General features: G+C 43.6%; 1 protein-coding gene, 1 long non-coding RNA gene and 2 other non-coding genes across 8 annotated transcripts; 1 reads left to right on the forward strand and 3 right to left on the reverse strand.

Moving 5' to 3' along the window:
• Positions 1-17,272: 17,272 nt before the first annotated feature.
• Positions 17,273-24,447, reverse strand: LOC144260986 (uncharacterized). Its single transcript, XR_013345095.1, has 3 exons — positions 24,266-24,447; positions 23,786-23,906; positions 17,273-17,352 (listed from the first exon to the last, which is right to left on the reverse strand). It is a non-coding gene; the product is annotated as an uncharacterized LOC144260986 (long non-coding RNA).
• Positions 24,448-24,873: 426 nt separating this feature from the next.
• Positions 24,874-48,894, forward strand: USPL1 (ubiquitin specific peptidase like 1). 5 transcript variants are annotated; one of them, XM_077809969.1, is made up of 9 exons: positions 24,874-25,054; positions 31,735-31,901; positions 32,458-32,586; positions 33,635-34,277; positions 40,479-40,565; positions 42,821-42,950; positions 43,860-43,985; positions 44,677-44,837; positions 46,842-48,894. In XM_077809969.1, exons 2-9 carry the CDS (start codon positions 31,806-31,808, stop codon positions 48,809-48,811), a joined length of 3,342 nt encoding a protein of 1,113 aa, XP_077666095.1. In that variant the 5' UTR covers positions 24,874-25,054; positions 31,735-31,805; the 3' UTR covers positions 48,812-48,894. The 5 variants fall into 5 exon arrangements, with proteins under 5 accessions (XP_077666095.1, XP_077666119.1, XP_077666085.1 ...); XM_077809993.1 differs by having other exon boundaries at positions 24,876-25,054; positions 31,735-31,830; XM_077809959.1 differs by lacking the exon at positions 24,874-25,054 and having other exon boundaries at positions 28,224-31,901.
• Positions 48,895-58,826: 9,932 nt separating this feature from the next.
• TRNAV-AAC (transfer RNA valine (anticodon AAC)) lies at positions 58,827-58,899 on the reverse strand. Its single transcript has one exon. It is a non-coding gene; the product is annotated as a tRNA-Val (tRNA).
• Positions 58,900-59,619: 720 nt separating this feature from the next.
• TRNAN-GUU (transfer RNA asparagine (anticodon GUU)) lies at positions 59,620-59,693 on the reverse strand. Its single transcript has one exon. It is a non-coding gene; the product is annotated as a tRNA-Asn (tRNA).
• Positions 59,694-71,573: the final 11,880 nt, after the last annotated feature.

Genomic DNA, 71,573 nt, shown 5'->3' on the forward strand with positions numbered 1-71,573 from the left:
CAAGGAAACTTTTTTTAATCTTGCTTGATAAAGTGATTCCAAATTATTTTGTCAGTTAAAACTGGTGGTTGCTTAATGCGATTTTGGCCAGAAAATAAAATTTAGCACACTTTCACTTTTGCTGCCTTTCAGTACTACTAAGAAAAAACTTAGCATTGGAGGGAGCGGGGTTTAATCACTGCACATTGAGAGGAGGTTTTCAATGAGCTATCCACAATGACACTCATATCTTTTTCATGAGTGATTACAGTTAATTTAAAACTCAGAAATATATCTAAGTAGTTCAAAGTCATTTCTTGCAACTAACTTTACCTTCCATTTGTCAATACTGAATTACATCTGCCATCATGTTGCCCATTCACCTGATTTATTAGGTCCCTTTGGAGTTCCTCACAATCTTCACTAATCTTGAAAAACATAAATAATCTTTCTCACCTATAAATTTAGACTCTTTACTTTCATTTACAGATCATTTATTAATGCATTAAAACCAGCTCCAGAGCAGATTTTTAGGAACCCTAATATTAGCCGCTCACAATACTGAAAATTGACCATTTATTGATACTCTGTTTTCTTTCTCTTACCAGTTACTAATCTGTGGCAAAACTTTACCTCCAAACCCATGACTTCTTAGTTTTCCTAATAGCATCTTGTTAGGAACTTTTTCAAAAGCTCATGGAAAGTCCAAATAAATTATGTCTTCTCCTTCTTCCACTATTTTGTTGACATTGTCAAAAAAAAATCTAGTAGACTAGAGAGATTTTCTTTTACAGAGCCATGCTGGTATGTCCTTTTTGAAAATCTAATTATTTCTTCAACCAATTTCTCTTTTACTGAAGTATGGATCATGGGTCTGTAAGTGCCAGGATCACTCCTAGTGACTTTTGGAAATCGTATGGCATATAGAAGGGTGCAAGTAAGCTGGTATGGGCCAGTACAGTGTACCGGTAAAAAGTGGCCACCGGTATCAGCCCGTAGTCAGCTGTACTGTGGCCGCACTTTAAGGACCCTGTTTCATGTGCTGCCATGGCAGCGCTTTAACATCGTTGCCCCTTTTGCCCCCCTCCCTGGGCGGCCGACGGGGTGGGGGCAAAAGGAGCAGCTGCCCTGGGGCCGGCGATTTAAAAGGCCCTTTAAATTCCTGCTGGAGCCCTGGATGGCGTGGGCCAGGCAGCGCAGATGGGCTAGCTGGGGGATGCTGACCGGAGCCGGCCCCCGTATCGGTAAGTGTTGAATGTTACTTTCACCCCTGGGCATATACAATATTTGCTAGCTTCCAATCTTTTGGTATAGTAGCTGATTTTAATGAGATTTCATATTTTTGTTAGCTGCTCAGTCAATTAATTCCTCAGAATTCTCAAATTAATACCATCAGGTCCTAGTGACTTGTTGATCTTTATTACTTTATTCTTGCACCTAATTTTTGACACCTCAGTCTGACAGCACCTAATCTGTATTTCTTAAAAAGATTATTAATCTCCCCAACATCCTTTGCAGTGAAAACCCAATACAAAGAAATCATTTAGTTTCTTTTCAATATCCTTATTCTCACTGTAAAGGAGTGGACTCACTGCTGCAGTGCCTCCTGATGGCCAGAGGTGGTGTAGTAATTCTGTCCCCTTCCAACAGCACCCCATTCTGATAGCTGCTCTGGTCTTCCAGTGATCTACCTTCCTATGAGTTGGCCCTCTGGCCAGGTCACAATTTAATCCGCTCTTCTCAGGGTAACAAGAATTCCAATGAAACAATGTCTAATACCTTCTATCAGATCTTTGGCCATGACTCTGGGCCTCACGGTCCTGACTCCCTTTTCTGAGGGCTGCCATCCTTGTGCCCTTCTCCAGCCTCACACCATCATACCACTGCTGGTAGGGAAACCCGGGCCCGCTCACTACAACCAGGTTTCAGTCCAGTGACCCTGTAACCAGCAGCAAAGGTATGCTCAGTCCAACTCCTTGCTGCTGCTTCCCTGGGTTTCTTCCTACTCAGCCTCTCAGTCCTTCCCCTCACAGCCTCTCTAAGCCCTCTCTTCTCTCAGGGTTGGGACTCTCAAGACCCTCCCCTGGAATCGGCTAACAAAATCCCAGCATAAAAGTATAAACAAAAGCCCACTTCTGACTTCCTTGGGCCTGCCTTTACATCCCTCTCACTTAAATGCCTCTCAGGCTCCCTCCCTGGGAATCCAGCTCCTGCTCTTTTGCCATGTGTTGGAATTATTAATAATATTTGAAATTACTAACACTAATTTAACCATAAATTCCTTTATTAAATCCCAGCGTACTTATATAGTTGCTCCTAACATGCCTAAGAAGCCTCAGTAATAAGCAATTTACTACATCCGAACAATAACAAAACATTTATAAGCATTTGATCAAGATACTTACATACAGGCTAATCCCAGGGATGCTTAGACCCATGTTGATTGACTCCAACGTGGTCAGGCAGGTATTAGCAATGAACTCTAACAGAGTTTACTTTTTATAACCATCAAGAAGCAAGTGATGTCATTGCTAAGTACTGATGTCAGCTACAAACCAATTTGAGACAGTTCACCCTTATTTCCAGTCTTCATCCAGATAAGATTTACAACCTCCTTTCTTCCCAAGGCCTTTCCTTCCCTCCCTCTCACTAGCCAAGTTTTTCCATTGCACTTGAATTCACACAGAAGATAACAGTGGTATGTGGGGTGGGAAGGTCCATGGCTCATTTTAAGACACATTCTCTTTGTCTTATTTAAAACCATCTTCAGACACCCCTATTGGTCAGAGGCCTTCTTTTTAGAAACTTTCCCTTATCTCAGGTTTCAGAGTAACAGCCGTGTTAGTCTGTATTAGTTATTCTTTGAGCCAGACAACCTCCCTACTTCATTCCTTCTGGCTTTAGAACTTCTTATTTTCAAGGCCTTCCTTCTACCTGCTAGTCAAGGGCTTTCTTTATAACACATATTTCCTTAAGATAAATATGAAATTAAAGAATTAGAGTTATCCTACTTTCCCCACCTTAAAACCCTACATACTACATCAGGCTTACTACATTAAGCATTTTAACATTTTTTTTTTATTTTGCAACATTTTGTACAACTACTAAACTTGACAATACAAAATCAAAATTACAATGATCACAATTGTATTGACAACCACCAAAGCTTTGAATGACCATTTTAACCGCAGTTATAATCCCATGCATATTCCCATCAGGAGGGCTAGTTAACTCCTGAATTCCCTCTTCCTGCCTCTTCAGCTTTTAAGATCCAGGGTCAAGGGGAAAATACTAGGCCCCAACTTCAGTACTGCTTTTGCAGCCTCCTCCTGTAATCTGAATTCAGCCTGTAATTCAGTTACATTACAGAAAAATGGGCATGGGATATAAAGTCTTTCCATTTATCACTACAGTGAATTTTAGTGTGAAATACAATCAGAATAAGAGTCTTTGGATCCATACCAAAAATGGTTACTTCTAGCCACTACACAATATTTACCATTCCCAGCATAAGCAGTTTTTACTTCACCAGTTCCCTAGCATCTCAACCAGATTGTGCAGTTTGGAGACTGCTCTCCCAAAGTGAACCTGCACCCAGCAACACGGTCTGTAAAACATTACAGCTGCACATGTAGGTGTCCCTCAGGTGCGAGCAACAGGACAAATCCGGGGTTTTCCAGACCTTGTAATTATCTTGCCTCTGTATTTGAAGAGGAAAAACAAACTGTTTTCAAACCTTATGAGTTGCAGTGTCTTCCAGTACTCCCACTGGTAGTGCTTTAACAATGGTTTGAATGAGCTGGTGTTCTGTAATTACTGGGATTGACAGCATGAGTGGGATAAGGAGTTCCATATCCTTTTCACAGTTTACCCCATGGTATTGGACCCTTGTGAGGTTTTTTTTTGTTTTACACCAATCAATATTCTCTTTGCCATACCAAGTTTTCAGTTTCTCTGTAGTGACAAAAGAGGGCAATTTACCTTGCTCTGAATCACAGAGAGAGTGGCTTTGATTTTGTCTGCTGCATACCTTCCATACACAGCACATCATGGCCCTGGCTATTGTCCCTCTTTAATGAGCCTCATTGGTCTGGTTGATTATTACATTCACTTTAGGCTGTACTTTCTTAAACAAGTCAACTATTTCATGAGTATTAGATACATTCAAAAGTTCTTGATTAATGGAGTTCATTGCTTTGCTCGTATATTGGGCTTAGTGTGTCCATAGCCAGCTTGTGCGGGAAGACTCATTCATGTCCCACATGGTCTTAATCACCACCTGGTTTCAGAGTGATGCTCCGTCTCCAAACCACATTGCCACATCACTGGAGAACAGGCTCCGTTGGCTTCACCTTTGCATTGATCCGGATGCCTTTACTTTTGCATTTCTAACCAAGTCTTTCCGTAGTCCTTTATCATTTTGCCATACAATTGGCCAAGCTCTGGTAGACATAAAATCCATTCGGTAAATGCAATGAAATCAAATTAAGCAACAGATACATGTTTAAATTGATCATTGTACAGCACTTCTTTAAGGGGCCTTAATACCAGTCCATTACTGGGTCCTGCCTCCAGCTTGGGGCATTCTGTGTTTTTCTTTTCACTGTCTGGTATTTGTGCCATGCTCATTTCTACTTTTCCTGATTCCCAAAACGTTCATACTGCTAAGCCCTGTTTGATTAAATTTTACAGGGAATACAAAACCTGTGTACTCTCCCTCATGGCTAGCATACACATATGGAAAAGGTACCATTCCCCTAAACAGGGACTGATGCTATGATTATCAATCATTATATAATCATCATGCTTTTTGCCTGTCCTCCGGCCATTTGTAGAATTGTATGAGATATCCAATGGCATTATCTATTTTGCCCCATAACTGAATTGGGCTTCCAGCTATCACTTTAATAACAGAGGCTTCCTCTTACCCCCAAACTCAAATTATTTCTGCATTTATTCAGTCACATCCTCCACGCACAATCAGACCCGCCTTTCTGTACACTACCAACAGTTTGAAAAATAAAACAGTTTCTGGTGCTCCCTCAGTGGGAGCATCTGAACAGTTTTAACAGAATAGCAGGTAGCCATCAATCCTTGCTTTAAGACCCTGCTTCAGACCAAATAAACTGCACGGCTGGCCTTTTTGTAGTACATAATAGGGGCCTCCCCACCCTAGTGCTAGAAATGGGTTTTTTCCCCACGGTTAACTGCACCATCACTCTACCCCACACTTGCCAATTTAAAGTATGTCCTCATTTTGGCATGATCATCATGCCCCTGCTGCTGTGTAATAGACACATACACATCTTGTAACTTTTCCCCCAACTATCTTACCCATTGTTCTGTGACCAACTTTCCTTCATTAGGTTTGGCGTGGGAACAGCAAACCAATGTTCTGGGAGTCATTTCCCTGCCTGTCATGGCAGTAAAGGAAGAGATCCCCTTTATTTTGGATTCCCCCCCCTTAAAGCCATAAGAATAAGCAATTTTTCATCCCAGTCTTTGCCTGAATCACACACACACCACTTTTTTCACCATTGTTTTGATTTTTCTGTTTGTCTTTAATTCCCCCAAGACAGAAACCTTAGGGTAATATGCTTTGTAGTCAATCTGCAATCTCCCTCTCAAGGATCCCTGAAGTTTTGGGCCTGGATAAATCCATGTTTTGTTCTTCCTGGTGGATTGTTTTTAGCACAAACCAAGCAATTGTTAAGAATTTTTACTTAAAACACACAACACACACACACTTGGGCCACCAGGCTATCAAGAATTGATAAATGGCATCAGCATTTTGGTGGGCCCCTGTGGCACGTGAAGCACCAGTCTTAACATTTCCCTTTTAAGGGTCTGTGGTGGAATCCAGATCAGGTAAGGTAAATCATCCCTACACTGAGCAACCAATTTTCTGATTTACCATTTAGCTGGTTTAAGTCCCCATGCATTACTTTTTGTTTAAGAGAAGATGCCTCTGGATCATATTCTTGTAATGTCAGTGTTTTCTGTTGGTGCTCAAGTGGTGACAGCAAGGACTGGATAAACAGAGGGAGGGACCCACACCAGATCCCCTGTCAGCCTCAGCTTCTTTTGCAGCTTCATCCACTCCACTGTTTTCCTTGCTTACTTCCCCATGTCTGGAGTGAGTTTTTACCTTAACCACATATATATCACTGAGACACCCAATTTACTTGCTAGTTCCCATACACAGGGCAGAAGGGCTTGAGAGCATAAAGGCTTGTGATCTGCACTGCAAAATAAATCCATACTCCACCAAGGGAGATATGGAGTCAAGGCATCACGGACCCCCTGAGAGTCTGAACATTTTAGAGCAGCTGGCGTTTGTCCTTTTACAGTGATGATGCCTCTGCTACAGCAGCCAATTCAGCATACAGGGCTGAATGTGTACTACATCTGTACTGCACAGGTTCAGCCTGAACGGAGGAAGGCCAAATGGCAAATCCTATGACTGGGGTTCCTTTTTGGTGACAAGAGGACCCATTACAATATACTGTCAGACCCTCACATTGCAGCCCATCAGAATTTAAAATATGTATTGCACATGAGATAAAAGGGTTGGGGGGCCCCTCTTGAAAAGCAATTTCTTGAGAACACTCAGAGTACCATCAATTAATAATCTTGCTGCAAAGGTGAGGGTTGTTTAAGAGGACAGATTGCAATTTGGTGTTCTTCCAGCAGCCAGACCTCCAGGTCAATCTAAGACTAGTCACTGTGCCATCTTTAATTTTACCAGACAAAAAATTCTTTACAGGAGTATGAGCAGTGTACAGTTTTATGCATCCCAACTCCACCAGATATCTGAAATGTGTCATGGCCCATTACACAGCCAATAAAGGTTTTGCATAATACATTTTAACTCCTTTCAGTATTCTGGAAGCATAAGCACTAGGTTTTTCTCTGTCAGGATAGCCCTGAGTTAACACATCTGAAATGGTTACAAACAATCCAAAAGGTTTTGTACTATCTGGGGGGCTAGATACTGAAGCTTGCGCCAAAACCTCGTTTAAATTATACACTGCCTATATTCCCGCTCTACCTTTTTCTGCAAGAGCTGGTAGAAGGGTGCAGCAGTGGCTGTGTAGTCACGGACAAAATTCTGACACGGCCCTTCGTGCCCAGCAGTGATCACAGTGTTGTTTCTGAAGTAGTGACAGACAGCACCAAAAGTCATGTTAACGTTTTCTTTGTCTGAAGCTCGCTGGCCAGATTCACTAACTGGGTCTTCATTTGGGGTTTGGCTTCAGTCCAGCTTTCATCAAAACCTCACACTGGGTTTCCAACACTTTTAAATGGCTTTCCTTGTCCCCAGGATATCATCTACATATTGCACAATATTTAACAGGTTTAATGCTAAGTCATTAGTTGGATGTATTTCCAGGTTAGGGCTTTTCAATCTTTTTATACAATTACTTGAAGTTTCAATTATTCTTTTTTATTTACAAAACACCATATAGATTTTAACTCACTAATAACATTTACTTTACACCACAGTTAACCATAACTTTCGGATACAATTTTTAATGGTTAAGCACTTTTTCTTTTTTTAATGTATTCACTTATCTTTCTTCTGGGTTGTTTTCTGCTTCCCAAGTACACAGCTATCTGAAAAAAAATACAACCTATTGTGGCTCCTCTTTGGAGTCCTTATTGAATTTTAATTAAATAGTATGTTTTGTTTACATTTCATTTACCCCTTTTACAGTATACACTGCATAGTCCAAAACACACAGTGGTAATAGTAGCTACCCCCTTATCTGTTGTATAATTTGTTTGACTATGAGGATTCCACCCAGTGTCACTGTACCAAGTTGTACTGCCATAACTGGGTTTTATCATCGAACCAAGCATTCTCTTCTTTAACACTAACATTTCCACAACCCATGATGGCTTAATTCCTTCTCAACCCTGCAGTATTAATTTGTGTAAAAGTTCCTTTTAACTCCTCACTCTCTTTCCTTAAATCACTTATCTCCCAAAGTAACACATTCATCAGCCGATTCCTCTCACTGGCACTGGCTTTATCTTTGTGGTTTTTTGCACTCATTTACCGTTCTCTCCAGGGTCGCTCATGGGTCTTATTCTTTAAGCTGTAAGTGGCACTCTACGTTCCTCCGCCATGCTCTGCCATGCACTCTTTTAAATAGGTATCTGAAGTACCTCCTTCTATTCCTCTTATGTTACTGAATTTCTCTTTAGGAGAGAAATTATAGTAGCCCCAGAGGATGTCACTACGTCTTTACGCTGGGGATTTACAGCAACTGAACTTAAGGTGGGATCCCTTTGTGGGTTGCCAAAATGTGGGAATTATTAATATTTGGAATTATTAATATGGAAAACCAAACACTAACGAAAAATTCCTTTATTAAATCCAAATGATACTTATACAATTTCTCTAAACATGCCTAAAAAGCCTCAATAATAAGCACTGGCATGTGGGGTAGGTAGGGCCATGATGGCTCATTTCTCTTTGTCTTATTTAAAACCATCTGCAGCCACCCCAATTGGTCAGAGGCCTTCTTTTGAGAAACTTTCCCTTATCTCATTACTTATTCTTTGAACTAGACATCCTCCCTACTTAATTACTTCTGGCCTGATTATTTTCATGGCCTTCTTTCCACCTGTTAGTCAAGGCCTTTCTTTACAACACACATATTTCCTTAATCAAACTTAAACTAACTCTAATTCTTTAATGTCATATTTATCCTACACCAGGGCTTCCCACCTGAGCCTGCTCCACCCCAGTGGCTGTTCTCTGTCACTCCTGGCCACTTGCCAGATTCAAGGTAGGGTTCCCAGCTTTCTACTTGCACAAAACCAAACACCCTTGCCCCGCCCCTCCTCCAAGGCCCTGCTCCGCCCCTTCTCTGAGGCTCTGCCCCTGCTCACTCCACCTCCATCTGTCGCTCGCTCTCCCCACCTTCACTCACTCACTTTTAACCGGGTTGGCTTGGGGGTTGGGGTCCAGGAGGGGGTGAGGGCTCCGGCTGGAGATACGGGCTCCGGGGTGGAACCAGACATGTGGAGTTCAAGGTGCCGGAGGGGGCTCCACGCTGAGGCGGTGGGTTGGGATGTGGGAAGGGGTGATGGTTTTGGCTGGGGGTGCAGGCTCTGGGGTGGGGTCAGGGATGAGGGGTTTTGGGTGCAGGAGGGGGCTCTGGGCTGGGGGGTGGAGCTGAGGAGTTTGGAGTATGTGAGGGGGCTCCAGGCTGAGGCAGGGGGTTGTTGGAGTGTGGGAGGGGGTATGGGCTCTGGGCTGGGGGTGCTGGTTCTGGGGTGGGAACAGAAATGAGAGTGCAGGGTGCAGGACGGGGCTCCAGGGTGGGGCAGGGGTGCTGGGGGGGGGCGGTTATTCATAAATGGAAAAAGATAGAGTTGAGAGCTAGAATTGGTTAAATGGAATCAATTACATACAGTAATGGCAAAGTTCTTGGTTCAGGCTTGTAGCAGTGATGGAATAAACTGCAGGTTCAAATCAAGTCTCTGGAGTACATCCACAGCTAGGATGGGTCATTCCATCCTTTGTTTAGAGCTTCAGTTTGTAGCAAAGTTCCTCCAGAGGCAAAAAGCAGGATTGAAGACAAGATGGAGGAGCTGCAGCAGTCTTTTATAGTCTCTTGACATGTGGACTTTGCTTTCTTTGTCCCAAAGACATGCTATCCAGCACATGGCATAGAAAAACCTTAGAGTTCTGTTCAAAGGCAGGTCCCTGCGTACCTCGCTGAGTCACAAGGTGTATCTGCCTTCTCTCAATGGGACAACTGTATAGCTAATAGTCCTTAATGGGCCATCAAGCAGGCTAGGCAGTGCGGATACCAAATTGTCTGGGGTGTCACCCAGAAGCATAGCATAAGTTTGAAATACAGACAGTATAGAGCCAATATTCATAACTTCAACTAAAAAAATGGTACACATATACAGATAGCATAATCATAACCAGCAAACCATAATCTTGTCTTGGACACCTTATTTGACCCCCTTTATACAAGATTTGGTGCCACTACAGGACCTTGGTTGCACCAATGATCTATACGGTCCCAGTTCATGTCAATAATGTCACAAGGGAGTCAACGGTGCAAGCTCTGGACAGTGCTTACCTGAAGCAGCTCCCAGAAGCAGCGGCACGTTCCCACTCCAGCTCCTACACAGAGGCGCAGCCAGATGGCTCTGTGTGCTGCCCCGTCCACAGGCGCCACCTCGCAGCTCCCACTGCCCACAGTTCCCAGCCAATGGGAGCTGTGGAACTGGCACTTCGGGCGGGGCAGCATGCGGAGCCCCCTGGCTGCCCCACGCATAGGAGCTGGAAGGGGGACATGTTGCTGCTTCCGGGAGCTGAGCGGAGCCACAGCAGGCAGGGAGCCTGCCTTAGCCCCATTGCTCCTGCCAACTGGACTTTTAACAGCACTGCTGACCGGAGCCGCCAGGGTTCTTTTCGACCCGGGGTTCCGGTCGAAAACCAGACACCTGGCAACCCTACTCTACTCAGGTAAGAATCCCAGGGCCTTCTCTCAATAATCTCAGAGAGAGACAGCAGACTCTCTCCCTACCGCCTTCTGTGCTAAACTTCCTGCCTTTATAGTCACTACCCAGCTCCTCCACAACTGGGTTTCATCCCTAAGCTTGGCCTACCTCCAGATGCAACCAGATAACATAACGGGCCTCTCAGGCCCTCATTAACCTTTTCAGGGCCGGGGGTGGGTGGGTGGTACACAACCCTTAATTGCCCCTTACCCTCCCTGGGAGTCCAGAATACCTACTTGTTTCTGATATACTTGTAGTTTAAAAATATATCAGAATGAACAGATGAACCAAGACCATAATTTTTGATTCACAATTTAAAAGTTAAATAGTCTTAATCATAATTTTTCACATTACAAAACATCCATTATTTTGAAGCCGCTCCCTAGACACCTCAAAAGATTGATTAAAATGTAAATTTACATAACTGAATGTTTGGAAGTTGTCAGAAATGCATTCACAGAGAGCCTTCAGAGGACTTATTTCAATGGCTGTTTACACAGGTGAACCTTGCCACAGACAGCAGGTGGCCTTAAGAATAAGTTTTGCTACAGTAACAGATGGATTTCCACTTAAAATTCTTCACGTAACCATGTTGCTAACTGAAAACTATCAAAAATTATAGCAAATTAGTATAGCTATTACATCAAAATCAATCAGTTTAAATACATTGTTTTAAAAATAGAGACAGCAGTTTTAAAAGTATGTAATTTGCAAATGCTGATAAAATATAGTAATTATAAACTAGTCTTATCAAACTATATTAACAGCAAAATCTTTGAGGAGCTATTCATTAAGAGTACAGCACAGTCAGTTTTCAGAGGTACGCGCAAACCAAAAGTATACAACATGAAGACTATGCCTATCAGCTACTATTTTGGTGACTTTGTATACTTAGAAGGATGAAAAGTAAAGATTATTGTCTGTACTTATTTGAAAATGGCTGACATCTTACAGTCAATAATTTGTGGCTTTTTTCTCCTTTCAACTGTTACTTAAAAGGAAATAATTATCACTAGTAATATTAACAGAAAATAATTAAACATGTATAGAAGATATATATTCGCATCCAAATAGGGGAAGGAAATGCAGAGAAATCTCTTACACCTCGACAAGTATAGCCAAGCCATTGTTGCAGAAAATTTATCTTTAAAAGAATATTTTAAAATGTTTATTCATTTTCATATTCATTTGTTCATTAATCTGATCTGGTTGTGACAACATGTATGTGTACATAGCCCATAAAGTGTAGTGGTTTAGAGATCTTATTTAACAGAAATTCTCTCTCCTCCACCCTGCGGTATTGTTTTGGGAAGTCTTTCTGGATACATGTATAAGAAACATTTTCCATTTTTCAAGCTATTCAGGAGTCTAAAATTGGGTTTTCTGATAAACCCCCGTAATTATGGTGCTTAGTGTATTGTTGACATCATCCAGGATTATCTAATTTAATAACTGAAATGTTCATCAAGGCAGAAAAGAGTTCTGGGATGGAAGAATACCAAGGACCTTCTAAATAACAGTACCGTATGGTTAGTATTTCAAAGTATTCAACTGAATTAAAAACAGCTGATCTGTACAGGAAAAGTAAACATTTAAATTAGATTAAATTGAAGAAGGATTCTTTTGCATCTTCTTTATTTACTTTACCATACTGGGTATTTCTCCATTGAGAAATATGTGACAAGGTCATAGCCTTGGATTTGGGGGGAGATTTTCCAATTTGATAACTGGTTCAGATATATCTAAATTTAGTGAAAAAAGATGTTCAGTCACATGACGGGAGCATAGTTTTCTCTCATAACTAAAACGAGGCATTCATGTTTTTAAACAAAATTCTCTCACGAAGAAAAAGAGTCCTCTGTAACTGGACAGTGGGTTAACTGAACACAAAGGCCACAGAAGGCAGCTGAAATTCTCAGTTTTAGTGCCTAAACTTTCTTTCTCTCTAATAGCAGTCTATACACACACTGTAGCCTGCAGGGTTTGTAGTGCAGACAAACCCTGTGCCCCAAACACAAACAGGGTCACACCACAATAGGGCTGCCAACTTTCTACTCACACAAAACCGAACACCCTTGCCCCACCCCTGCCCCTCCTCTGAGAGCCTGCCCATGCCCCACCCTTTCTCTGAGGCCCCACCCCCCGCTCACTCCATCCCCTCTTCCCTCTGTCGCTCGCTCTCCCCACCCTCACTCACTCGCTCATTTTCACCGGGCTGGCTCAGGGGGCTGGGGTGCAGGAGGGGGTGCGGGCTCTGGCTGGGGGTGCAGGCTCTGGGGTGGGGCCAGAAATGAGGTGTTCAGAGTGCACGACGGGGCTCTGGGCTGAGGGGTTAGGAGTGTGGGAGGGGGCTCTGGGCTGGGGCAGGGAGGTGGGGTGTGGGGGTGTGTGTGTGAGGGCTCTGGCTTGGGGTGCGGGCTCCGGCTTGGGGTGCGGGCTCCATAGGCGCCAACTCCATGGGTGCTCCAGGGCTGGAGCAGCCACAGAGAAAAATTAGAGGGTGCTTAGCACCCACTGGCAGTCAAGCTCCCTTCTCTTCCCCGCAGTGCATCTCACCTGCTGGTGGCCCCGCTAACCAACTTCTCCTCCTCCCTCCCAGTGCCTCCCACCGACCATGAACAGCTGTTTGGCAGCATATAGGAAGCTCCGGGAGGGAGAGGAGGAGGAGGAGCAGGAACAGGACATGCTTGGGGGAGGAGGCAGCGAGGAGGCAGGATGGGGGCGGATCAGGGGCGGGAAGAGGTAGGGTGGAGACTTGGGGGAAGGGATGGAGTGGGGGCAGGGCCTGGGGTGGAGGGGGTGGTTGAGCATCCCCCAGCTAGATGGGAAATCGGCACCTACGGCAGGCTCTGTTGTGGGCCCAGGGATGAGGGATTTGGGGTGCAGGAGGGGTCTCCAGACTGGGGCTGAGGGGTTCGTAGTGCAGGATGGGGGTTTGGAGTGCAGGAGGGGGCTCTGGGCTGGGGCAGGAGGTTGGGGTGCTGGGGTGGCCTCCAGCTGGTGGTGCAGGCTCTGGGGTGGGGCTAGGGATGAGGGGCTTGGGGTGTAGGAGGGTGCTCTGGGCTGGGACTGAGGGGTTCAGAGGGCGGGAGGGGGATCAGGGCTGGGGTGGGGGGGAGTGAGGGCTCCAACTTTGGGTGCAGGCTCTGAGCTGGGGCTGAAGATGAGGGGTTTGCGATGCAGGAGGGTGCTCTGGGCTGGGATCCAGCTTTGCCCGTTACTTTAGAGTATGCTCATTTATTAGGGTTATTCTTCTGGGTGGGACGGGGTTTCTGTACTTCTATCAATGTACTGCTTGTGTCACTTGTGTTCTCATACGGAGCTCTACTTCTCCTTGCTGCAAGTTCCCTCCCAATGGAGCTATCTTGCAGGACCTAGGTTCCCCAGGGCTGGGTTCTTCCAGTCCCAGAATCAGATGAACACACTGGGACAGGTTTGGTCACAGAGACCCCCCCTTGGGACTGTCACCTGATGTGCTGAAATTACCTCCAAGTCCATTTTTCTTGCCAGCTTGGGACTCCAGAACCCTGCCTTGTTGAGTCAGACACGCTAGCCTGCTGCAACACAGACCCAGATCTGATCCACACCCGCAAAGCTGCAGACTTTAACAAAAACTGCTCAGCAGGTCACCACTCTCTATTGCCCAGACACCCAGCTCCCGCTGGGATCCAAACCCCAAATAAATCCATTTTACTCTGTATAAAGCTTATACAGGGTAAACTAATAAATTGTTTGCCCTCTATATCACTGATAGAGAGATATGCACAGCTGTTTGCTTCCCCAGGTATTAATCACTTACTCTGGGTTCAATAATAAACAAAAGTGATTTTATTAAGAATAAAAGGTAGGATTTAAGTCAGGGGTGGGCAAACTTTTTGGCCCGAGGGCCACATCTGGGTAGGGAAATTGCATGCAGGGTCATGAATGTAGGGCTGGGGCAAGGGGTTGGGGTGCAGGAGGGAGTGCGGGGTGTGGGAGGGGGTGCATTATGCAGGAAGTGGCTCAGGGCAAGGGGTTGGGGCACTGGAGGGGTTTGGTGTGTACGAGGAGGCTCAGGGCAGGGGGTTGGGGTGTTGAAGGGGTGTGGGGTCCAGCAGGAGGCTCAGAGCAGGGGTTTGGGGTCCAGGAGAGGTGTGAGGTGTGGCAGGGGGCTCAGAGCAGGGTGTGTAGGGGCAGCCAGGGGGCTCTACATGCTACTCCTGCCCCAAGCGCCACCCCCACAGCTCCCACTGGCCGGGAACTGCAGCCAATGGGAGCTGGGGGTGGGGGGACCGCCTGCAGACAGGGCAGCACACAGAGCTATCTGGCCGTGCCTCCACATAAGAGCCAGGGGGAGGAGGGAACATGCCGGCTGCTTCTGGGAGCTGCTTGAGATAAGCGCCGCCTGGAGCGTGCACCCTGACTCCCTCCTGGGCCCCAATCCCCTGCCCCAGCCCCAGCTCTGATCCCCTTCCTGTGTTACCTAGCAGCTCTGTGTTCTTGGGGAACCAGGGCACAGTACCCAGCCTGTCTGACTCATGAAAGACCTTCTCTCCCCCCCAGCCTCTGCTTGAACCAAAACCGATCAGAAGAAAGACTTACAAAAAGCAATGAAAAGGCAGTGGGAGACACACCTACACCCCTGGGATAACGGTGACAGGATCAAAGAAACTCTGCTAGCCTCATTTGCATCGAAGACGGGACAAGGTGGCATCTCCATTAGCATACAGAATGGAGAAAAGAAATTCCAAGGCAAGTAATGTCAAATGTGAATATAATTGAAAGATTAAAGAAAAACATTTAGCGGGCTTAGTGCATTTGGCAGCAGCACTCTGTTTATAGCCCCAAACTGTTTTGCAGGGCTTGCCCAGGCTCTGCAAAAGGTTGTTTAACAATAACAGTAGCAGCAAAACTGAAACAGCAACAAGCTAGAGCGTGCACAGAAAGAAAAGGGAGACCTGAGCATGTTTGATAGAGTTGCTCTTTTGAGCCTAACAGATTTTTTTAAGATTAGAAGACATTCTACTTTACAGGGTGTGTTCTCAGAAAATCGATTTAAAAGAAAGGTACATTGAACTTAATTATTTACAGTGCCTCTTCAACAGCAAAATTTCAATCTTAACCCTAGATTTCTTTCCTTTATAATTGCATCAGTTTTCTCTACCAGATTTCTGATGACCAAAACTCGATGGACTCTCCTACTAAATATTTTAGTTACTTTTTAAAATCCAACTGGATTGTTCTATCATTTTAGAAACTGATAATCTATTAAATTGTACCTATGGGTGCTCCTGTTTACCGCACGTGACAGGCCCTATCCAGGATTACCCACAGGCTTCAAAATTTCTTACACACTGAAATGCATGCTAGTTGAAAATGAAGGCCAATAAATGAAACCAGAGCAAGAATCATAGAAATCAGTTACTGCCATTTCACATAAAAAAGCAATAGTTTTGAGTAACAAAATATACAGCACTACAGAGGATAGGACAGTAGTGCACTTCAGTACATTTTCCTTAAAACACTGCAGGTTATATAGAACAATGGAAAAATTACTGACTTAAGAGGACAATTATAGCTATTCCCTTCTGTTATAAAGACAAAGGTAGAAACGTATACTTAATGTAGCACAATTACTAGAAATCATCACAGCTTCAAAACATATTGTTTGCAGTTTTAAATTACAGAAAAAGATTGAGACTGACAGCGAAGAGGACAGACAATTAAAGGCAGTGAACTGGCCAACATGTTGCAACAGCCAGGGAAAGAATCAGGGCTAGTCTACATTAAAAGTGCTACAGAGGCGCAGCTGCGCCACCGGGACGCATTTGGTGAAGACGCTCTATGCTGACAGGAGACGTTGGTATAATAAAAACCACCTCGGCGAGAGGCGGATGCTATGTTGGCGGGAGTGCTTCAGCGCAAAGGTCGGTGTAACTTACATCACTCAGGGGGGTGGCTTATTCACACCCCTTAGTGACATAAATTATACAGACATAACTGGTAGCGTGTACAAGCCCTTAGATGCGTGACCAGTTTATGTTGGCAACTGGGATAGGAAATAAAGAAGGGAGTTGAAATGTTGCTGCAATTAAAAGCTGAACAATTGATACTATGGGCTCCAGTAAGATCTTGTATCTTAAAATGGTAAAGATATTTCTCTGTCTCCAAATGGAGGCCTAAAAATTTCCCCCCCAATTTTTCCTCTGAAAAAGTCCTTGGTTCTGTTCAATCTATATTGAGACCCCAGACATACCATTAGATTTTTTTTTTTTAAGTGTGGGAATTCTTGGTAAAATAAATAAATGGTTAAATAGTAAACCCAGAAGTAATCCTGAAAAAGTTATGCCATCTTTCACATTGAAGGAGAACTCAATCAGCCCAATAGCTAAAGGAAGGTTAATGTGCCAGACCATAAATTGGTGGCCAACTATGAAATCTTATTATGGAAAAAATCTGGAGAAGCAGCTCAGTTTACCAGATGAATAAAAATAACGAAGGATATGTTAACATGAAAACCAAATATTTGTTTTTGCTCAGTTCAAGCCTTTTCAGTTGAACAGTTGTAAATAAAAAGTTAGCAACTGTCCAGTCAATATATGAATGACCAGAATTAAACAAGATACTTCTGATTTGTACCCTTAAACATAGTAACACAAGCTCTAGAACATAATTCCATAATATTTTGCTATTCTAAATTTATTATTTGTATGTAATATTACCATAAATGACCTTCATATAGCTCTTTATCAATAGAGTATAACTTAGCACTTGATTATTTACCTTCTTTAAAATCTGTAAGATCTTCAGCAGTTGCACATGCACTCACAAGTCAAGTTCACTGGCCAGAAAAAGCACTGTCTATTGAAATTAAAACATTTTATTTTACAATAATTAAACATTCAAATAAATTAAAGAGATGATCCTGTGTGAATGTTGCACACAAGTTAAAGTACAGTTTTGCTTTAAAAAAAAAAGGTTTCTCAGCAAATTCTAGATTAGCAAAAGGCTGGTAGGTTGGTTTTTGGTCTGCCAGCTCTGCAAGCATCCTGGAATTAAGAGTCAAATTGGGCTCTCTCCTGTTTGTGTGTGTAGGCCCCCTGAGTTTGGATATCCTGACTCGTTTCTTAAATTTCCTTAAAGAAAAACTCTGATAGTTAGTTGGATATATGTTAGGGAAACATTGTATTATATGTACACAAAGAAGTTTTCAAACGTTTTAAAGATACCTGTCACTATTTTAGTATCTTCATTATTCACTATCATTGCTGTCCTCTCTGTATGTCTGCCATTTTAATAATGCAGCATTTTATCTACTCACAGAAGTTCCCTTCTCTTTGAAAGTACAGGAAACTAGAACATCTGAAAATGTTATAAAGCAAGTTCTAGGTCTAGGATTTAAAAAGAAACAGATTTGTCAGTTGGCTAGTAAATTGTTTAACATTCTGGGCACCGATAATATCTGAGTTTGGTTCTATCGACAAAATATGTAGAAACTCTTTGCAAGAGTCACAAAAGTTCTGCATTTATTTACATACTTGACAGGTGGTCTTCAAAATACCTTCCAAAATACCATAGAACAAGTAGTAGCTGTTTTTTTAAGAGTCACATATTATGTCAGACATTGCACTTGTCCAGACATATCATTTTAGGTTGATTTCATGTATTTAAAAACACATACAAACAGATGAAGCTCTAATCTCTTATAGGCCAGATTTTCCTAAGTGCTTAAAACCACGGACTTTAGCTAGTATAGTGCAGGCTCACTACCCCCCAAAAAACAAGCTTTGTGACCATCTTCATTTAAATTCTGCAGAAGGCTGGTATCTTTAATCACGTCTGAGGGAAGGCCTCAGGAAAGTCTTAGGCATTTATAGAGAATGACAGAAATTCAGTTGGAAGGTCACTTAAGGATGGGGGGGAATTAAATCAAAATATGGACTAGCTTGCAGTTTAAATAGCAACACTGGCAACTGTCTTTTCTTTTCTGCTAAGACTGCAGCATCCTGACATGAAACACTTGATAAGTGAGGGACCACTTATAATCAGTTAAATTCTGACAGGATTTACTATAGCAGGTGTAAATTTTGAGGTGCTGATTGGGTGGCAGAGCTGCTAATTAAAGGGAAGTCTGTGAGCACAGAAGTATATTATTGAAGAGTCTGAAAAGTGTAGTGGGAAAGTTTGTGGGCAATTTAACCTGTAAATTAGATTTCTATGGGGAAATAACCTTCATAGAAGTGCTAGTTTACTCTAGATTCCCCATTGAACAAGCTACAGACATTATAGTAGAATCAGGGCTGGAAACTCCAGGCAATTAAAGAAATAATATTGGTTTGTTTAGGACCTCATACAAAGCTTATTGAAACCAAAGGAAAGACTCCTATTGACTTCAATAAGCTTTGAAGCATGTCCTTAGCAGGCCACCCTCTTCCCTCTGAATCAGTATTGACTCAAGTGCACAGCATTGCATTATGCGGCAATGTGCTATTCACAGGGTATCTTGAGATCCTGCCCACTTGTAGACAGCAAATATTCCACATCAGGTCTCCCAAAAGTAAGAGTGTTAGACTTCGACCAGGATGTACGCCAACTGTGCAGTTATACTGTTAACCTAAAATTACCTCTGCAGTTCAATTTATTTTTAGTACAAATAATTTATACGATGAACTCTGCATATATTTTATGCCAAGAAAAGCGTCAAACACACTTTTCAGTATTTCACCAGCTCTACAATGGGTAAAATAAAATCTGAATGATATATTCAACCTTTCTTCCTTCCACTACTGAATAAATTATTATTGAATAATATTTTTCATTATTCAGTCAGGTCCACATTTATTTTGATGTTTACAAACTATAATGAAAGAGCTTCCATCTAGGTCTCTGGGTGCCCTTGACAATCTTTTCAACATACACCAAACACATGGACATGATTATACCACATATGAGAGCAGATATGTTAGACTGGATTAATATAATGCAAGAGGACATGCATGGTGTGACCAAAATAAAGGTTAATAAAAGCAGGGTGTGCCCTCTTGACAAAAACATCTGCCTGTCACCTGCTGAAGCAGTAAAAAGATTTCCTTTCCATACTACAGGAGCAATGCAAGTGACAAGATAAGAGAAACATCTAAAAATATGTAAGTTAGGAGAAAAGTAACAATTTATTTTTGAAAGTGAGGAAAATAGGTCTGCCAAGCTGCTCAGCAATACAATGTGGGAGATTTAAAGGTATCCTAAATAAAGTTTGAAATGTCTCATTGAAAAGACAAAATCAATCCTCTATCCGCAGAAGAAAAAGTTTAGACACAGTATTTCACCAGGTAAGGAAAATAAAGCAGACATGAACTGTTGTGTTATCACACTTTTTAGCTAGTGATTTTTGCTTCTGTTTGGTGTAACAATGTTTCAAATTTATGACATATTCTGTGATATTTTATACAAAGGACATTGTATGAACAAATTAAATGAAAAAACCCCTCAAGTGTTCATGCAACACTCAAAGTTGTACAGTTAAAATTACAGTCAAGAAATGCAATAAAGAATGCACCCCCAGCACTATCGACTGTCATATATTTTATGGGATATATTTAATAACATAAGTCATAGATACATCACTGACTTTATGCAGAACATAACTTACTAACTGGAATCCTGTTTGTGCATTTCCAGCTAGACTTTCTGTGATTTTAACTTTGGACCCCATGCACTTTCTGAATGTATTATTTTAAAAAAATAAGGTTTTTTAAGAGAAAAAAATAACAATGGTACAGAAAGTGTCCCCTGAGAGATGAAACATTAAGAGTCAGGCTTGTCAGATGGTGCCTGCTCTTCATATTCAACCTGTCAGAGTACAGCATGCAATAGCCATTTAGCTAAGAATTTCTCAAATGCAGCCACCGTGGCCACCAGGAGCTTTTCTTGCAGCCACAGCCTCCTGGACTGTTATGGGCAGGAGGAGAGCAAAGCAGCAGCTCCTTCCCCTCCCTAGTGCTCCTGGATGCACCGCCTTGGTGTTGGTTGCTGGGGCTGCCAGCAGAGGTCCCCCTCCTCTCTCCCAAGACACTTGGGACACAACGCTGGAGAAGCAGGCAGCCGGTGAGTTCCCCACCTTTCCAGGAGCGGTTTGGACTTCAGCCCTGAGGTTTCAGGGGGCAGGCTCTGGCAGCGGGACTTCGGGCTCCAGCGCTGGGCTCCTGGCTGCGCAGCTTCAGGTTCTGTCCTCCAGCCACAGGGCTTCAGTCTGCAGCCTCCTACTGCCTCCCTCGGCCCTCCTCTCCCCCCAGTCCAGGGCTTAATTTGTCCCCAGGCTTGCCGGGGCTGAGTAAGTCTGCTGTGAAAAGTGATACTTGCATGTTTGTTAAGATCACTTTTCACAACAGGCTTATTAGCTAGCAATAAATATTACAATGATTTGGACGTGTATATGTGCATATTTATTTTTTTCCTAAAGACAGGTTTCAGAGTAGCAGCAGTGTTAGTCTGTATTCCGATGAAGTGAGCTGTAGCTCAAGAAAGCTTACGCTCAAATAAATTTTTTAGTCTCTAAGGTGCCACAAGTCCTCCTTTTCTTTTTTCCTAAAGCTAATTAAGTATTTTAGGGAAAAGTGTGAGAGTGGCCACCAGCAAGAGTTGGTGGCTGCCCTCTGAGGACACCAAAAATTCTATCCTGAGAACCCCTGAGGCTAGGTAGGAGGCACCAGCCAATGACTATTTAACTTCATTGAAGGGTGCATACTTGTGAAAGGCACAAATTAACAGCGCATACTCTCAGTTGCGTGAAATTTTTTTTAAACTGCATGCCCAGTATGCTATTTCCAAACATTTGTTACTATTTTCAAGCCAATTCTTTTCCAACTTGGTCGTGAACATGCTTCTCTCCAAGGACTATTTACAGACCAAGCTTCAAGGTCCAGTCATTTTAGAGTTCTCTGTGTGTTTATAAAAAAAAAAAAAGGCGTGACAATGTTTTCCTCATACTTGCAAAGAAAAGAAAAGGATGAGAGGGAGTTTTCTCAAATATCTCACATGCACAAAACGTTCACCTTTGATTATACTTCAGGCATGGAAAGTTTCAGCCCAAAAGTGGAAACAGAGTTTTACTGAAACTGAACTATAGTTGTAATTATTGAGTGACTAGAACATACTTTAAAAGAAGGTGGAATAGCCTGTGTCCTGAAATTAAGTTAGATATGTAAAAATTAGCCTGAAATGAATACACTTCACAATCACATCAGACAACCTCCTCTTTCTCTTCCTGTGTGCATGCACGTGTGTAAGGGGGAACAATGGAAAGTAACGTCTCAGGCTTTGTGCCTATTTAATAAAATTGTTTTTTAAAAGTTACTGATGCAAGCGAAACTAATATGGCCAGTTGTAGACCGGAGTGCATGTATGAGGGTTGCACTGTTTAACTAAACCAAACTGGTTAAATCAATTTTAGTTAAACTGGCACAACTTCTGTGTTTCGCCTCCAACCCAGTCGCAACACCACTCACTCAGATTTGGCCTGGAGACAGGAGCCATCCTAATGGAAGAGTGGCTGGCTTACATTAAAGTAGTGCTACAACCTCATTCACTAGGCATGGGGGTCACAATGCCACACACTCAAATTTGACTCGGCAACCCCTCCATGATGCCAGTAGGGGCCTGTTTAAAAAAAGGGGGGAGGGCAATGGCCCCCATCTCTGGTCTGTGCTCCCACCATGCATATAGAAGGGTCTACCTCTCACAATAACTTTCCCTCTGGAGGACGGGGCAAGAGTTCTCTCTCCATATATGTATGTGCAATGTGAAGTCTGCCTCCTTCTAACCCAAACTTTTGCTTATCTCCCACCTATGTGTTTGGGAGGAGGGGAGAGAATTTCTTCCCAAACATTCCCCTCTCTCCCAACTCTTGTTTTCCCTCCTCTTCTGACATACCTACCTGGGGAGGGAGTGTCTCTAGTCACTTGCTATTTACTTTAATGCACAAAAGCTAAGATTTTTTCAAGCCAAAACAAACAGAGGCATCTATGTAAGAATATCTAAAAAATTATCCAGTGACATCTCCAATAAAAAAATGTGACAGATACCTGAGCAACACCACAAAGACAGATTGGATTCCTCCCTGAGAAACAAGTTGCTGATTACATTTTCAACAGACAGAAGACCATAAACCTACAAGTAAAAAACTGAGAGTAAAGGGATATGTACCTGCTTTGTCGACTTTAAAATAGTACCCAGCCATGAGCTGTAAATGGTTACAAAATTGAAATGATTGGAAAAGATATGATAACCAAATCCATGTACCAATCTACAAAACGTAAATTAAAACAACAACAACCTGCAAACAGGCTTTCAGACAAGAAAGAAGGCTAAAAAAGGATGCAATCTTAATCCTACTTTTTGTCATTATAAATATCAATGACCTACAAAAGGCCTCTACTAAAGCATTTCTTAAACAGAGCCACAATAACTGAAAAAAATGCCTATCTATGTTATGTCCTAGGAAGATGGCACATAATGTCTATTGTATGACTTCTCACTCAGAAAGTCCCTGAAAAAAAGAGTTTACACTTGCTAGAAACAAAGCAAAAACATGGGCTCCATTGGTCACTCTGGAAAAGATTAAAAGCTCAAACCATAACCATAACTAAATTTTTTATTACAGCGATAAAGAAACTGAATATACCTTAAATTGTACATATCTAAACCTCACAATAAAGTTACAAGGCAGCATCCCATATAGGCTAAAGAAGCATTAAAATAATGTAATAGCACTACATAAATAACAGCAAAACTATTCAACAAAGTTATTCAAATCATTCTACATATGGGGCTGAACTTCAACATCCAACTACACCAACTGAAACAAAACACAGATACAAATCCTGTATCTAAAGCTCTGCAAACAAGTCCTCTATGCACACTGAAACACCAACATAAATAGCTTCAGAGCAGAACTGAGTCATTTCCCTCTCTTAATCTATTTACAGGAACATGCATTGAGCTCTGGTGCCAACATATTGTCCATCCCTCCACCAAAAAGTACTAAAGCTCAAAAATCAAATCCAAATAAAAAGCTAATGCTATATAACATTACTACCAAGTCTCAACACTACCCTTCTGACAAACGAAGCATACAACCTCCTTTGAAACAGAACACAGACTAGGACACCAGCCCAAACTTTAAAACACTAATATGCGAGTTACTGAGAAGAACAAATACAAACTTTTTTTAAAAAAAAAACAAACCCACAACCTATAAATCCACACCCAGAATAATCACAGTAGTAAATTATCTCACCACAAACAGAGAAAAAATTCTGTGCACAGTGACACTGGGACAGCTCTCCAAACCCCTCCAAACACCAATGCCAGAGGCCAGATTGAGACTGAGCAGCATTTCCTCTTGCAGTCTCCAAAATCTGAAGTGTGAGAGAGAGAGATTTCCTTAAAATATCTGCTAGGATGCACACTTTCAGTTAAACCGAGATGAAGAAAAACTGCAGAAGCCTGGGAGACGGAGGACTGGCAGAAGCAGCCTGTCACCGGCCACTAAATCCGTACAGGGAAGGAACGACAAAGAATACAAGGTATTAAAACCAAGAGGGAAGCTGTCCCTGTCCCTGTCCCTGTCCCGGGGGCTGTCCCACGCAGGTGTTCAGTGGGTCGGGGGTTAAACCCGAAACCCACGGTCCCCGGGGCAAATGCTGATGTATTCCCCCCTACCCCCAGCAGAGACCAGAGCTTCCCAGCCTCTGTCCATCCGTCCTACTGACCTGACCTGACCTGACCGGCTGGGGGGGAGGGAGGCTGCATCGCCGGGGGGGGAGGGGAGTCTCCTCGTGTCGGGACCGGCCCGGCAGCAGGATCTGTCCCCCGTGGGGGGGTGTCGGTCCCTGTCTCGGCCGCTCCCCGGGAGGGGCGGGGGGGCTCTCCCGGAGGAGGAGGAGGAGGAGGAGGACCAGGGAACCTCCGCTCCCTTCCCTGCCGCGGTGGGGGAGGGGGAGGCCGCCGCTGCCCGTGGAGGGGCGGGGTTTGCGACGTCACGCCCTCGGAGCTGCACGTGACCGTGCCCCACGCAATCCCCCGGCTTAACTGCGCCTGACCTTGACCGCTCGCTCCAGGGGCTGCAGCTTGTCACGTGCCGGCGGCGGGCGGAACTGACGCGCCGGAAGCTGGGCAGGCGCATGGGCCGGCCAGGGCCGGGGACGCGACTGGGACGTTGCAGCGGGCGCCGGGGCCTCGCGCTGCAGCGGCCGGTACGTAAGGGGCCGCTCGGGTCCTGCGAGCCTGCAGTGCCCGGGCCCACGTGCGCCTGGTGCTGGTGCGCGAGGAGGGGGACGTGGCTGAGGGGCCGGGCCCGCGCCAGCTGCGGCCGGGCTCTGTTCGGCCTCCGTGAGCCGCGTCTGCCCGGCCCCGTGCCGGGGCGCGGCCCGGCGGCCTGTCGCGGCTCAGGGCGGCGTTTGTCTTTGGTTGCAGACACCATGGGCGCCCGCGGCGACGCGGAGTGCGGGGCGGGCCGCGCCCGCTGAAGGGGAGAAGCCGGGACCCGCTGTGCAGGCGTGAGCAGGTGAGGTGGAGCTGCTGCCGGGCCTACCCGCCTTGCACAGCCCCCTTGGTGGGGAGCCCGCGGGGAGATCAGCTGCTAGGTTGGGACCTGCTCCAAATACCGACCGTGTCTAGCGCGCCTCATCCGGTAAAGCTGCCCCGGCCGGAACGCGTGGGAACTCTGCCTTGGGTCGCAGCCTGGTGCGAGGATAAACTCCTTTGGGCTCCTTAGCACGCCTAGCTCCAGGAGACTAGTGCTGTATAGAGTGGTGCTGAAATATGACTACTTACTTCTGTGTAATTTCAAATGCCGACTGCATATTTCCTGTCAATCGCCATGTCCCATTCAAGGCCTTGCTTTTAATGTTCAAATTGTGTCAGCTGAACTGTGTCAGCGTTTTAATCCAGGTGCTACTACAGTTCCCATCGTCAATGTGTAAAGGCTCCGTTATGTTCCCATCAGTGTACAGCATTCTGTGTCTCTCCTAGAATCCTTCCCTGCTCTCTGGACAAGTCTATACTGGGCTAGAAGTCAAGTCAGGGAATTTGTTCAACATAATCCCATCTAAATCCGTTTCTAAGGACTGGTCTGCACTTAGAATCTAGGCCAACCGAGCTATGTTGCTCAAGGGTGTGAAAAATTCACATCCCCTGAGAGACAGTTAAGCTGACCTCAGCCACAGTATAGACGCCACTGTGTTAATAAAAGAATTTTTCCATCAATCTAACTACTGTCTCTCAAGGGGGTGGATTTACAACAGCAACAGAATAACCCCTTCTGTTGCTGTAGCAAGTATCTGTGCTATAGTGGTGGTGCTGTAGTGCTTGCAGTGCGGACACAGCCTAACACCCTCTCACTGGCTGTTGCAGATGGGGTACAGTCTAGAATACCTTGACCGTGACAGCTTTGCCATAAAATGGATTAGATACCTCACTAGCTAGAATTATGTCCAGATGCTCTTTCTTAACCTCATGGATTGGGGTAATAAAATATGGGCATGCCTGCACTAAACCTTTTTCCAAAATCCCCCACCTTTGGTCGCTCCAGCTGCAGTTGAGTACACTAGTATAAACTGGGCTGTTTTTACCACTGTGAACTAATCCTACTTGGACCAGGTCTAGATGACATGGCAATAAAATGCTTAATCCCTGCTTGTCCTAGCAGTCCCATAATTTCCCATGCTTACAAGCAATTTAGCAGTGTAGGTGGAGCTTCTGGGCACACTTAAAGCTTGTCTACGCTACCAAATTTTGTTGACAAAACTTATGTCATCACCCAAAAGTCAACAAAACAAAAATCGCCAAAGGGTGTTCACGCTTGCTCCCTCTGTTGACCGTTCATGTCCACATTGGGGACACCATCATCAACAGGGTGAGCAATGCACTGTGGGTATGTATCCCACAGAGGAGTGTTGTGGGAAGGAAGAGCTGACCGCTGCATATCTTGGGATTCTCTCCGAGTTCTGCCACAGCCCCCTCAGCTGCAGAGAGCAGCATCATGACGAGCTCTATGAGCTCTCCGTGCTGAGGAAGGGCAAAGCAGCACAGCAGTCTGTCCTCCTCCCCTTGCAGCAGCCGTCTGCCTGCTGCTGTGTTCCTAGCGCAGGGCAGAACAGGAGGATTCCAATTATTTGCTCTTTGTATGTTCCCCAAACAGAGCAGCACACAGATAGTTCCTGGAGCTTTGAAAGGGGAGGGCAGCAGAGATCAAAACACTGAGCAGAGTGATCAGGGCAGGTATTGTGGAAGCCAGTTCTGTCCACAAAACAATCAGCAGTGTCTACACTGGCTTTTTGTTGACAAGGGAGGAGAAAATACAAGTCTCTTGTAGGGGTGGAAGTTTTTTGTTGCCAAAACTGGGCGTTTTTTGCGACAGAAGTGTGTACACTCTTGCTGTTTTATCGCCAAAAGAGTTTTTGGTGACACTACTTGCTAGTGTAGACAAGCCCTTAGACTATTGCATGGTGTTGTGAACCAGTTTATACTGCAATTCATTACAGTTCCCCAACCCCCAAATCTGTGTGAATCTACAATATATCTTGCAGGATCAAGGCCTGAGTTTGTCTTTTCCGAGAAGGAATCTTGATTCTGGCAGGCTGTTTGAACTGTAGTGTAGACAGGATAGGACAGGTCCTGTGTTATACCTTATGCAATAACAGTGTCATTCATTTTGCGCTTAAAGTAGATTGTGGTTATGTTCCTGAAGTTGCCATGTTTTAAAATATATTGTGATTAGAATAAACAATGTTAGTTGATGTCTGACTTCTTGTGTTCCAAGCAAAGGGAAAAAAAATTGAATTATCCGGTTTCCTTTTGCAAAAAAAATGGATATATAACTACTAATACGGTCAGCGTAAGTGTTGCAGTTTTTCCATTGGGGCTTTAATTGTAGTTTTACTTCCTGTACCCTCTCCTTTCACCAATACCTTCTGATAGAGATTACTTTTAAAAATAAAGTGGGGGTGGGGGCAGGAAGAATAACAAGATCATTTGCAGGAAATTTATTCTTGGTATTCTTTTAACCTTGAGACGGTAGAGAGGAGAATGTCACAGATGTTCGATGAACTGGTCATTGGGATCTTTGATGGAGATTCTTAGCTGAGGAATTGTACTTTGCCTGCAAGGAACTCTTAATTTGTAGATCTGGGGCTGAAACATTCCAACGAAGGACTAGTCAACACTACAAAATTAAGTCAACTTGAGTCGACATACAGCCACTGCGGTAATTAAAGTGATGGTTTATGTCCACACTTGTTCCTTCTGTTGGTGGTGCAGGTCCTCACCAGGAGTGCTTCCTCTGATTGAAGTGGGGCATTGTGGGACACAGACAGCTGGAGCCAGGCAGCCCTGGGGCTGACAACCTCAGCTGTAGGCATGGGGCTCACAGCTGTGAGCTGCCCCCATGCAGACAGCTGAAACTGAGCCAGCCCTAGGCTCAGTTTCACAGCAGGGAGCCTACCAGCAGTGAAATTGACATTTTTGTCAGTTTCACGGCTGCTGTTGTTACACACTTGGGCTCTGGCTCCCTTCACCTTAGGGCTGACATCCCGAGCTGTTAGATCCATGTGGGGTTGACAGCTGGAGCGTGCTCCTCCGTCTCCGGGACTGACAGCCAGAACCAAAATGTGAAATAATAGCAGCCATGAAACTGAGAAGAATGTCCCTTTCACAGCTGGTAGGCTCCCTGCTGTGAAATTGAGCTCCAGCCAGGAGCCCTGCTGCTGCCTCCCAGTGAGGGATTGGGTCAGGGGAGGTAGAGAAGAAAGAGCCCAGATGGTGGCCATGATTGGGCTCTCCTCCTGCCCAGTCTGTCAGTGGGAGGAGGCAGTGGGGCTTCAGGCTGTCATTGCTGGGGGGAGAACTCCCCCTGCTGGGGTTGACACCAGGAGCCCTGCTGCCACCTCCCAGTCAAGAGATTGCCTGTGGGGGGGGGGGAATCCCAAGACAGACACCTCCTGGTGAGGGATTGGTGCAGAGGAGAGCTTGGGTGGTGATAGGGCTCAGGCTGTTCTTCTCCCCCTGCTCCCATCAGTCAGCTGTGGGGGAGGGAGGGCTCCAGCTGTCAGCCCCTTGGGACTGACCGCCAACGGCTGATGTAAGTAATGCATTGTCTACACAGACATTGCATCACCCTAACAACATCAACTTAAGCACTACGCCTCTCATGGAGGTGGAGTTATTTTGGTGTAATGGGTTACTTCTGTGGAAGCAGCATTGTAGTGTAGACACTGACCTTATTAGGTTGACATAAGCTGCCTTAGGTCAGCCTAACTCTAGTATAGACTAAGTTTCAGTATCCTACATTGCAGAATAAACTCCTCTTGCTTCTAAAACAAAGAAACTGAGGTAATAGTTTTAAAATGCAAACAATATATTTGTTAAAAAAAATTTTCAGCTTACAATGGTTATTACTATTTGCAGATATATTTGATATATATTGAGACATAAACTATGACTTAAGAATTTGTTTTTTAAAAAAACAGTCTTTAAAGTGTGTTAGTCTTCTTGTGGTGTGTGTGTGGGTTTTTTTTTTAATGCAGGGTCTGCTTATATCAGTGTAGAAAGAGCTAGGTTTAGCTCAAGTACCATGTTTGGCAAGTGGTGTGTGCCGGTGCTGAGCAGGAAAGAAAAGAGAACAGGGGATTAAAAATGAGACCTCATGAGTCTGAAAATACATCATGTAGGTGCCCTCTAGTTCTGTTTTTGTGATATTGAGGTGATTGTGAGACTGGGACAACACAGTTTACAATATTAAAGTATAACCGTTTCTAAGTAGTCTTTTCCACTGTGCATCATGTCAGCAGCTGCCAATTTTTATCCAGTACACCAGCCTCTCACATGGAATTGCCAGTGTCTTATGAGGAGGCCACTCCAACATCACTGCACAGATTTAAATGCGTGGGCAGCTCAGCTGATGTTACTCTGTTTTATTTGGTTTTGCATGCTTTGAAGGGGGGGGAAGAATTGCAGATCCCACTCTGTTAGTTCTGCCTGCCCCATCCTAAAAAGATATTTATAGTTAAAATATATTGTGATCACTCTTAAATGTATAATAAATAGCATGGGCGCACACATTTTAGTGCATCATTGCTGTAGATGGGTTGTTGTGATTTGCCTGAGTGATGTACATTACAAAATAGCATTTCAGTATTTTGGGGTTTTTTTTAAAAAAGGGGGTGGTGGTACTGGATGAGGAGGTACACAAGAAGCTTTTGAACCTGAAGTTTCTTTTTGAGAAAAGTGGAACACTGATTAGATAAGGACTTCCACTGAGGTAGATGTCAACATTTTTTAAGCTAAGAGGTAAATATTGATGAAAACAAAATAGGTAATATTATGTATTTTTTTAATTATTAATCAGAAATATCTAGATGTCTGCAAGTCTGGTCAAGAATTTCTTAAGAATTACAGGGTTTAGAGGGTTTTTTTAAGATGAAGTTCTAGAAAGATAATGCTATCAGTCGGGGAGCATGACTAAATTATGGATCTCTGAGCCAGTCAGGAAGCTTTTATTGGTATACATGCTCTGGTTAACATTTTTCCAGGCTTTAATATTGATCTTGGGAGGTAAACAGTTGAAAATTACTGACATGTGACTTTTTTTCCCTGTATGTAACACTGATAAATCCATGAAAGCATGTACCTTGGTAATATTATGCCACTGGATGGAGAGTTGGAGAGCTGGGGTTGCTATGTAGTCCAGCAGAGCTGCCCTCTTCTTAATTCATTAAGATCTTACCTTGAGTGAGTCCAGCAATGTGTTATTTCTTATACTTTTCTGATCATAGTTCATTTTTGAGCCCAACGTTCTCCACAATATGTATATGCTTCAATTTCATATAACCGATGCTTGTGTTCTTCAGAACTGCTGTTATGGAGTTGAAATAGAGAATAAATGCTTTTATGGCCTGTAGTTGTACTTTCTAAGTGATGGTCCTGACAGCTCTCACCTCACAAGCTAAATGATTTTTGGTCTGGATTGGTATTTGGATGAAACTCCAAAGAACCTTTAGGTGCTGCAGGAAGTGGAGTTGGTGATTTAGTAGATAGCACCTTTTTCCTCTGAGTCAGAAATAATGAGTGCCCCAGCGTGGTAGCTGTGGGGGGCACTGTGCTGTTGGAATGTCATGTTTCAGATGTGACATTGAAGAATAAAAATAGCTCTGGAATGAGAGAGGGTGTTAACCTCCTTGACCTGGACAAAATCCAAGGTAGGTAGTTATTTCACCTACCTGAACTTTTAGGGAAAGTTTAAAGGGATATGATATTTTGTTTACATTTGGTCTAGTCCTGCACCTACTGAACTCAGGGAATTTTCAGTTAACTTTTGTGGGCACAGTACTGGGCCCTTGTTGTCTAAATTGCTGTGGTCTGCTACCTTTCATCACAGACATGGCTGAATTTCACTGTTGGATTGAAGTGATTTCCACATAAATATGTCAGCGTAAGAGCTAAATTATGCTTTCTGTTGTGTGTATGTGGCTTATACTGAACTCTGCCCACAGAAAGCTCTTCTGTGGGAGATTGCCTATATGTATGAAAAAGGCAAAATTTGGCCCTACGCTTGTGAAGTTATTTGAGATGAAAGGTGCTGTATCAATAGTAAAATCTTACTCCCTGTTGTAAGATGTGAGATAGTATTATTATAGTAGCAGTGTTGTTGAATTACTATGTCAGAAAAATCCAGATTTTGGCAACATTCAGAGTTGCTTTCTGCAGTTAGGAGGCAAACAGTCACATTTGGAGGAACAACTTCTTATAGTTTTATTATGAACCCAAATTAAATTTAGCATTTGGAAAGCCCATAGCAGATCTTTGATGCTCCTCGCTTGGTGAGCAACAACAATGTGAATTCTTTACATCTGCTAATTCTGATGTCAGTCTGCACATTTAGCATAGTCTTTTCCCACTTAGGACCTGATCCTGCAAATTGCTCTCCCCAGGCAGACCCTTATGTTTGGGCAGAGCACTGCACTTTTGAAGTAAGTAGGGCACTGCATGGGTCCCAGGGTTAGCCACATGGAGAAGTGTGCAAGACAGGGCCTAAAATTATTCATCTATTTTGCAATTAATATGAACATCACATTTAGCACCATGATTTCTCAAAGAAAATATAAAATATGCTTTAATCTTAATTCAGATTTTAAATCAAAATTAATACAATTTTCATTTAACTGTTTGTATTCACTTCTTATTTTTCAGAGTTCTTTGAAAAATCCTTAGTGGTCTTGACAATGTTACAAGTGACATAAATTAGCCTGTGGCACAGAGTGATGGATTCCCAGAAGACTGGAAATGGTTTGCAAGTGATTGGACAAGGGACTGGTATAGGGATATCTGCACTCCACATGGTGGGGTATTTGGGAAAAGTCAGTTGAAACTTATTTTTCATGTGTGCAAAGTTCATTTTTTCTCTATTTTTGAGAGATTTTAAATTGGTCTTAATTTTACAAAAATAACTTTTTATAAATTATTTTTCCACGGAAATCTTATAGCAATGGCGAAAGATTGTTCTGTTTTAAATACATTTCTGTTTGAATTTGTTTACTGGCATTCTTTTCAAAAGCATTTGATCTAGTCCTTCGAAAATCTGTGATTTGTCTTTGAGAGTTCAGAGTTTATATTCACTGGCCATGAATAACTTTGTTCAGTGCAAATAAAATGAATACCATTTCAATACATAAGGTATTTTGTGTAAAAAGCTTATGAAAATTCTTATTTAAAATGATAGCTGGGGACAAATTAATTTAGAACTCTCCATTTCCTATGTATATTTTATTTGCTATGATCAAATCCTAAAGTGTCAAGTTTAACTTTTGAATTACATAGCTCCTGCATTATGAAAAAATACAATTGTTTTCAGTGCTGTCATTTATACCTTACTGTTTAGGAACAGCGTATCATTGTATGCACTTTATTTTTTAGAACTGTAATTCTGCTGTAGTAACGTCAGATGACTGCTGCCCAGCCTGCAAAGAGAAGGGCCAGATACAAGCTTTACGGACTTACCGCATTAGTTTTCAAGAGTCTATTTTCCTTTGTGAAAATCCACAGGTATTATATCCTTTTTCTATGTTGTTGGATTGCATATAGACCTTTATCTTTTAGCAACCCCATCCTCTAAATCTGAGCATTTGATAGCTTTCAATGGTGCCCACAGCCCAGCACATCTCAGAATCAGGCCCCTATGAGTTCATATGCTAGACAGTTATCCACATGTGATTAGACAGAGCTAGCATGTCTTTATGTACTAACTGTCTAGGCACAATTCTTGAAACTACAGGAATTACATGAAAAGAACAAAGGGTAGTTTGTGAGACAAGGCATCCTATTTAGTACTAAATACATATGTATGAAACAAATTACAAAAGCTATTGTTTTGTGTTCCACATTTCCAGTATTCCAACACAAAGGAGGGAAGATGGGAGGCTTATATCTGCAGGGGGTGAATTGCAAATAATTTGGTAACAAGTGTAGATATCCACACTTCCAAGTATTTTTGTTTCTTTTTAAGTTTAGTTGAATTTCCTTTTTTTTTTTAATAGTTGGGTATGGTTGGAGTTGTTGGTGTGGGGGTTGTTGTTTCTTTACAAGCTACAGTGGTCTTGTGAGGATTGTTACCCATAAGTTAATTGAATGTACCCTCAAATATAATTTCTCGTTAAAGTTGTAAATTCAGGCTTTCTTTTTAAATAGTTGTAAGATGGGACTGGAAGAGCAAAGAGCTCGAGTCATTTTCCAGCTTCTGAAGGTCTGCAGGAATAGAGTTCTTCTCCTTACAATATAGGAGATGGGATCCTTTCCTGGGAATATTATGAGGTCTGTGGGGAAGAAGGTGAAATGAAGAGAACTAGGAATATAGAGGGAGTATTATATTGGTTATTGACATTAATCAAGGTACCTTCTGTTAGTACGCAATCACTTTATAAGAGAACTATCAGAATGCACTTCCAGTCCTCATGCATATGTTGATTTCTATGATAACATGTCAATGTACAAATGTTTTGTGTTCATTTGAACTGCATTGTTTGTATTAATTTCTACATTTTTTCACCCAAAAATGCTTTATAAATATCACTGTAATCTTCTTTCCTCCCTTCAGTGCATCTACCCTCTGGGCTATAAACCCTTAAACAGCATAATAATTCCTGCTGATTCAGAAAATCATCAAACTCAGTGTACTCAGAGAAAAAGGAAGATTTTTGAAATCAGTCCTGCAGCTTCCCCCATTGAATCATGTTCAAAACAAGCTAGGACTAACAACAATTTGATAGATGCTGAGCACACTTTAAATACTGATCTTGATCTCAAGTATAATGGATATAATTTATGTATGACCCAGCAGCCATGCCTACCTGATTTATCACAGGATGATCAGCAGAAACCTAATAGGACGGCTGAGTCTCTGGAGCATAATGTGGACGTGGCAACTGTTATCACTGTTTGTGGTGCACAAGAAAGTCCTGACTCTAATTCCAAAACACAACTTTTGCCAGATTCTGAACTTTGTTCAATAAAATCTGAAATCTTGCCTTCGTTGTTCATGGGGCATTTGTGTCTTCAGTGGAGGAACGTCTATGCTCTATGTTGGTTAGATTGTATTCTGTCAGCATTGGTACACTTAAAAGCTTTAAGGATTGCTGTGACTGAAGCGTGCACTGAAGAATCTGTAATCCAGAGGCTGTTTACAAAATATAACCAAGCGACTGCACTCTTGAATGCCTGCCAAACAAATAAGCTAAAAGGTGAGTAATTTTGTCTTTTCATTTCAAAATCCTTTGAATGTAAAGGAATATTGATACAAGTCTACAGAAGAATTTGTGTGTATGCAGAAGTTTTCATTCCCTTCTATTTCAAGGTTGCCAAGGGGTAGCTGCAATTTGTTGTTATGGAACTCAAGATAAAAATGTAATTTTCCCAGCAGGTCCTCGGTAACTAGCGAAACTATGCAAAGGCATCTCTGCACATTATGTAAGGGTGAATATGCACCCTCTCTGAAAGCAGATATTTGAGGGCAGGTCTGCATTTCAAAGCTAGGTCATCTTAGGGTATGTCTTCACTACCAACATTAAAGCGCTGCCACAGTCTCCTAGCTCTGTGGGGGAAAAAAACCACCCCACGAGGGGAGTAGCTACCAGCGCTGGTGCACTGTCTACACTGCCACTAAAGATTGCAACCCTCAGGGGTGTGTTTTTCACACCCCTGAGCGAGAAAGTTTCAGTGCTGTAAAGTGGCAGTGTAGACAAGGCCTTAGCTACATCGCTCAGGGCTGTGAATAATTTCATGGCCTGTGTGATTTAGTTAAGTTGATCTGTCTCCTCACTCACTCAGTCAGTGCAGCTAGGGCGATGGAGGAATTCTTCAATAAACCTAGCTGTGATGCTGTATGGAATCTGGGGGACACTTTAGGATATTATGAATACAAATGTAAAATTGCCATGAGTTATGCCAGATATGCCATGTAAGATATCTGCAAAAATGTTATAATTTGCCAGATACGATGATCTTGTTAAAGTTTGTATCACCTTTGTATTGTGAGCTATAGATATATGTATATATTTTAAACTTGTGCTGTGCTTCTGGGTGACACCCCCAGACAGTTTGGCATCAGCACTGCCTATCCTGCCTGATTGTCCATTAAGGACCATCAGCTACACAATTGACCCATTTGAGAGAAGGCAAGGGAAAGACCTCCATGACTTAGCAAGGCATGCATGGGCATGCCTGTGGACAGAAAAGGCTTCCAAGCCATGTGCTGGGCAACTTGTGTTTGAAATGAAGCTCAAGCCCCATGGCAGAAGACTATAAAAGGCAGCTGCATCTTCTCCAATCTAATGTCTTCAATCCTACTTCTTACCTATGGAGAAACTTTGCTACAAATTGAAGCACTGAACAAAGGACTGAATGACCCATCCAAGCTGTGGATGTAGTCCAGAGGGACTTTCAAGCTAGCAAACTCACCAATACTGCTAGGAACATGATATATGGACTTTGAAGTCTTTGTATGTATGAGACTGCTTTAGCATTTAACATCTTTCTTTTTATTTCTTTTTTCTTTATAATCGTTTTACTTTTAGACACTAAAGGATTGGCTGGCAACATGGTATTTTGGGTAAGATCCATATCTATACTGACCTAGCAATGTGGCTGACCCTTTGGGGTCAGAAGAACATTTTTGTATATGTGAGCAGAGTTGAAAATAACTTCTCACTATACTGGACCAAGGTGCTGATTTGGGAGCCAGAGAACTGGAATGCAATAAGTGTGCTGTATGATTTCTTTTCCTGCTTCTTGGTAACCGGTGTGGGTGATCAGAAGCGCAGTTTGTGACTAGTGGGGGAGTTTAACTTCAATGTTATCCATTAGTCTTGAGTGTCCACTCTCCCTTTTGCAGCCTGCGCTGACCTTTGGCATTTCCAATGCGGGCTGCCCCCAGGCACCATCAGGTCACATTGGCATGGTCTGGCCAGGATCCACAGAACCAAATCATTTTGGGTTTTGGATCACAACCCCACACTATTCCAAATTTGAAATTTAAAACTCAGAGTGTTAAAAGTTAAAGTTAGTCACAATGAGTGATCCACAATCAAAACTGTGAGCCCTGAGAGCCAGCATCTTCAGCATGAGAGAGAAATGGTGGAACTTTGGGCGCAAGAGAAGCAAGCCTTGGCCCAGCTGGAAGAAGCTGAGGAGAGAGCCAGGCAAGCTGAAGAGAGAGAATCTCACGGGAGGTGAAGGGAGCTGCTGCAAGCAGAGACTGAATTTGCCAGACTTAAACTCCAAATTGAAGTGAAAAAGAACAGCAGAAACTGTATCATTCTGAAAGTCCAGTTTCTAATGATGTTGGTATATTTAATAATGTGGTAACTGTTTAATCAGGGTAATGTCCTATCCCAATTTAGGAAAAGTATGAAGGTAAATCCACTGATCATCTGTAACTAACGGAGATTTGTGAGGGGGCTGGTATATGATGCTAAGTGGTTGTATTAACTAGGTATGCTATAACAAGGAAGAGTGTATCTAGCCTTGAGATTGAAAAATAGCAGTTCGTCCAGTCAGAAAAGCAGTTTACATGGTGAAGAAATTTCTGAATGTCTATCTCAGAAGAGAGTTTTGGGATTAGATGAAGAGCAGAAAGAAGCTCAGGAAAACATATCTTTAGAGCAGATTAATGTTGATGATCAGTTTTGAAGTCCCTGACTGAGGAAGGTAAGGGTAGATTTTTGGTGGTTGATGGATTGCTGGCAACTGAACCAAGTGGAAGTGTTTTGCTCAAAGTGAGTATGCTGAGCCACTGCTTGTGGAAAACAGCAGCTTATCTGTTAAGGGAGAAATGGTTTCCAATTTTCTGTCCATTGGGAGTGGCAACCAGCCTGTTAAGGAAGCCGCCCCACTCTCCCAGTAGTTATCTGGAAACAGCCATGGGTGCTGAGATAAGGGAGAGGAAGGCAAAGTTTAGATGAGCATAGGGCAGCCTTTTAAGCTGCTGGCTTTGTCCAATCAGCAGTTTGGGAAGGCAAGGTTAGTGGAACATGAGTATCCCTATACCTTACCTGTTATCAGTGTGGAGAATAGTGATATTGCAAATAGTGTACCTAATGAAGGCGAATGTACCTCCAGTCCTTCATGTCAGGAGCAGACAAAAGGAGCCTCTCAGCCTATGGTGGAGGATATTTCAGTTGTCCCAGAGGTGGTTCTGGACTTAACTGAAACCCGAAAAGGAAGTGTGCCTAAGCTTGTGTGTGGTAACCTGCATATTTCTAGTGAGGAAAGCTGCAGAGGGAAAGAGTGCCTCCAACCCTTTAACTATGAAGTTTAGCAACTTGCCTGAAAGGGGGTTATGTGACAATCCTCTAATGTGCCCGAGTTGATTCTGCGTGTAAGCAAAGCTCAGAAGGAGTTTGTTGTGGCTCCACAGAGCAATGCTTTTGTAAAGCAGAAAAAAGATGGATTATTGCTTAGAAAGATTCCTGAAGAGAAAAATCTTTGCAAGCAGTTTTCTGTAACTGATGGATGTGGAAGTGATTTGATTGAGTTAACTCAGGGTGAATCACTGTATATGGAAAGCAACAGTTTGGGAGACTTGTTTCAGTTCCTTACTGCCAGAGTTTTTCTGAGGTATATAAATCCACTGACCTTGCTTTAGAAAGATCCAGTGTGGATAGCCTAAAGAAGGTTTCAGATGGGAAAAATTGTTAGAGAAATTTAACAGCCCTGTGGCCAAGTGGCTGGGCTTGGCCAGCATGTTCTCCATGCTGATTCTTTGAGTTAAGCAGTCTGTAACTCAGGGTCTGAGGAGAGATTGGGTTACTGGTTTTTCAGAGCAGAACAGCCTTCTAACTGAACCCATAAGGATGCAGGGGACCGCAGGCAAACTCTCACCCTTAGACGCTTTGGACTGTTTTAACGAGATACCAAACAAATCCCCTCTCTAAGCTGGTGGTGGATCTGCAAGCATGCAGGAGAGTCTGTGTAGATGTTCATAGCACAGAGGGGCTGCAGTTGGTGAACACACCTAGCCAGCAAAGGATTTCTGTAAGCAGGGAGGTTCAGTTTTCAACCCTCTAGGAGAAAGGCAGGACCCAATCCTGCTGAGGGAAGAATGAGCGTCCAGCCTTGAAATTGGTGGTAGATGAGAATTTAAAAGTGTCTGGGTTGATACAATCTACCTGGCTAACCAGGGAGGGGGAAGATTTGCCCTGTAGCTGTTAAAACAGAGAACACACCTGGCCAGCCAAGGGATTCAGTGGAAAAAAGAGGCATGGTGTGACCAAGATACTTATAAACATTCACTTGTAACAAATTTGGTGTTAATGTATTTGATTTTGATGTCAATCCTGGTAAAAAGGTACAATGTGCATGTGAAAAACCTGTAAACCTATTGGAAATGATACCTGAAAATACTGTACGCTTAAAAGCCTTAATTGTAAAATGGTATGACTGATGATACATGTAAGCATTCTTGAAACTTGGCACAGCAGAGACCTTAACAAATCTCCCCCTCCCTCCCGATGCTTCCTGCCTGCCGCCATCAGTTATTTCTTGGCATGCAGGAGGCTCGAGGGAGAGGAGAGGACATGGAGCACTCAGGGGAGAAGGCAGAATCGGGTGGGAAGTGGTGGGGTGGGGCCTGGGCCCTAGGGCAGGTCAACCCCTGGCACATTGGAAAGTTGGCACCTGTGGTCACTGTAGTAAGTGTCTACAGTGGCAAAGCTGCTGCTGTAGCACTTGTAGTAGAGACATACCCTCGAAGCAGGTCTACGCTACGGGGCTAAGCCGACCTAAGTTATGCAACTCCAGCTACCTTAAGTTGACTGTTGCGGTGTCTACACCATGCTGGGTCAACGGGAGAAACCCTCCTGTCGACTTACCTTATGCTTCTCATTCTGGTGGAGTACTGGAGTTGACGGGAGAGCGGCGGTTCACTAGACCTGCTAAATCAACCCCTGGTGGATTGATCACCATGTGTTGATCCCCTAGTAAGTGAAGACAAGCCCTTAGTGTTAAGATATTAGAGTAGGAGCCCCCTTGGTTTAAAAGGGAAGGAATGTCCAGCCAACATCTTTTCCTCTGCCCCTCCTCTCCCCCCTTGCCCCCTGGAAGGGTTCCTGGGCTCTGAATTTAGTGTCTGCCCCCTGCTCCCATGTCTGTAATAATTTGAACCTGTTGGTTTCCGGGGAACACTGCAAAACCCATCAGTTTACTTTGAGCTTCCGTTTTCCACCAAAGCCCATCTATTACTTTTTATTGATAGTGTTTTTAAAAATCTGTCAGAAGTGCCTGGAGCATGGGGGAGGATTTTAGCTATATTTCAGTTTAGCTATATATTTATCTATATAAAGATTTTAATGAAGAAATAGTTTCCAAGACTGTTTGAAGTCCTTACTTTAATTATGGAGGCTCTGGTCTTGACTTCAAAATTAAGTTCTGTTTTGCACTTAAAGCGACATTTGTTCTATATGACAAATATAGCATGCCCTTCTCGTATTTTACAGCACTTGGAGTACAGAATTAATTTTGAGACCCTACAAGAAAATCTGTTTTGAGTTTAGAAAAATAATTTGAAAACTATCACTTAATCTGAGGCCACGAGCATTAAAATGTCTTCATTGTTTTATGGTATTGCATGGCATCGCTACAGCACAGAGCTAAGCTTGTTTGGGTACTCTAACTCTGTTTTTCACTTTAACGTCTGGATTTTTAAGTGTGGCCTTAACTCTGAATTTTCCGGGATTATAATGCTTGGTTTGGGAATATTTACAACATCCCTATAATTTTTTTTACCCTTAAATTACGGATACATACTCTCAACCTTCACTTAGGCCATGTCTATGCTAGTGAGCTTCCAGCGGCACAAATGTACTGATGCAGCTGCACCACTGTATGTTCGCTCATGGAGCCCCTGTATGCTCTCATCAACATAATTAAGACACCTGCACCAAGCAGTGATAGCTATGTCAGCAGGAGAGCATCTCCTGTCGACGTAGCGCTGTCCACACCGCTGCTTTTGCTGGTGTAACTTATGTTGCTCAGAGGGGTGTGTTTTTCACACCCTGAGCAATGTAAATTATACCGACAAAAGTACTAGTGTAGACATTAGCCTTAATCTAACAATGTTTTTTGCTTGACTATTTATTTAGATTACACGTGAATTAAACATATTTACACAGGCTATAGACAAGATTCATTTAAAATATTCCATTGAGTAGATCATAGTAGAAATTTGATTCCTTTAAGTAGTTAGATAGCTTTTACATCTTCTAATGTAATCTTTTGCAAATCACCTAAGTAAAAGAACTTTAACTATTAAGTGTCATCCAAATGTTGTGGGTAAACAAATGTTAATAGAAAATGCATTGGTTTGCAGTGAATTGATTTGTGTATGTGGTATATAATATGAATTAGATTTGATTTTTTTTTTTTCTGGCTGAATCTTTTTTCTTTAGATGTTCTTCCAAAAGCTGAGTTGCATCTAAATGAAATCAGAAATGTGATATTTGCTCAACTTCAACCTCAGCTTAAATGTGAATTGGGTAAGTAATTTTCCAGTTCTGTGAATGCAGAGATTGCTGTTGTCAGTACTTAAAATGCATTCCATAAGAAAGTGAATACAAACAACTTGTCTCCTGGGGGGGGACATCAGGGGGGCAAGAAGCATGGGAGGCGGGGGCCAGGCCACTTTTGGCTGTTTGGGGAGGCTTATGCTCAAATAATTGGTTAGTCTCTAAGGTGCCACAAGTACTCCTTTTCTTTTTGCTGATGTAGTTAATTGTTAGTATCTTTCATGCTCCATCACTCAGTGAGCAGCTGTTTAATATCTTGTCTCTGTTCCCTTCTTTCCTATAGTGCCTATACCTACAGGCCCACAAGAATCTTTCTAAGTGCATGCAGAGATGAAAAACACTTGTGGTTGTGCAAAGGGCAGCAGAAATTTAATTTGCAAAAAGCAAAACCTGTTTCTTGTATGAACAGAACACTTATGCAACTTTGGGGAGTGGGGAAGATCTTTGTGTAAACACTTAAGTTCCTCCAATTGTAATTTTTAGGCAGTGGGAAAAATTGAGTAGTATATAACATACATACTTGTATATATGTAGAAGAGTATAGCTTCAAGATCTTAAGAATCCTTTTACATTTTTTGGGGGGGCTGTCATTCTGCTATGTACTCTGCTTAAGTGGGATGTCCTCCAGGGACTTGCTGTAGGGTTAATAACACTTAATGACAATGACTGCCGCTAATTGGGAATGGTAATTCCATTAGTGCTTGAGAGGAAGTGCAGCAGACTATCAAAAAAGCATTGAAACTGACTATACATAGTACTGTCAAATGCACAAAGTAACCACACTGAGAAGCAGAGAAATCTTTTTCCTCTAATATTTTAGTTGGTCATTTTAGAGCTTTTGACTGGAAAAAAAACCACCACCACTGAAAAGAAATGGGGTGGGGAAGAAGTGTAGGGAGGATGACTAATACAGGTGACGTGATACAAAATGGGCACAAACTTAAACAAGCAGATTAAAATATAACAGATACTTGATTAACCTAGGGTCCCTGGGAGATCTGGTGGTAGAGCATGGAACTCTTTATAAGACATGGAAACATAGTAAAAGTAATTTACTGCCCCCCCCAAAAAAAGCTGCAGTGGTTTTATGAAAGTGTATGTTTTATGAGATCCAAAGCTACAGCAGAACAGCATGTGCATAGAGCAGAGGTGGGCAAACTACAGCCTGCAGGTCCCTCCTGCCCGGCCCCTGAGCTCCTGGCCTGGGAGGCTAGACCCCGGCCCATTCCCTGCTGTTCCCCACCCCTCTCCCCTGCAGCCTCAGCTCACTGCGCAGTGGCGCAATCCTCTGGGCAGTGGGGCTGTGAGCTCCTGGGGCAGCGCAGCTGCAGAGCCCGGCCTGACCCGGCCACCAGTGCTCCAGGCAGCACAGTAAGGGAGCAGGGGGGGTTGGATAGAGGGCATGGGAATTCAGGGGGAGGGGTGGGGGTGTGGATAGGGGTTGGGGTGGTCAGAGCAGGGAACGGGGGGTTGAATGGGGACAGGGGTCCCAGGGGGCAGTCAGGAAGGAGGGGGGGTTGGATGGGTTGGCAGGGGATAGTCAGTGGCAGGGGGTTGGATGGGACAGGAGTCCCTGGGGGGGGACATCAGAGGGGCAAGAAGCATGGGAGGCGGGGGCCAGGTCACTCTTGGCTGTTCGGGGAGGCACAGCCTCCCCTAACTGGCCCTTCATACAATTTCCGAAACTTGATGCAGCCTTCAGGCCAAAAAGTTTGCCTACCCCGGCACAGAGGCTGCTAGATCCTCTTTCCTGACTCCCCAGTTATATCGAACTCTGGATGGATGCTCTGCAGCAGAAAGCTGGCAGAGCAGCAAAGTTCTCCCCATTCTATAGGCTTTGTGTGGCTTGACATCCTCCTATCCTCTGTGGAAAGTGCTCGCAGCAACTTGGCTTAATTAGCAAATTGTTAACAATTGCACGTGTTCATTTATTTTTCATAATATTAGAAATAAAATTCAGAGTTAAGGCTGCATGTCGCATGTGAAGAGCATAATTGACTTGTGCAGATGCTAATTTTTTTCCATTCAGCTGATCTCCATTTTCTTCAGACCTTAAAGTTTAAGGGGGTGTATTATTCTTTTGGTAACCATAGCTGTACCCATGAAGTTATTCCAGTCATATCTCATTTACAGTGGGGATCAGATTATAGCCTTGCAAATTGACATAGCATTCTAAGGTATAATCCTGTCTTCCCGCTTTCTTTCTTTTTTTTTTTCCTTTGAAGGTAAGAAGGAAAGTCCAGTATTTGCATTCCCTCTGCTTTTACAAAAGGATCCCCAAGTCGAGACACTTTTCCTGCATTCTTTTTCATGGATGTTTGAATGTTTACATTGTGGCTACAGCCACCAAGACAGGTTAGGTTTTTACCTAAGCCACATTTATTTACATGTATTATTGTACTTTCAGTCTTCACTTAATAAGTATTTTTCTTTAAACCAACCTTGTGCACAAAGTGTATAAATTTGGTAGGAAAGGAAGAATTGTGATAGTGAAGTTATCTGGTCACCGTTTTCAAAGGTCAGCATTTGCAAATGGTTTCCAGGTGGTGTATGGTATAAGAGCTACTGACACAATTGTATCCTATGTAAAAAAGAGAAATAACTGGTGATTCTGTTCTCAAATGCTGACTTTTTGGTGTTGACTGCTGTAAATCTCTCACATTGCTGCTGTTCTAATGAATAGCATGCCAGACATGACCAATAAATAGGTATATCTTTCACGGTTAAATAGAATTAATTCATCTAAATTGCATAAAGTCAGAAATGTAAATCTGATCCTTAGTCATATAATTGAACATTTGAAAGTGTCCTCTACTCCTTTTGGTGTTTTAAAATGTTAGACAGATGTGATGAGGTTCCTCAAGGTCATCTAAATGGCAGTTGTATTTAGTGTAACACATCAAAGTGTCCTGAATGGTTATGCACTCTGTAAAAACATATTCAGGAATTTCTTTAAAGCCATGTTTCATTAGGGTATAAATTGACATTCAAAGTGGCGAAAAAATGAGTCGCAGAAAATACATTGTTCCATTTTATTATAGTCTGTATAAAGGATTACTGATTGATATTGATGGGCAGATTGAGGCAAATTGAGTTTATATTTATCCCACTGGCAGTGCCAGGGATATCAGTGGGATTGTGCCAGGTGTAAATCGACACTGCATGTAGCCTGTTAATTTGTGACCTCTCTTTCTGGTAAATGCTAGTATTTTTTTCAGTAGCTCAGGTAGACAACTGATCGAATTTTATTTTTCTTCTGTCCAGGTGTAGGAAGACACTAACAACATTTACAAATATAATCCCTGACTGGCACCCACTTAATGCTATTCATATTGCTCCATGTAATAATTGTAATGATAAATCTCAAAGAAGAAAAATGATTTTGGAAAAGTAAGTTTGAATCACTTGGGATCTTGAATATAAAATCTTAATGTTTAAATCTACACATGATGAACTTAATGTCAGTGTTCTGTCACCTTTATGACATGTTGAGAGACACTGAAGAGCAAGTTTCCACTAAATGTTCAGTTACCCAGGTTTGAGATCATTCTGAAAATTCTCACAGATGTTGTCAGAAATCTTTAATATATGTGGAGTATTTTTGTTCAGTTTAACACACTAAGCAGACCTTTCATTTGAGCCAAGTTGTAAAGCCCAACACTGAATATCAGTCTTTCCAGAGCATCTGGTATTGAGGGATGATAAAACTACCACTTTATAACGTTCAATGTTTTCATCTGACTTGTGGTTGTCAGCCTTCCAGGTTTGGCAGAACTCTTATTATTTTGTCTTTGTCCCAAAACATTTTCTTTATAGGTTTTTTCCCCCTCCAAAGCAAATTAAGCTGTAAGATGACACCTCTATTTCACTAAAAGCTTATTATGTATTAAAATTGGAGTACCCTGTTCCTATGAGCTCCCAGCCATTTGTGTATAATTTGTAAAGCAATCTTAAATTAATAAACAGCAGTAGAACAGTAATGCACTGAGCGAACTACCATTCTCAAAATGCATTGCTTGTGATTTCATTAATAGCTTGAGCCACTGTTTTATTCCAATAAAATGTTTTGTATCTTTATCAGAGTACCCTCAATATTTATGGTACATTTCGTAGAAGGTTTGCCACATAATGAGCTGAAGAACTATTCGTTTCAATTTGAAGGAGATTTCTACCAAATAACAGCTGTTATTCAGTATCAACAAGATCCAAAACACTTCAAAACCTGGGTTTTGAATCCTGATGGTAACTATTACAACTTTATTATCATCATAGATAAAGCTGCCTCTGTTACTAATTTTGGGGTTATCATAATCACTATACTATCTTAATAGATAATTTAAAGGTTTTCTTTTGTGTATAATCTAAATTAGGTATTAAATATTTGCAAATATGTTTACATTCTTTCAGGGTTTTTTAACTCTGATTTGACTGACTCAGTAATTTGCTGCTATACTTACTGTTAACTTCATTGGAAAAAGTCAATTAGATGTGATCATTTTCTCATCAAACTTTGGTAAAATTACAAGAAACATAATCTGGGCACACTGTTAGTTCTTTCGGGTGTTCAGATTACATGGATATTACATAGTAGTGTAATAGAGTCAGCCGCCTCCTGAACGCCCCCTTGTGACAAGAGCTTGCTGTGCAGGTGCCCGGACTTAATTTCTCTCATTGTTTCCTCAAACTCAAAACACAACCCAAACACTTTCCTTCTGGGGGTAAAATGTATTCAGTCCTCTGGGTGCACACTAGTCCTCCAGGCCCATCCCAGTTGAGTGTCTGTCTCTCTCTCTCTCTCTCTCCCCCCTCCTAGGTAGGGAGTCCACAGCTCTCCTTCCCAGAGGCAGATCCTCAGTCAGCAGCCACTCCCAGGCTTTACCTGGCTAGAGTTCAGCTTCCTGGCTGTGACTTCTCAACTTCCCTAGTGTTAGGGTCTTCAATGCCAAAGCCTTTTTCACTTGCTACAGTTTGATACAGCTTCCTGAGCTTCCCCTTCTGCTTTTTATAGGGCAGTCACATGATCTCTCCCAGGTGTGGCTCCTTCAGTAATGAAGGTTGGCTGACCCTAGGCCTCCAGCCCTTAAGGGGCAAGCTACCCTGTTACAGATACCAGATGTGTCTCTGTGGGAAAAGCAAGTTCCCATGGGACTCGCAATGCTGTCAATGCTCAGTTTCGTCGTCCTGAATTTTGCATTTCTTTTAAGAGTAACTAGTAAGTTGCTGTTTTGATTTGTTGAACTATAGAGTACAACCCAGAAGGAACTCCCAAAATTCAAAGAGAAAAAATAGTTGAGATTATTTTGGTCCTCATGGAAACCTGCTTCTACAGAGGGAGGAGAGAGGAGAGATCATTTTAATCAAAACATCCTTGTCAGCTGAAAAGTTGTCCATTTAAATTGAACGCTTTTTTTCTTCATGCAACTCTGGCAGAGGATGAGAAACATCCCACTAACCGTCAATAAATTTAGGATATGTCTGCACAACAAAAGCTGTCCACAGGCTAGCCTACCTAATGAGATCCAAGCTAGTATGGGTAACCGTAACAATGAAGGCAGCTCAGTGTGCACTTCAGTGCAGGTTGTACAAGCCTGGCATAGCCCCTGGGTACGTACTCTGCTCGCTAGCCCACTCTGAAGCTCATGGTGTGCTGTCTCCAGTGCTGCCGTTATCCACGCTAGCTGGATTCAAACTAGCTAGCCTGTGCACAGCTTTTGCTGTTCACACTATGCAATGCGTACACACTTAAGGTCTCTCGCTTTAGAATCCTTACTAAAAACATATAAATTTTTGTAACTGTTGGGATGCTTGGGGGGGAATTATCTATATGATCAGTTTCTCCCTTAAGCCCCTTCCCCACATCTTTATGAAAAATAATTCCCCAAATTCTCTTTTAATGAGAGAGGTCTATATGTCTGGTCTGTCCATATATTCTCAAACAGTATGTCAGTATCACTATCTTGGCCATGAGCATCAGTGTGGCTAAGGAAAAAGAGTTACTTTCCATCTTGGTGATGTTACTAGGAATTCTGTTGCTTCAAGTGGCCTAGTTAGAGTGGAAGACCCCCAACTTTTCTTTGGGGAAAGTGAGGGAACAAATAAATCCACTTCATTCACCAGGGTGTATGTAGTATTGTCAGGGAAAGAGTTAAAAATGGGTGTTTTTGGGTCTCAAAAGAATAATGATCTGAGTTTCAATGGCCATTGTGTATCTTTGAGCCTCTAAACTATTCATTTTTTATTTTTCAGAAACTTGGCTTGAATGCGATGACATAAAAGGTCCATATTGTGAAAGACGTGAAAAATTTGAAGTTCCTCTTTCAGAGATTCACATTGTCATCTGGGAAAGGAAAGCATCCCAAGTGCCAGATAAAATGAGCTATCAGGTTCAAAGTGTAAAATCTGAAAATCTTCCTCTTAATGATGCACAGTCAAGTTCTTCTCTAGTGTTGCATCGTGATGGTGATAATGCCGTAGACGAAATAACTACAGTATTTCACAAAAAGGAGATTGTGAGCATTCCTGTTAATGAACAACAAAAAGTGGCCAGAGATGATGATGAAAATAGCTTGCTTTCTGGCTTAGAAAATTTGGCAGCTGATGATGTTATAACGCTGACACTTGTAGAAATTCAAGTTGATTCTGAAGGTAAACCACTGGACAATGGACAGACTGTGGGAAATCACCTAATTGCTGAAACAGGCTTGCTGAAAGAGCAGGAGTCAGCTTGTTCCGATCACACTCCATGTACAGAAGACGTTTGTAGTCCAACTACGTCTACCAACATGTGCACACCACCTGAAAATGCCCGTATTTCCTTACATCTTGAACAGTTGAACCTAGCAAATATTGCCTCTGCTGTCCCCACCACAAACCATTGTAGTGACTCGTCCGCGCCATCACAATCTCAAGAGGCAGAGGCCAAGGCTAACCCAGTCAACACTGAGAATATCGTGTTAAATCCAGAACTCTTGCAGAATAAGAAATTAGCATTAATGGAGAATGTTATGCAGAAATCATGTAACACCAGAAACACAAGCAAAATTGTAGCAGACTCTCAGGCTGCAGCTTTGTCTGCTACAAATAATTCCACCCAGTCTTTGCATAAAGATCAAAAGAGAGGATTTGTAGGAAGTTGGGTAAAGGGGTTCTTAAGCAAGCATAATACCTTTATGCCTTCAAGTGCCTCAATTCATCATCATAATAAGAAAAGTTACAAAAATCCTTCTTTACTAAAAGCTGCTGACTTGCACCTCCCTACTAAGGGGGCAGCTAATTTTGGTGGCTTTCAAGCCAAAGGTACAAGCAAAACAACTGAGGAGGCGCCTAAATCAGCTGTTTGTCAAGGTGCAAATATTCCTCCTTTGTTAACAAACATCACTGGTCCTTCTGTACATGCTCGTCTCCCTGCAGTAAACCCTGTAGTTGATGGTCCACCTTTGAATAAATCTGGAATTTCATTGGGCACCTTGAGTGAAGTAATTCAGCCCAACACCCCCATCTTTAGTTCCAAACCTCGCCATGGTGAAAATGGAAATCACAAATCTGATGTGAAGGATAAAGAATCGGATGCCAAAACTCACAAGCTTCGTTTAAAACTGCTTAAAAAACTGAAGGCTAAAAAGAACAAGTTGGCTTCACTTGATAGGCTGGCAAAGACTCAGATGTGTAATGGAAGCTCTCCAAATGGAGATGTAGAAGATCTGTTACAATTTGGATCTCATCATGAAAGTGAATCAGTACAGAACTTATTGAATGAACTACAGTATCAGATTGATGTTGCAGACAGTGAATCTGTATATAGTACAAACTCCAACATGTCACTATGCAGTAGCCAGAGTAATGCAGCGTTTTTAGCAGACTTATTATCTCCTCCTTCGATTGTTGCTTCTTCAGAGCTTCCAAAAGATGAAGATGAGTGTAGATATTTGGAAATGGTGGATAGCAATACTGCAGTACCAGTGCATAGTGTGAGAACCAACCCCACATGCATCACTGTGACAAGCGAAGACCATAATTATTACAGTCCTGTAAAAGAAAGCAAGTATGAAGGTCATACAGACTCACTAATGAACAAATCCTGCTTGAAAAGACTTTCCTTTGAAAGTCCCACAAAGGAAGATTTCCTTGAAGACCTGTTCTCCTCCACAGTGTTGAACTCAATAGCAGGAGACATAGATTTACCTCATTTTGATGAAACTCTATTTGAAACTTGTTGAATTGTTGTAATATTTGTTTTTAACATTTGAGAATTTTGTATATCAGCTTTCATGCAAAGTACTATTAAATTATTTTCAAACTAGTTTATTTGCACACTGGCTGTACTTGAACATTTTAATCTGAAGTATTTGCTTCTTACGTTTCTTTGTGGCTGTTGAATAAGATTTTTAGTCTTTAACTTTCTCAGTTATTTAATTGGAAGAATTAAGGATCTTTTACAGAATCTTTTAATGAACGTTAATCTTAATTTTTTTCCCCTGCTTCAATGTGCATTTGTGTTAATTTAGAAAGGTGAAAATAACACGCATTCAGTTTTCTGGACCACAGGAGTAATACCTATAAATTACTGCATTTATAACTATAATTTCAAACTATCCGGATTCCTGATGTCTGTTTTACATTATTTTGCCTACTATTTAACATTTCAAGGGTGTTCTGTAGAGTTCCTTTACCATTGTCACAGCTGCTGTTTTACAAGATCTACCTGTGTAAATGCTACTCAAATTCAGCTTGAAAGAGGGATTTGAAAGCAGAGACTTCCCCTTATAAGGTGATGGCGCCTCTTAGGGCTTACCTTCTGGGTAAACAAGAGCATAACAGTGCACACCTTACTTAGGGTTTGGCCATGCATTTGCAGCACCAAATAACATTTAACATATGGCATCAAATTTTAATGGTTGTATATAACACTTAAAATATCCTTGTAAGTTAATATTAAAAAAAAAAAAAAATTCACTTCTGCAAATCTACTTACCAGATAATTATGCTGTCTAAGGAATTATCTTTTAAATGAGGAATCATTTCTCTCATCACTGACTTTTCGCAGCTGGATCTCGTGAGTGAGTTTGTTGGCACTGATGGGAGTCATACATTCTCTCTCACTGAACTGAGGCTATTCCATTCCCTAATTTGGTCAGATGTATGTTTTTCAGACATGAAAAATAAAAAAATATTTAATACTGCTTTTTTAGTAGTGTGATGAAGTGAGGCTGTTAATGTTTCCTCTGAATATTGTAGGGGTGCCTCAGTTTCCCCTATGCATTTCTTAAGTCTCTCTCAGTGGTGGGATAAGGGAGTGTAATTGTTGCAGAGCAAAGGGCCAGTGTACATAAATGGCTGACACTGCCTCCTGGCAACTGATGGCCTGGGCCCTTCCCCCCTGCAAGGTAATAGCTAAAGGGTTGGAGAACAAAAGAATCAGGTGACCTCCTGGCCTGGGAAAGGGACAAAGTCAAGAGGAGGAGGGGCTGGAGGATGAGTCAGGTTGGGGATGTGGAGTGAAGTGCAGACGTGGTTGTCTGGCTCACTGCCCCCCAAAATGGACCTAGCTGAGGGGTCTTGTTCTCTGTACCTACAAGCTCTGTTTTAGATCATGTTCCTGTCCTCTGATAAACCTTCTGTTTTACTGGCTGGCTGAGTCATGTCTGACTGCAAAGTTGGGGTGCAGGACCCTTTGGCTTCCCCAGGACCCCGCCTGGGCAGACTTGCTGCTATGGGAAGCGCATGGAGGGGCAGAGGATGCTGAAGGCTCCAAGGTCAAATCCAGGAAGGTGGAGGCTGTGTGAGCTTTTTGCCCTGAAGACAGTCTGCTCACAGAGAGGAGACTTCACCAAAGTCCTGACTGACTTCGTAGGGAGCAGTTCCAGAGCATCGCCCGGGGACTCCGTGACAAGTAGTACCCTAAATACTACATTCATTGTATTCCTGAACCCAGATTCATAGCATTTAAGGCAAGAAGGGACCATTTGGTATACAGGAGCTCAGACTAGCGTATCTCAGGCCCTTAAATTTTACCAAGTTACCCCTGTATTGAGCCCAGTAACTTGTTTGACTAAAGAATAACTGGTTTGGCTAAAGTATGTTTTCCAGAAAGGCATCCAGTTTCTATCAAGAGAGATAATGTATCCCTACTTCCCATGGCATGTTGTTCCAATGTTCATCGCCCTCACTGTTATATTGTGTCTAACGTGAATTTGCTGACTTCAGCTTTCAGCCATTGGTTCTTGTTTTGCCTTTCTCCACTAGATTAAGGAGCCCTTTAGTATCTGGTATTTTTCCCCCATCAGGGTACTTATAAAGCAAAAAGATTGAGAGGTGATTTGAATGCCAAGCTAAACATTGAGCTCTTTTAAGTCTCCTTAGTGTAAAGCATTTTCTCCAGTCCTCAAATCTTTTTTTGTGGCTCTTTAATGCACCCCCCAAGTTTTCAGTGTACTTGTTGAAATGCTGACACCAGAACTGTTTGCATTCTTACAGTATCATCTGTAAATATCTTGCCAGTGCTGTATACAGAGGTAGAATCACCTCATACTCCTACACCTCACTACTTCTATTTATACATCCTAGCATTGTGTTAGCACTTTTTACATTACAGTGGCAGCTTACATCGAGTTCCTTGACTGCTATGACCCCTAAATCCTTTTCATGTTTCTCAGTGAGCAGGTATAGCTTGCTTTCCTTGTTCCTAAATGTATAACTTTTCATTTGGCTGTACTAAAACACAAAAGGGTTTTGTTTCAATGGTTTCAGACTATTCTGTTTCACTGCCTTTTCTATTAGATCTAGAGATATTACTCATTCTACTCTAAAAAAGGAAGATGAATGAACACAGTACACTAAAATTACAAAAATTAATGGTCTGCACAGGTTTTATAGTGGTAGAGCTTTTCTTTTTTAAAAAAAAAAAAATCCCATCCCTCACCAAAATAATTACATTGTGGACAGTTATTAGTATAAGGCAACTTTATAACAGTATGTGACATATTAGGGTACAATCCAGACCAGTGAGTAGCTGGGTCACCCCTGCCATGTAACCTGGGGTGCCCTTTACACTGCCTTGCTGCTGTAGCCTCTAAACTGGACTGCTCACAAACAGCCTCCAGCATGTAAGTCACTTGTGTGTGTGCAGCAGCCAGCCTCACGTTTGCTCTTACCAACCTTAAAGACTACCACAGCTTATACCAATCCACTCCCAAATTTCCCCCCATAAACGTATGTCCTGCATTGCTAATACAACACCCTGTTTACTAACCACTCCGGCGGTGGTTAGTACCGTTTTTCTCAACAGTGCAAGTCACAGACAGATGGACACTGCACATGAATAAGGCCATTATTCATGTCAGGGAACAATATGCACATGATTTGTTACTCCAAATGGAGTTACCCAGACACTTCAGCTTGAACACACGGGATTAGATATAGTTAATAAACTTGTTTTATTGTTTTGAGAGATTTTAAGTGAATAGAAGCAATGCAGCATAAAAATTAGAAATGGTCATAAGAAAAATAAAGATGAAAATGCTTACTGGTGCCTAACTTAACACTATTAGATTCAAAGTAAAGTTTTCTCTCCACATGCTTTCAGCCATTTTACTGACCAAACTCTTCAGGCCAGGACCCATTCCCCCCAGAGTCCAACAGCTGCTTCCTTTGTCTCTTCAGGTGCAGAGACTGAGAAGGGCAGGGGTAGAGAGAGGAGTACCTTGGGGTGTTTGTCCCTCCTTTTTATAGTTTTATAGCCCCCTCTTGAAAACACATTTCCAGCTGAGATCCAGGAGACAAAGAGTCTATGTGGAAAAATATTCCCTGCTGGATTGTTGTTTTTTTTCCTCACCTCTTAGAACTTCCTTTGTTTTCTCTCCCTGCTTAATAATTCTGCTTACATACAAATTAAGGCAAGCACACATTGCTTCTATGGTTTAGGACAGACCGGACTTCTGCCTGGGCTGGGCTGCGAGGCTTGGAATGTGTGTTAACGTCATATGAGGGAATCTTAAATTCCACATATAATATTGCCACATGCATTTTACCAGTACAGTACTGACCAGCAAACTGAGTTTTCAAATGATAACTTACAAGGCATACCTTGTACAAAGATTATTACAATAGTGTGTAAGGTGTGAACATGGGTGTATTTTGTCACAAGTATAACTTCTTTCCTTTCCCTTCCTTTTTAGAATAGGCTATGCTGCTCTAAGCAGTATTACAGTTGTATAACTGCATCTATAATAGGGGGTTGTACCACTTTAACCGAGTACAGTTAAAGCAGTAAAACTGTGTGTGTAGTCAAGCCCTTAAAGCAGAAGCGAAAGAAATGATTATTTGATTTCATTATTGTTGTTCTTACGAATTTAGTCATTTTTAATGAGAAAAACTTGACTTTTTTCTGCAATTATCCCTTGGTACTCCATTTCTATCTATCCACCCAGCTTCTCATGGCCTCTCCCCCAAGTAAAAGGCCATAATGATATTTCTCTTTCCACGCTCTTAAAAGGCTGCTGTGGTTGGTTTTGGACATATAAGAATGACCATGAGGGTACTGTTGTGCAAAAGCCTGGGTGATGGTGAGTTGTGCTGTGACATTAATGGTCATTCATATTTCAGCTGCCAGAGTTGCATACGCTGAATCTGTCTCCTGTTATTTCAAGCCTCCCTGTATTTTCAGTGGAATGTAACTCTCATTACAAGACATGGCTACAAAAAGAGAGATGGTCTTGGATAGCTTGGGCCAGTTCTATGCAGCCTTTGAAAAATCAGTCCAGCAACCTTGAACAGACTCTGTGTCAAACTGGTTCTGTAACAAATATGGCTATGTACATCAAAGTAGCACTCCATGCAGGGGCTGTTTCTTTTAACCAAAAGTCAGTTCTTGCCAAGGACATGAGCTTCTCCTTGGTTTTACGTATCTTTACTAGTGTGTTGAGATAAGGAAAAAACAAGCACCAATGACTTTAAATGTAAAGCAGCATGAAAATACCTAGTGCAGTGTTCACCTGTCTGCGATTTGCACTGTTGGAAAAAATGGTACTAACCACCACTGGAGGGGTTAGTAAAGAGGGTGTGGTATTAGTAAATAAGGGGTAGTTTCTCTAAAAGACAATGCAGAGGTGTAAGTGTCTATGTGCAAGGGTGTAAACAATACAGCTGGAAAGGAATTATGAAGCATATAAAAAATAATTAAAAGTAGCAGGATTAAATTAAACACAGAAACATATAAAACTAAATTATAGTCAAGGGGCAAAGTCAAGTTCATAGAGCCCTTTTAACCTCATCTTCCCAAAAGTGTTGGCCAACATTATAGTAGACAATTTTTCCTAAACCGAAGCATGGGTAAGCTGCCTTAACAAACCTGTTCTATGTATTTATTTTACCCCCTTCAGCCAGATTTTCCACTAGAGGATGAGAACTTATTCTCTTCCCTACCTTCCCCCCTACCCCCAAACCCCATCCCCTTAGTGTCTAGTCATTGCTGCATTCCTTTTTGTTTCAGATTAGTTTTAAAATACAGACAAAACGAAGAGTTCTAGTTTTCTGCAGTTGAGGGCCATTTGATTATTAGTGCAGGCACCATGTTCTTCCAAAGCAGCTTCAAGTGTATTAGGTGGGCGTAAAACAATCCCTGTGAAGCTAAGATGAGTAGCCACCTTTTGTACAGAAGCACTTAATGCTCTGTGTGGAACAATGAATAATGTTCATGGTTGGGGAATTTGGAGCAAATGTGGTTCTCCCAATATGACACCCTTCAGGACCAACACTTTCTGTCTGGGATGTGTCAGGCCCAGATCCACCAAGGGACCACGGCCGTGCTAGGGTGAGCATTGCATTGCTTAAAAGTTAGGCTCCTAGAAACTCACAGGAGCAACGGTGCAGTCCCCACAGCCTGAAGGGGGGGAGAGAGGTGCTTTAGAATGCAATGCACAAAAGCCAAGGTGGGGAGCCACGTAACCTACCCACGGGAGATGGTGCTGAGAGTGAGAGGGGGTGTACTTTAAGACCTGCCTCTCTCATGGAGTTAAGTGCCTAAGCCAGGGGTGGGCAATAATTTTTGCAGAGGGGTCACTCCATGAATTTTGGTAAGTCGTCATGGGCTGCACATTTCTACTCTATTAATGGGGGTTGGGTGCAGGTGGGAGCTCCAGGCTGGTGCAAAGTGTTGGGGTGCAGGAGAGGGTGAGGGGTGTGGGCTCTGGGAGGGAGTTTGGTGCAGGAGGGGGCTCAGGGCTGAGGCAGAGGATTAGGGTGCAGGGTCTGGGAGGGAGTTTGGGTGCAGGAGGGGGCTCCGGGCTGAGGCAGAGGATTAGGGTGCAGGGTCTGGGAGGGAGTTTGCGTGCAGGAGGGGGCTCCGGGCTGAGGCAGAGGATTAGGGTGCAGGGTCTGGGAGGGAGTTTGGGTGCAGGAGGGGGCTCCGGGCTGAGGCAGAGGATTAGGGTGCAGGGTCTGGGAGGGAGTTTGCGTGCAGGAGGGGGCTCCGGGCTGAGGCAGAGGATTAGGGTGCAGGGTCTGGGAGGGAGTTTGCGTGCAGGAGGGGGCTCCGGGCTGAGGCAGAGGATTGGGGTGCAGGGTCTGGGAGGGAGTTTGGGTGCAGGAGGGGGTTCTGACCTGGGGCAGGGGGTTTGGGTGGAGGAGGAGGTGCAAGCTCTGGCTGGGAGGCACTGACCACAGGCAGCTCACGGGCGGCAGCACAGCAGGGCTCAGGCAGGCTGCCTGCATGACATGGCCCCATGCCACTCCTGCAAGTGGCTGCGGATGGTTGCTGCTGGCACAGAAACCGGCCAGTGGGAGCTGTGAGGATGGTGCTGGGGGTGGAGGCAGCACAAGGAGCCGCCTCCCCCGCCAGAGGCGTGCAGAGACGTGCCAGCAGCAGCTGGCTGCTTCCGGGAGCGGCATGTGGCCACAGCAGGCATGCAGCCTGCCTGAGCAGCGGCCCTGAGATCACGAGGAGCAGCCAAAAAGCCTGCCGGCCTGGACAGAAATGATTGATAGATGGGCCGAATCTGGCCCACGGGCTGTATTTTGCCCACTCCTGGCCTAAGCCCAGACTACTTGTGATCCACAGCTGGCAATCCCTCTCAAAGGGGTGGTTTAGGCACCCATAAGTTGTTTCTTGTGAGAACGAGGAAAGCACCTGCCTCATTCCAGACTAAACCACTAATAGCACTTCCAGCCTTATGTTTTTAGCCCAATGGTTAGAGCACTCACCTGGGATGTGGGAGACGCAGGTTCAATTTCACCCTCTGCCCGGGGGGGAAAAGGAGTTGAACAGCTGTCTCCCCACTCTCAAGAGAGCGCTCTAACCATTGGGATATTGTGATGTGGGATTATCTCAATCTCTTCTGGGGAAGCTGATCAACTGGCTATAAATAATTAAATAAGGGAGCAGGGGGCCTGGATCTGGGATCCCCCACTTCCCAGGTATGTACCCCAACCCACAGACTATAAAGTCATTTTCTCCTGGCCCTATTCTCTTAGCCACTGTTCCTAATGTAAATCAGTTTGCCAGAAGGGCACAGCAGGTTACCTTCCAAGCAGATTATTACATATACAGTTCCATAAATTTTACAGTGCTTAATTTTTGCCAGGGCTGAGCCCTGGTACCTCTGGGCTTGCTGCATCCGTTATGAATGTAAAAAAATTGCTTGAGACCCAGCACCTCTTTCAGTACAAATTAAGCACTGCAAAAGCATACAAGGGGTTTTAAAGTCAACTAAGACTCAGTCCCTGCTCCGAAGAGTTTACAAGTTATGTTTGAACATGAGATACAACACGCTAAGAGAGGACATGTTTAACAAGATCACAAGGTTGCTTAAGTCTGCACTGTGTGTAACAAGCTCATTCCATGGTTTTCATACACATTTAACTTTTTCAGACTATCCAGTGTGGGGTACGGAGACTGGTCAATACATGGGCATATAGCAGGTTCCAAGGGGTGGTCATGAGGAGGAGGGGTGATAGGGAGGGAACATAAAAGAGCAGGAGTTTACTCACTGGCTTTGATGAAGGCAGGTGACCCCCAGTTTACCCCCTTGCCTTGATGGCTTGAGACAGGCTGGATGTTATTCCAGGTGCACTGGGTTATACCCAGAAGGCTAGTGCTAGCAGTGCAAGTGGGGCTGCTTTGAATAACTGCCCCAGTGTAATTCCCTTCCTGCTCTAGTGAGCGGCCCAGGATACGTTTACTAATCCCACTTCTCCTTAGGGAATGGCTTAATGGTTGTGAAAATTCTGAGGCAATAGGCCTTGCACAGTGCCCCAGGGTAGGGTGAGGAGAGGGATAGAATCCTGCCCCCATCTTAGCAGTGGAAGAAGAATGGGAGAGGGGAGCAAAACATAAATTTAACACTATATAGGAACATACAACATGTTGCCATCTCTTGCAGTTTTATTGTGAGAGTGGGTGTTTTTCTTAAAGCACTGGTTTGTGGAATCATGGGGTTTGGGGAGACTATCAGTTTTCATCTTTTGAGAAAGTGCCTTTCCAGTGCTCATGCTTTCAGAGAAAGCTGGAAAACGTGACCCAAATATAACCTAAAGGCTCAAATGTCAGAAGACTAAAAGAACCCGACATTGAAAATATCTACTTAAGCCAATCTCATGATGTTGGGGGACCCACCTGACTCATAACTGTGGAATCTGTGTGGTTGTCAATACTGTATGTATCAATTCTTCCTACTACTCTAGTTTTCTTCTCCCCTAGCCACTACAGCATCCTTTTGTGTGTGTTTTTGTATTAAATTCAACTTATTTTTTATTATCTCCAAATTTTCAATTTTTCAATTCTCTGTTCAGGTAGCCAGTGCTGTGGGTTTGGGGGAGGGGAAGGAGAGAACAATTGGGGTTCTCAGTACGCAAAATAAATGGAAGTAAACTGTGGATTTTGGCGCCCTGGAAATAGCTAACGTTTTTGGTTCTCTGTCTCTTCCTCCTGCAGCGATGACTTTAAATTTAAGAAAAAGTTTTCGTTTTTCATATCCCACCCCAGTACACTGTAATACAGTAGCAACAGTCTTTCCCTTTGTCCTCAGTTCCAGCATCCTTCACTACACCCAGCCAGAATTAAGTTAATTAGCTGCGAATCTGGTGAAATAATCACCATAAAATGGTCAGTGCTGACATTAGGCTTTGAAGTAAAAACACAATTGCTGCTAGGGAGACAATTTCTCTCTCTGAAGGCTCTTACCCCAAAATGTCTGCTGAGTCAGGCGGACATCACTACTTAAGTTTACACTAATTTCTTCTTGTGAGTGTTATCTTCCTAATGATAAGCGCAGAGATTTAATTTTTTTAAGTGAAAGTTCACAGCCTGGAGGTAGGCAAATTCAAAATATGCAAGAGCAATTATCTGGTTAGGTAATTCCATTATATTGAGCTCCTGGGATGTAGCTGAGCAGCATTGCCTCCACTGCAGAGATTAATCAACTGGAGAAAATTATGCCAAGCACCGCGGTCGGACTGTAAAGCTGCTATTTGCTTTGTCTTTTTAAAAAAGGATACCCATACTAGTACCATTTCAACCTTAGCTGTTTTTAAAACAACTTTTAACGAAGTAATTAAAAAGAACATTTTTTGCCCTATTTTAACCATGGTCATATATGGGGAAAGTTACATGTTTTGGATTCCAGCAAAGCTAGTTGTGCAACTGATACACTATGCTGCATTTCAACATTTTGCTTAAACAAAATCAGTGATTGCCCAAGTTACAACAAAGAAACCCAATGCCTGTAAACGCTGAGCGGCCTATGCCACTGTTATGGGCTGATCTACAATACTGGGCCACGGGCAATGGGAAAACTTGATGCACGATCCGGTCAGTTTTGTGCTAAAGTCTCTTTGCTGCTTGATGCCATTTGGAAAAACCCTACAATTCATACTAAATAACTCGACTTCATTCTTTTTAAAATCGGGTTCACACGGCCTGGTTTTTGTGCGACAGCTTGTGGAATGACAAATCTGGAACAAAGGATTGCAGGCTATGGGCCACCTTCAGGTTATTTTAGAGTGGTACATAACCTTTAGCCCCTATAAAAGGCTTCATGAACATTTTCCCCACCCCTAACAAAAATGTTAATTTATCAGAGCAGCTGACAGGGTACTCTGACAGGAACTGGGGGCTATAACTTAGACAGAGCTTCCGTATTATTTAACTCATCATTGACAGAATTCAAAGCAGAATTTCAGGGTGTGGTCTGTTCCAAGACTAAAAATGCAGGAAGGGAATTAGGAAAATGGACACTAGCCTGTTTCCGCCCGGTTTCGAACCGGGGACCTTTCGCGTGTTAGGCGAACGTGATAACCACTACACTACGGAAACCCGACCTGCTTTCATTAGTCGGGTGGTCTCTATTATAGGTTACACGCAGGCCTGGGTGTCTATTATTCACCGTCCGGCGTGTCGGTTCCTTCCGTGCCGCATGCAGAAGCTCCGTGGTGTCCCGGGGCTTCTTTTCCTTTGCCACAGAGTTTGCCGGGGTGCCCAGGAATAGCTTCTCCAGCTTCACACCTAACGCAATGGCTGCATCTATGGCCTTCCTGCTCCCCGAGCGGCCGCCCCCCCCCACGCGGCGCCCCCCGCAGGTGGCGCGCGACCCAGCGAGCGGGCTCGGGCCGCCCGGCGAGCCGGACCGGGAGCTTTGGCTGTTAAGCGAACTCTGCCCCGCGGCTGCGCAGGGGGCGCGCGAGGGAAAAGCGGGCGCGAGGCGGCCACGAGGCGAGCGCCGAGGCGCGAGGCGGGGGGGCTCCGCGGCTCAGGTTTGCACCGGCTGCCTGCCCCAGCGGCGCACTGGTGGCGCGGCCCCCACGGCCCGGTGCGTGCGGGCAGCGCAGGAGAGAGGCCGCCGGCGGCGGGGCAATGTCTGGCCTGCGCTCTGCGCGCCCCTGGGCCAGGCTCCCGGCTTGGCTGCAATCCCAGCCTCTGCTGTAAAAAGCGTCCCGGCGGGAGCAGAAGCGCCCCGCCCGTGCAACCCGCTGCGCAGGGTCCGACCCCTGATTCCCTCGTCTCAGCCGCTGCCCCCCGCGGGAGTAAAACACGCGTCGTCCCTGGGTGGGCTCGAACCACCAACCTTTCGGTTAACAGCCGAACGCGCTAACCGATTGCGCCACAGAGACTTCCGTGGAGAAACGCTCTGCGCGAGGGGCAATAAGAGGCGCCCCGGCTGCCAGAGGCAGGCGAGCCCTGAGCGATGCTGGGAGCTGGCGCCGGCTGAGCGCGGGGCAGCGCTGGAAGTGCTCCTGCGGAGGAGCGGGGAGCCCCAGGGAAGGGAGAAGCAGGGGGCGCCAGGGCAACAGAGCGGGGCCCATGGGGGGAGAACGGGGCCCGGCAAGACAATGGGGCGCAGGGCCGGGAGCGCGCAATGGTCTGGGGGAGCGGAGCAGCCGGAGGGGGGTGACTCCAAGCGACACTCCGCTGCTGGGGGGGGGCAGCCCCGGGTACTGCGGGGAAACTCCCCTGCCCCGAGAGGTGCTCGCACAGTGGGGGCCCCGCTGCAGCGTCTTCACCGGCAGGGGGGGAAATACCGAGCCGTGCGGGGTACGCGGGTCTCAGCCAGCCGCCCCCTGGCGATTAGCGGCTTCAGTGCAGCTTTCCGGCAGCGCCAGTCACTTGCAGGGAAAGTCAGGAAATTCCCTCCTCTGTCCATTGTGTCACACCGCCCCAGGGCGATCCGCATTGTTGTTTGCTCACTCTATGCCAATTACACTCTTCGTCTGGGTCTTTGAAACCCTGCTGAGGCTTTGTGTCTCACACACACCCAGTCAGGAATTTAAGAAATAAATTACTACTTCCTTAGGCAAGGAATTTGTCCTTTATAGATATGAAGCACTTAACACGCCTTCTCTCCAATCTGATTTATCCATACTGCAGTGTGGATGCACATTTCAAAATCATGGAGACATGCTGAATAAGGAGAGACAGGCTGTATGGAAATTGAGGACTGTCCAATCCTACAGGAAGTGTTTAGCAAACGATGGCAATGCAGAAATACTGCTTTGCAGTTATGTAGCATTTTTCATCCAGAGGTGCCAGCATGCTTTAAAAAAATGTTTATGAATCAGTATCCTTATTTCACAGATGGGTAAACTGAGGCAGAGAGTAAATCAGTGACATAATCCCAAACAGAGACCAACTGTCATGTCCTGTCTCCTAATCCTGTGCTCTAATTCCTCATGTTGACAGTCTTCATTCTGAGTTTTTTCTTTCAGCCTGCAAACACAAGGTCCAAAGATGGCCATGAGATTTGTGTATTCAGTACAGATCTGCATTGCTGTTTGGAAGAGAAAATTGATGTCCTTATTTTTTTCTTTTGTGCATGCCGGAAGCATAGTAACAATACACTGTCCATGTCCCTGTCCTTTCCCTCACATCTGAGGCACACAGCATTACAGCAACTGTGACTTGCGATGAGCGAATGGATGGTTTTAGAGATAGCAGAATGCTTTACAACTCTTTAGAAATGTAAAAATTGAGATGTTTCTAAAAGTATATACATACTGGTCCAGAAAATAGTGAGGTGGGTGTTCATTCAGATGAAATGATTAGGGAGTGAGTCACAATACTCCAGAAGGACAGAGAGGGAGGACAGGCCGCTGGTAATTGAATTCTGGCACAGCTGTGGTTGCAAGTGTGGCTCTGAAGGGGCAAACAGTACACAAGGTTTTAGCATTACATGTGGCTACACTGGAACTCAGCTTGTGCAGAAGCTTTCTTATAAAAAAGAAAAGCACCTTTCTAGGCCCCTAGGGCTGCAGGGTGACTCTACCAAGCATGGAGAACATGTACACTAATGTCATGGTGTCTGCTGGAGTCCAGAAGCAGTGATTCAGAGGGGTAAACCACCCTTACCCTCTTGATCTCAGTCTTGAGGCAACTCTAAAGGACAGTGAGGACACTTCATTATTACCAGTATCATTTCTGATCATTTTGGGGAATGGAACAGGCACAGGGGTGGGAACTGGAAGTTGCTGCAGGGAAGCAAATATAAAGGGAAGGACTGAAGAGATTCACGAAGATAGAAAAAGGGAGAGAAAGGAAGATGGGGAAGGAAGAGAAACAAAAGGCAGAAGTCGCAGAGGCCTATGTTTACACAGAGTATTAAGCATGACAATAAGAGACTGAATAAATAATAAATAAAAGAGTAGTCACTACATAATGGCTGTATTCACCCATTAATCCCTGTGCAAACCTCCCAGTGACATGCCTGAGAAATCTGGTAAGGATTGAGACGAGTATGAAGTCCTGAATTTATATCCCAGCCCACAGAGCATTCTTGCAGCAGCGCTTTAACGTTGCCAGTGTAGACTAGCCCTTGTCGATGGTCTTCAACCCTCTCCTCTGAATGAGTTAGGGCTAGTCTACACTGTGGCAGTGCTTTAACGTGGCTTGTATGGTCTCCCAGCGCTCTAAAAAACCCACCTCCAAGAGGGGCGTAGCTCCCAGTGTTGGGAGCACGGCTCCCAGAACTGGTGCACGGTCTACACTGGCACGTTACAGCACTGAAACTTGCTGCGCTCACGGGGGGTGTTTTTTCACACCCCTGAATGAGCGCTGCAAAGTGCCAGTGTAGACCAAGCCCCATGATGTAAAATGCATCACAAAAACTCTGGAAAGAAAGGGAACAACTGAAAGGAGGGAAATTCCTTAAAGTCTTTTTAGAATGATTAATTTAAATACTTGATGCTTGTTTCATTAGTTAGGCCAAGAAAACATTCTGTGAACAATCTGCTTGGTAAAAGTAAATGCAGGGGAAGTCTTTATAGCACTATGATTAGTGGAAAGAGACACAATCAACTTGAAATCTAGTCCATAAAAAAACAATTAGTTTAAAGTAATTTCAGTTACCTGACTATGAGCAACCCTACCAATTGTTGTGGTTTGGAAACCACATTTTTCTAATTTTTTAACCTGTTTTTCTCTCCCTGTTGCGGTTTAAAAAGCCACACAAACAGCAGGAGAAACGAAGACCTCAATCTTGCAAATATTTTACAGTTTGGGGCATTGGAACAAATCCAGCAAGTAAATAGTTGAAGTCAATAGGACTACTCTGGCGATGAGTAAAGCTACATATTGCTTAAGTATTTTCTGGCGCAGGGCCTAAAAAATAGAGAGAGAAAACAATGAAACTGACTATACACAAAGCTCTGTCAAATACTCAACTGAAATAAAGAGAGGGACTATTTTTTCTCTAATGTCCTTCCTTTAGTTGTAGGAATCTTAGGTGTCACTTGTAACAATGGTACGTTAGCCTAAAAAAATTACACGGCTCTCTGATTGGATTTTATTTTTTGACAGTGTCTCAGGCTTGGTCTGCACTGGGAGGGGAAGCGATCGATCTAAGTTACGCAACTTCAGCTATGTGAATAACATAGCTGAAGTCAACGTACCTAGATCTACTTACTGTGGTGTCTTCACTGCGGTAAATCAATGGCTGACGCTCTCCTGTCGACTCCGCCTGTGTCTCTCACCCAGGTGCAGTACCCGAGTCGACGGGAGAGCGCTCAGCAGTCAATTTATCACGTCTAGACTAGATGCGATAAATTGACCCCCACTGGATCGATCACTGCCCGTCGATCCCGCAGGTAATGTAGACAAGCCCTCAGAAAACACCAGCCACATATTCCCTTGTTGCTGCTTTGTGGATGGTTTCAATTACATCCAGAGCTTAGGAACCCCACTGCGAAAAGCTGCTATGGGGATGGGCTGAACCAATGCATCTTGGCTGGCCTACATATGATCCCTCCCTGCCCAGCGCCACTCATGTTTAGCAGGAGAGGGGAAGTGGAGCAGCTTTGTCAAAAAACTGCCCCTTAGAGAATTCTTTGCTGCTGGGGCCCCTGGATTAATTTAGCCCTGTAGTTTCACATCTTCTCCTACATCTCTTTTTGTACCCAGATATTAATTCTTTCCTTCTTTTTCCTGGGGTGACCCTCCCATGGCTGGCTGCATGACAGGAGCATGGAATGTGGCCCCAGATCTACTCAGTAAGAAGGTACCATTTTTACATAGTATACATTCTGACTATAACCACAGATTCCAAGCATCTATTTTTGGCATTGCTACATTTTAACCACAGCTTTGGGTACTTTTTGGAAGGGAGGTAGGGCCATCCCTCACAGCTATTCCCCAATATAAAAGATCGATCTCATGTTAGACCCAGATTTCCTGCTATGCCACACAAGACCTCGTTTTCAATACTGTGCAACATATTGACACAGAGACTCCTGAGCCTGGATATTGCAGCCACTAAAGACTTTATGTGTAAAGAAATAGCCCCACCTATTATTTCATGTTACACTACAACTGTTTTTCTCATGTTCCTCATTCTGGGTGTGCGTCATACATTGTAAAGGCCTAAGTTATTATTGATGATTTGGGTAGTATCAAGCTAGGCTATAAGGGGAGAGTGCGTTTATGTACTTGGCCCTTCCATGTTGATTTATGTTTTCAAAGCACTATGCAAACATAAAAAAATTAGTCAGGGGTCCATTGCATTATATTTGCGATATAACATGATGCCTGCAAACCATTTGAAATTATAATAAATTCAACTGAGCATATTTTAATGTCATACACAAGCATCTTATCTGAGTCCTTGAAGCTAATTATCAAGTAGTAGCACATGAAAGCAGAGAGGGGATGAATACCTCCAGTAGCTATTTTAGGTCTGTGTGTCCATATTCTGTGTTACTATTAGATATGAAAGTACTTACATTAAAGGATTATTTTGAATTGCTCTTGAAGATGTCCAAAGAGGGGGATTAATGTGTTGGAAATCCTACAGCACAACTGGAAAAGCTCTCCAGCATTATACATTTCCATGGGCTCCACTCCCTACACTGCCAAATTTATCTCCCTCAAACAGGAAAAAGTGGATTTCAAATAGCAGCTGAGGCATCCACAGGAGTTGGGTTCTAGCTATAATGAACAAAGCATCAAACTACCTTAGAGTGATTCTGGAACAGCAGGAGCAAGGGCTATTGATTGGCATGAGTAGCACAGATGCAGTCAGAGGCAGATTAGGGGTTTGTGGGGCCCTGGGCCAGAGTAAGTGGGGGCGCCTCCCCACCCCTTCCGCTTGCAGTCCCCCTCTAGACCCCCATCCCCATGGCGCTCCTGCCTGCGAGCTGGGTTGGGGCATGGGGGCTTGCCCTGCCCCGCTTGCCCAGCGCTCCTGCCGGGGAGCAGGGTCGGGGGCTTTAAGGAAGGTCCTTGGGCTGTGCAGGGGCCGGTACTGGTTGCCACTTCTTACCGGTATGCTGTACCGGCCTGTACCGACCCACTTTCACCTCTGATTACACCACTTTTAGGCGAGCATAACTCCATTGAGGTAATGGTGTGGAGAATTAGAACCGTTCTCTGGCCCTGTTGCTCCTCACCATCTTGTGAGGATCAGTGTAAGCAGAACCTCCACCAACAGAGGGTGCTGTATCATTACCTTAGTGTTAAACTGGCTTCTATGTTAGTATGTCCTTGTACCAGATCTGGGCCGCAGGGTGGTGGTAGGAGGTTTGAGTCCTGCCAGTGTGTGCTGGAGTTGTTGTTTGCAGCATCCCAATAAATCTTTAGGTTCTCTATGTCAGTATTACAGTCTTTCACACCATCTTGTTTTCTTCTGTTGTGTGAGTGTCTTTGGAAATTGTCAATTTATTGTTAAGCTCCTTTGGAAATAATGCATAATTAGGGCGAAACTCTGCTCTCAAATCTCCCTGGCTGATCCTGACTTAAATGTTTTGTTTGCTGTCTCTTGGTGCAGGCGAGCCCCCATCCACACAGGGAATGAATCTCAGCCATTCTCCCTGTATGCATAGGAATCCCTTCAGGCAGTTCCAGAATAGAAACTGTGTTTTCTCTAGGTCTGTTGTCTTTCATCTTGTGTTTGAGTGTCAGTATTTTTAGTATTTTCTTTGGACCTAACCCTGCTGTCATCAAATAGAGTTGGAGGATATTTGCCATTGACTTAAATGGAAACAGAATCCAAGGCTTGGTGTGTGGAAAGGATGCTGCAAGATCTGTCACATCCATGGAGCAGCATGTGCTTCTGAGTCTGAAAGAATGGATGTGGGGTTCTCTCTAGAACCACTCAGCTCTGCTCCTGGAATGGCTAACTAGAGAGCAACGCTAGGTGCTGCAATCTCTCTCAAGACTTGCTAGCAAATCTAGATCCACTTGATTCTGGTTGCATAGCCCCACATTTTGTTTTTCTTCGTTATAGAAGTCACTTCTGAAAGCACAACACACCCATTTCTGAATCAAACCCAGCGAGTGTCATTGCTGAGAATCCATTTGCAGCAGAGCCTTCATTAGGTACCAGGCTTCTCTAGAAAAGCAGCCATTCCTAGCCCAGCAAGGCTCAATGCCTGGTTCTAAAATGGAAAATCATATAGCTGCAAGGGGGAAAGAATGAGTATTCCCATGGCTCCTCGCCGGTTTGGCTTCCTCGGTGAGTATTTCTGGCATTAACGGCACAGTCTCTTTCTGTCACACCAATGAGTATCAGCCACAGAATGTATGTAGCCCTGCTTCCTGTCCTAGTGCTGAACAGGCAGTTTGGAAAGCCCCATTTCCTTTGTGTGTACGTGACTAATGATTTCAAGTGAAACCTCAATAAGAGGAAGTGAGTGGTCTAGTTTCCAAGTTGGCAGAAAAAGGAAGAGCAACTGTATCACAGCGGCTGCTCCTTGTTAAGGGCCCAATCCTGAAAGGTGCTGACAGCTTCCTCCTGTCACACTGAGCTTTCAGGGAGAGCTGGGGTGTTCATTAGTTTGCAGGAAGTGCTGAGCACCTTGAAAGATCAGACCCTTAAAGTAAACCAAGGGAATAAGAGGAGGAAGGAAGGAAACAGGGAAAGAGTGAAAGGGTAAAAAAAGAAATTAGTGAGAGGAAACCCAGGGGTAGGAGAAAGTGATGGGGAAAGGGTGTGAAATGAGCAAACAGGGAGCAGTGAGAGAAAGGAGAAAATACACAAAGAGATCTGGACATATAGATATTGGCTCCGTCCTTGGCCATGCATAAAACCTAGTTCAGCCCCTTTGGTAAATTAGAGCAGCCTCGAGCCCAAATCCCTGACATCTTAACAGGCCAACTCCCCTTTCATGGGAACATCCTGCCAAAAATTAAGCCCTGTGCAACTCTTTGAAAGCAGCAGGGGGTGTGAGTTTCTGGTGCATGAGGTTTACAGTCCCTAAATCAGTCTGATTCTACTTTCATTTACACCCATGTAAATCAGGAGTAACTGCACTGAAATCAGTGGAGCTACACTGTCAAACTGGCAGAAGTGAGAGGAGAGTCAGGCCCTCTGGCTGTAGGAAGGGCTGCCTCAAGGTCATACTAGGGTCACACCCTCCTCCAGACTGTGAAAGCTATACCTGCCTCAAGCCCTGCTCTCAGGTCCTGAAGATAAAGCTGCTACAGGTGAGCAGATTGGCAGGTTGTAACTTGGGATATGTCTATACTTTGAGCTGGCAGTGTAACGTCCAGCTCAAGTAGACACACCCATGCTATCTCTGATCAAGCTAGCATGCTAAAAATAGAAGTGCAGTCAGGGCTGTGGGAGGGGCTCGCTGCCCCCGCACTTAGCTAGAATCTCGGACAGGATCGTACCCGGGTGGCTAGCCCCTGCTGCAGGTTGTGATGCTGGAGCTGCACTTCTCTTGTTAGTGTGCTAGCTCAATTCAAGGTATGTTTATTCCTGCTGGAAATTACACCTCCAGCTCAACGTGTGGAATTCCTCTGGTTAGTGAAATCCCCAGTGAAGTGAAATCATAGGGAGCACAGAAAGGGGGCTGAGGGCTGCTGGGGATGGTGAAAGAGCACTGCCAATGCTGAGCTCTGTGATCTGAAGTAAAGACAGGCTGAGCTGCAGTCTGTTACAAAGACAGCATTTGACTTGATTCTGGTGAACGGGACCCCTCCCTTTGCCAGACACTGTCCATGCCTCTGAGAATCATCCATAATATTTGTAAAGAAGCTCATGCCCTTCAGTGCAAATATTAGGGACTAAGAATCTGCTTGATGCCCATCGCACAAACCAAACACTTCTTGAATTTCAGAAAGGGTTTGTTAAGTCCCCTTCTCAGCACCACATTTACCATAGTCCAAAGTCTTCACAGGGAGCAGCTAACTGGCCCACTCCCTCATCTCCTGGAAAATGCACTAGGCTTCTCCATTTTGGGCCTCCATGGTGTGGGAACCCTCACCTGAAGGAGCTTCTTGGTTGAGGAGGCAGCTGCTTCTATCTCCTCCCATCATGCCCTCACACGTGTAGGTGGTCAGATGGTTCACTCCACGTCCCCATCCCAATATTCTATACTGTTCTATGTAGCTTTTTATGCCAAGTTCATCACTGTAGTATCTGAGCGCCTTCCAGTAGGGCATTAAGAAACATGACTACACACCTGCCACATGTTGGTTGTTCTCTCAGCCTCTTGTTTGGTAGGGTTTTAAGATTTTTTTTTTTAATATGCATGTTGCTATGTGCAAGTTCAAAGGAATGTGCCCAGTACTTAGAGCAAAAGGTGGTGAGGTTTGTGATGGTCTTTAGTTCCCGGAGGAGTTTATTCCCTAGTCTCAGACCAGCCACTGAGAAAGTTGGAGCCTCTGTCTCCAACACATGAGCTTTACCCTAATTATTGAGAGTTCTCTTGTGCCAGAGGAGGGACGTTGTTGAACACAGTCTTAATCTCAGAGCTTCAGTCCATCTTTTAGATACTTTGGGCCCTGGCCATGGAGCACCTTGAAGATAAGAACCACGACCTGAAACTTGATTTGAAATTCTATGGGAAGCCAGTGGCAGAATGTGGAACAGTGAGACACAGTAACCCTCTCCCAGGTCCCATAGCTGTGACTCCATTAAGTCTTTCCTGCACTCTGGGGCTTCTCTTGTCTTTGAATCCCAAGGTACATCCTTCTCACATCAGATGATCTTAACAAAGGCCACATATGGTAAAAACATAGGTGAGTTTCTTGTTATGCTGTTCTGTTCACTGAATAACTAAATGCACTCTAATGCATGTTTGCTGTATGCCATGGAATGTGTTCTGTAGCTATTGTAACTCTATTTGCTTCCTCCCCTGATAAGGATCTGTAGCTACTTCCTAGGGTGTTTGTTTAACAATTCTGAGGAATCTCTATATACACTTCTTGCCTCCTGTTCATTGCACTGGTTTCCTCTTAGGCAATATATTGGTTACAAAACTATCCTTTTGACTTAATCTCATACCCATTTTAAGCAATGGGCTTGTTTGTTCACTCTAAGATAAAAGGATGCTTAACAAACTTGTTCCATCCCTAAATACCATCTGCAGTCTGGGAGTCTATAGGCTACAAACGATAACCACTGAGGCCTAATGTAGCTGATAATATTTCCTGGGAAAAATAAAGAATTTTAGCCTGAAAAAAACCCCTCTCAAATTGCTATTGTTATTTCACCTGATTTTTTTAAAACCCAAATTTACCAAGAGATAAAACCCGAAAAAAACCAGATGGCCAGTTAGATATGAAATACTTTTATGCACCAGCTGCTTACATTAGCACACGTATCTAGACTTAGCTCCCTGTCTGCATTGAAGGCCATCCGAAAATGTCACCGTCCCATGGTAAATTTGTTCTGGGCCACAACTTTATGCACAGACCAACATCAAGGCTGATTCTAGGGTCCCATTATTAGGGGGGAAGTGGGTATTTTGGGGGCCCTGGATGTTGCTATTTAAAAAACAAACAACCTTCCAGAAGTCCAGGGGCTAGTTAAACCCTTAAAAAATCTTGGATTTTTAGGCATTTTAAAAAGTAAAATTTGGCTATTGTCTATTTTCCTGTGATTTATCATTTATAATAAGGATAAAGACTCTCCAATCTGCTGCTGTTTAATTTTCCTTGTCAGGCTTGCCAAAAAAAAAAAAATCCCAAATGAAAATAGATTTCAATGAAATATTGACAGTGTTGTAACACTGCTTTCTATTATGGCTGTCACAGTAAACGGCAAGGGAGATACAGTTTATACATTGCACCTAATCTTATTAATTATTTCTGCTGATAACCCCAAATGCAAATGCACGGTTTAAAACAAGTTAACAAAATGATGCTAAATTGTAGTGTTCTTATGTGAAGATCCTCCAAGTGGAATCTGCTTATATAGCAAACAAAACACCCGTATTTTAATTTCAGCCAGTACTATACAACATTTGAAGCAGTAAAACGTATACTAAGAACTACTCAGCAATTAGGAAGACACATTCACAAAATAAGTCACTCACTAAAATAACATACGGTACTTCAAAAACAACGGTGGATTGACAGGACACAAAGCTCCATACAGTTTTCTCTTTTCTGTTGGCATCATCACAAATTGACATGATGGTTCTAATAAGTACAAGGAAAGGAAGCTGCATTTAAAGCTAAATCCCTCCCAATACAATACAATAACTTCACCTCCAAGCCTATGAATCAGAACCAGTTCACCTGTCCTGAAGAATAAGATGATCTGATGGATACTTCAGGTGATAAGGGATGTAACTTGAAATCTAAAAGTCAAATTTACTTTAACATCTTTTCAATGTATTTGGCCCCTTTTTATGATTCCCTGGTAGAATAGATGTGATCAATCCATGTTATTTCCATAACGTTTACCTCTTTTCTTACTCCAAAGGTTGATTAGCCTGGGTCTGTTTCCTGGCTGTAGTGCACATACACTTCAGACTGCTATATTACCAGCTGTGAGTGCTTAGAGAGTGTCACTCTACTTCCCTCTCCCTGATCTGCCAGTGTTTGCAACTGAACCAGTTCCTGCTCTTCCCTGAAGCAACTTTATATTGTGCGGGGGGGAAGGGGGACTTAAGGGGAAGGCAAGGGGAACACCTTCCCACCTCCATACTTCTCCTTGGTCCCCAACTCTCCACACAGAAGGCGAATACTTCCCATTCTGCACCATCAGTGAAATGGGGAGTGGGAGAGAATCCATTCAGGAGGGGACAAAACTAAAGTTTTAAAGCAGGTAGAGATAAAACTCCACACCTGCTAATAACTATCTTGGTCTCTAATCCCAATCGTAGCACCACAGTGGTTTTTGAACTCTTCCCTACCAGTAGAATTTAAAGGCGTCTCTGCTCCATTTTACTAGGACAAAGGTCTGTCAACATGGTGGCCCAGGAGCATGAGTGGTAGGAGCAAGAATCTAGCATGGAGAACCACAGCATAGTATCATGGCCTCCCCATGATCTTAGTCCCTGCTGTTATTTTGTATCAGAAATTCCATTCTGACTCTGCTGGGGCCCCTGCCTCCCCCCACCATCACTAGCCCGACTCTCCCAGAGCATGTACCTCCCCCCAACCCCCAACTCCTTACCTTTCTGTCACCTTAAGAGCATCCCAGTGCCAGAGGGAAAGGGGGTAACTGGTATCAGGTAATGCAATTCAGCTGTCCTGACCAGCTCAGGGTACCCCAATTCACTGCTGTCATAATCTGTATCTAATCTGTGCCATGTAATGTATCATTGGAAAACTAATAATTCACCAGTCATTAACATTCTTGTGTGATGTATGTACAGAGTGTGTACTAAGAGTTATGGATATATGCTGGAATTAAGACTAAAATGTGTTTAAGCAAGGCCTGTCGGGGGAGTTGATGTATTTATCCCAGTTAAGTTAATAAGCTGTGATGTGCTTTTGTCTCTTTAAAGTAGCAAACAAACCTTATTATTCCTTTGAGTGATCCAAAAGAGAGCTGGACACTTCAGGGCACACGGTTCTGGGAAAATTCAGGAGTGGGAGCGTGGTGGAATAGTAACCAAGCCTGTGGCGCTGTTGTGACATTGGCAGGCTACTGGAGCCAGAGTTGCTGATCTCAGGGTGTACAGCACACAGACACTCAGGGTGTGCCCGGCATGCCTGTCTGCTGGTGTCCGGTCTGTGAGCTACAGCAGCAGAGCATTTCAGGCTCCCAGAGTTACAGGGCAGGCAGTGACAACCCCTCACTGCTCTGCACTGCGCCCCAGAATGTG

Source organism: Eretmochelys imbricata, chromosome 1 (genome assembly GCF_965152235.1).
Source record: "Eretmochelys imbricata isolate rEreImb1 chromosome 1, rEreImb1.hap1, whole genome shotgun sequence".
Taxonomy (NCBI): Eukaryota; Metazoa; Chordata; order Testudines; family Cheloniidae; genus Eretmochelys; species Eretmochelys imbricata.

Excerpts from the sequence above, each read along its gene's own strand:
- USPL1 (XM_077809969.1), top strand. The coding sequence starts at position 31,806 with ATGGATTCCCAGAAGACTGGAAATGGTTTGCAAGTGATTGGACAAGGG. Across the intron at positions 34,278-40,478 it reads CCAAACAAATAAGCTAAAAG|ATGTTCTTCCAAAAGCTGAG; the intron begins GTGAGTAATTTT and ends TTTTTTCTTTAG. Across the intron at positions 44,838-46,841 it reads CTGGGTTTTGAATCCTGATG|AAACTTGGCTTGAATGCGAT; the intron begins GTAACTATTACA and ends TTTATTTTTCAG.